The 63,135-nt window shown below is 45.2% G+C and overlaps 1 protein-coding gene across 2 annotated transcripts; it reads right to left on the bottom strand.

Annotated features, from left to right (window-relative positions):
- Positions 1-1,491: 1,491 nt before the first annotated feature.
- SLC25A17 (solute carrier family 25 member 17) lies at positions 1,492-55,317 on the bottom strand. 2 transcript variants are annotated; one of them, XM_048834889.2, is made up of 9 exons: positions 55,134-55,317; positions 28,656-28,716; positions 25,890-25,956; positions 19,109-19,179; positions 17,928-18,044; positions 16,408-16,553; positions 6,706-6,801; positions 4,237-4,319; positions 1,492-3,508 (listed from the first exon to the last, which is right to left on the bottom strand). In XM_048834889.2, exons 1-9 carry the CDS (start codon positions 55,287-55,289, stop codon positions 3,361-3,363), a joined length of 945 nt encoding a protein of 314 aa, XP_048690846.1. In that variant the 5' UTR covers positions 55,290-55,317; the 3' UTR covers positions 1,492-3,360. The 2 variants fall into 2 exon arrangements, with proteins under 2 accessions (XP_048690846.1, XP_048690845.1); XM_048834888.2 differs by having other exon boundaries at positions 19,109-19,260.
- Positions 55,318-63,135: the final 7,818 nt, after the last annotated feature.

The following is a 63,135-nucleotide window of genomic DNA, read 5'->3' on the forward strand; positions in this document are numbered from 1 at the left end:
GTTACATCTTACCTCATGAGAAAGAACTCTGAAGTATTTTTGCACTAGCCATTGGGTGCATTAAATAACATATGATTAACTCATAAACCTTGATAGTTCCTTTTCTCATAACCATATTGCTCCACATGGAACCTTTAGCAGAAAAGGGAAAGTGATGTAGTAGATTGTAACAATTCTGGGAGTGAGGTTCAAAATAGAACTCTCCTTGCTGTGTTGACCACTTGTTCAGAGTATACCCTATTTCAATAAAAATGCTTGTGAATGATAGTACAGTAACTCCTCACTTAACGTCCTAGTTATGTTCTTGAAAAATGCAACTTTAAACGAAATGATGTTAAGTGAATCCAATTTCCCCATAAGAATTAATGTAAATTGGGGTTGGGGGGGGTTAGGTTCCAGGGAAATTTTTTTTGCCAGACAAAAGACATTAGATACATATATAGTATAAGTTTTAAATAATTTTAAAACAAACAATTTAATACTGTACTCACCAATGATGATTGTGAAGCTTGGTTGAGGCAGGGGCATAGTGGAGTAGGAGTGCAGGGGCTCGCCCTGTTCCGCCCACCCAAGGCTCCTGCTGGGGAGTGGGACCAAGGTACAGGGGCTTGCCCTGTTCTGCCTGCCTGGGGCTCCTGTCCCTCTCTGCCCGCCTGGCATTCCACCCAGGAAGCAGGGCCCGGGTGCCAGGTGGGGGGAACAAGGTAGGAGCACCGTGTGGCAGGAGCCAAACAACGTTATACGGGAACATTTTAGGACTTTAAAGGAGTATGTTCTCTAATAGGTCAGCGACCTAATAGCGAAACAATGTTAACTGGGAGGATATTAAGTGAGGAGTTACTGTAAAATAAAAATTAAGAAGAGAGGAACTCACAAGATGTGTAAGTAACATAAGCATCTCTCAGGGAATGTCTGCACTGCAGAACGAGTCCCATGACAGTGAGTCTCAGAGCCAGGGTTAACTGACCCGGGCTCATATGGCTCACACTACAGGGGCTAAAAATAGCAGTGTAGATGTTTGGGCTTGGGCTGGAGCCCAAGCTCAGAAACCCAGGAAGAGGGATGGATCTCAGAGTCTAGGCTCCAGCCTGAGCCTGAAGATCTGCACTGCTATTTTTAGCATTTATCTGCAGAAGCATGTGTTGAGGTGAATATACAATGAAAAAGGTTCATCTGGTTTACTATAAATAGATCAGAGATACTAGCCTTTACTGCAGGAATCAGCAAGGAAGTAGAGTGGGATCAGCAACTGACTCTAGTTTCCTTCAAAAGGGAGAAATGAGACATGCTCCTGTGCTGGCAGCCGTCAAATGGAGCAAGCCATATTGCTATTGGGCAGGCTGAAGTACACCTTGCTCCTTTTCCCTTGCAGTATGTGCACCAGATTGAAGAGCTTGGTTTGTTTATTTGACTTACCTGTTAGGAAAATGAAAGCAGTGTCCTGCTCTTGTTAAGTATGTGTAAGAAGGAGTTATTGACTGGAGAGCACTATCTGGTTTTAATTTTATTACCTAGGCCACACTGCAACTTTCAGATAAGTGAATTCCAAAGCACTATACAAACTCCCTGCTATACAAATACTGAATATATGAATGTCTCTGTATACCACTAAAGTACAGCCAGTTCTGGGATGTGCCACAACAACAGTTTAGCAATGCACAGCAATACTACTCCATCATTTAATACAGGAAGTGAAGATAGCAGTTCTCAAACTCTAACCTGTGGATCACTAGTGGTCCATTAAACACTAACAGGTGGTCTACAGCGAGTAACAGATCACACGGTGCTGGTTCTTCTCCTTGATTCCAGCAACTAAATTGCATTGAAAGAAGCTTAAAATATTAAATACCTCACTAATATCACCTGCCTATGTAAGCAATTGCAGTAATTATCAGAGGGATGTACTATAAATGCAAATTGGAGTGGAAGTGGTCCCTGCAATCACGAATGGAAGGAGAGGTAGTTCATGAGACAATCTTTATTAAGATGTTGTCCCACTGAAAAATTATCCACTTATAATTGAAGGGAGAATTTAACTAGGCAGATAGAATTATCCATGTCAGAATTTGGGCTGGATTTACTCTACTACTCTCACAAAGAGTGCTAGGCGTCAAGGCCTCAATTTTCACTCTCATCCATAAGATGGTAGACCAGCATTCCCCAACACTACAGGGATGGGATCAGTAATGCCTCAAAAAAGTGCCATTTACTAAATGCTACTTCCTGCAGTACCTGACTTTTCCCCAGAAGTCTTTGCTATTCAGCTACTGACCCAGCATGATTTTACCTGGATTATGAGATCACATGTTAAAATGATACTGCTGCAAGCATGGCAAAGGCTATAATGGGACTTAACAGAATTTCATGAACTAAGACTATACAACAATAAAAATAAGTAAGAAGAGCACGTGCAGTTACACTAGCTGGGACAACAATTATCTCATTTCATGCTTCATGGCACAAACTGACCACCTCCAGAGGCCAGGAAGAAAAACAACACTTACAATTAGTTGTGCTATAGAAGGGACTTACTCTCCTCTCTGAGGTACGTGGCGTTGGTCCCTGTTTGAGGCACAGTACTGGATTAAATGAACCAACAATTAGTTTCAGGAGGGAAGGAGCTAGAGTACCAGACTAGACAGAATAAATGCCTGCTGCAGTATGGAAATCCCTATATTCAGTTACTGGCCAATCTAGTTCCAAGTTCACTGGCGGGGGGAGGGTGGTTCCGAGGGACAGCACACTCAGCCCTGGGAAATGAGCATTCTAGTTTCTCACAAGTCTCATCTTCTGATAGATATTTGGAATAACATCCAGTCATGCTCCACCAGAAAAAAAATATCAGAAATTAAATGGAAACTATGCCAGAAACCCGGTTCTGCATGAACTATTTTAATGAACCAAATACCAGGTGAGATGAACACCTGACAGGGAGCTACCGATAGCTAGTACAGGGAGGAGAATGGCTGAGGGCAAGTTGAAAAAAAAGGCAAATTAAGTGCAGTAAAAGTACTCCCTCCCCCTAAAAGAGCCAACCAAACCACTCCAGTAATTAACAAATCTTAATTTCAGGTGCTAAAATAATCTTTTCCATTTAATTTCTTAACACAATTGGGTCGCAAAATGTCAATACAGTGAACAAGCCACCACAAAGACAGCTGGCAGCAAATCCTACTGGACTTCACTCTAAACTTCTCCTCACGCAGCTTCCGAGACAGACAATAAGAATGGAAACTAATGGAGAAAAAGGTGACCTTAGACAGAGAATTCTTTGCTACCCAGCCTTTCCTCAGATATTGGACCTCCCTCTCCAGACCCCCAGTTTATTTCCATGCTCATTGTGCTGCACAGATCACTTTCTCAGTGCTTCTGTGAATGCTTTAATCCCATGACTGTGAAGGTAGCAGCAGTCAGTTTTTCATAGACTAGGAACATGAGTGCGGCAGTGAGGACGGTCTGCAGGAGCTTTGCTTCAAGGCCTTTGTAGAGTCCCACCAATCCAAAACGCCTAAGAAGAAACAGGTTTGACAAATGTGAAGTTTTCTCTAAGCAAATTACAGCACTAATGAGAAATGCTGCCTGCACTGACAGTTCTGCATGCTGAAGCTCTTCCTCTATCCCTAGAAGAGTGACAAAACATGGGAAACCGAACAAGTTTCTCACACGCTTTACCCCACCAGAATACTTCATATTTTGTTGAGGAGAGTAAGTCAGTTTCCGTGGCATAGTCAACTTTTGGCCTCTATGCAGAGATTGTCAGCAAAGAAGCCAGTTACGATGTAAACACTTGCCTGTCAGACTTATTGGCCAACTAACTAACAGCCTTAGAGCAGCACTGACCTATTATTAATTAGAGTTAGAAGTTAAATTACAGACACAGAATTAGGATTCCTTATCCTATTCCCAGTCTCCTCAGCTACTTAGATTTTAAACATATGGGCTCAATAGAGAAGGGTAAGCATTCTATGCAGGAAACTTAACTCTTTTCCAGAGGAGAGGCTAAATTGCTATCTATATAATCACCTCACTCTGAACAACATGCAGATATTTAATTTGAAAGTGTTACTTGCTCTCCCATCCCTGTTTTGCAATAGTCGACAAGTGGAACTGGGTTACTAGTTCAAGTGGGTGAAAATAAATAATGGTCAGGCCCAGCAATATTAACTGCCAATATGTTAAAAGCCCATTCTTTTGTGGGAGTATATGCGTCATTAAGACAGGAACTAGAAAGCTCACCTTACTCTCTGTCGAAGAAGATAGAGAACATTCTTAAGACTGCCTAGTGTCCGGTTTTCAGGGTTCAATCTGTGACGTCCAAACTGAAAGGGAAAGGAAAGAAACAGTGTTAACAATTTATTGGGATTATTTCCTCCTAACCATAAACCTCACTGACAGACCAAGAACCCTAATGAACAGGTAAAATGCGGAGAGGCTACTAAATTCTAAGATAACTTCTAGGATTGATTATCCTACATCTATTTTCATGTCTTCCAGCTTGTGCTGTCAAAAGGTTGCAATCAGTGCAGAAGAGTGTGGCCAAAGCTTTTACTGACCTAGTTTATTTGATATCATACCTCTAGCATTAAAACATTGTTTGCTACAGGTGAAATCTTATTGATTTTAAACTCCAGTTCCACTCCAGTCATAAACACAGAAATATACAATGCTATTATGTTTCACTGACTCCCTGTAAAACAATTCTCATTTTCAAGATTATTTTTCTAATCACCAGTCCTGCAAAAATCAATCTGGGATCCGAAATTCAAGCCGAGTTCTTTCTGGCTTGTGCATCACTGAGTTAAAGATTCACTTTATGCAAAGCCATTAACTTCAGTGCAATTACACAGGTGTAAGCAAGGGCAGAATTTAGTGCTAGAACTGGAACCTCATTTACAACTGTACTGATGATTAAGGCTAAGATTTAATCAAGGGTATTATTAGTAAAAGTCATGGACAGGTCACAGCCCATTACCTGTCCATGATTTATACCATAAATACCTCTGATTGAATCTTTCTTTTGGGGGGAGGGGGCGCTGTGGGGGGACGGGAGCCTGGAACACCAGCTGCAGGGGGAGAGCCCCAGGGGACCCCATGACACCAGGTGCCAGGGGGATGGAGCCCGGGGGGGGGGGGGGCGGGGCTTACTGCTGCTCTGGCCACGGCTGGGGGGTAGGGAGGGAGGGAAGAGAGGAGCCCCACTGCTCCGGCCGCCCCGGAATCACAACGTCTACTCCTGCTGCCCCGGGACTGCTGCTCAGGCGGTCCTCAGGGCCAGCTGCATCGGCCGCTGCTCGGGTGGTCTCTGGGGCCAGCTGCCCAGGCCATCGGTTGGTACGGCTGGCTGTGAGGCTGCCCGAGGGGCTGGCTGCAAAAACCACTCCAGCAGTGGCTCGTGTAGCTGTCCCAAGGGCCGCCCGAGTGGCTCCAGGTCCAGCTGCTTGGGCGGTCCTAGAGTCAGCCACACTGGCTGCTGCAGAAGTCACAGAGGTCACAGGAAGTCACGGAATCTGTGACTTCCATTACCTCCGTGACAAACACAGAGTGTTATTGATGATCCATGCTCCATGCAAACATCCAACTAATTCTACCACACTTGGCTCTACAGTGCTAAGTACTTAGTATTAAAGTAAGCAGATATGACTTTGAATAGTTACTAAAAATTTTATCTCTATTGTAATACTACACCAATGTCAACATGTATAGCTACCCAAGCTAAAATAAAGGTATTCATATTACATGCTGCAGGATGTATTGACTGCTTCCAAGGATCAGGACTGAGCGATTCCCTCACCACTCTAATTAGAGTACAGCACTGGGCAATTGGCTAGGTCAGGGGTGGCCGACCTGTGACTCAACTATTGGCCCTGCCCCCACTCCACCCCTCCCCACTCCCTCCCCTAAGCCTGCTAGGCCCTTGCTCCTCCCTCTCTTGAGCCTCTTGCACGACACGAAAGAGCTTATCAGGAGGTGCGGGGAAGGAGGGGGAAGCATTGATCAGCGGGGCTGCTGGTGGGTGGGAGGCGCTGGGGGCGGGGGGAAGGCTGCTGATGTATTACTGTGGCTCTTTGGCAATGTACATTGGTAAATTCTGGCTCCTTCTCAGGCTCAGGTTGGCCACCCTTGAGCTAGGTGCATTATATGTGAGTTCACTTTCCTCTGATGCGTCAAATATTGGCCACCACTGAAAGCAAGTAGTGGTTTGACTAAATAAAGCAAACCTTATGTATATTATTTACTTTTTTAGTTTACCTTCCATCACTTGGTCTTTAGTATTTAGTCTTTAAATTTTATTTTCTGTGTTTATGGAACCTATTTTCTATTTATATTCAGAATCCACATTTTATGCAGCCTTTAAATCCACATTTTATGCAGCCTTTAAATTGTAAGGTGCCTCAAGAGTTTTTGTGGAAGACACTACATAAATGTGCTATATTGTAATTACTATTACCTGCTTATGAGACTTCCCTATCCCTACTGAAGTTCCGGCAGGCTCCTTTGGCAAGGCAACAAAAAAGCCCAAGTCTAGGCCCTTACAAATGGTAAGACCTGCCAATGACCTTCAACACAATCAGCAAGATAAGAGAAGTCTGTCCAGCAAGGACTCTTGAATAGAGAGGTCTTGGGTTGCACAGTAGTGGCCTCCAGAGGCAGAGCTGCCTTCGCTTGGAATTAGATGGACCTATTTTCAGTATAACTAATACTCACCCGCAAAATTGATTGTACTGTCTGCATGGGGTAGGTGATGGTGGTGGCAACTGCCTTAGCTACTGCACCAATGACGAATGCATCCAAAGAGGTAAGCTGTTCAACAGTGTAAGGAAAATATTACTTGCATGAAGAAACAGATCAGATGTTACAGTTTTATACCTATCACCATAACGTCTGAGAGCTTTCCACATAAAATCAATAGCAAAATCCCTAGTGGACTTCATGGAATTTCTGACACTTCTCCTGTTTCAGGGTCAAAACTATAAATAAATCTGCACAGTTAGAGAGAGGATTTACAACAACCTCTTGCATATCTCATTTCTCCTTTCGTATAATTGCTATTACTGAAACCCAGTGGGAGGAGCCACATGACTGGAATGTTTTAAAGACACTGGATACACCCTATTTAGCAAAAAGAGTGGGTAGAAGGGGAGGGGGATGGCACTCTACATGAAAGATACCATTACGAGCTTTAAAGTTATGGACAATTGAGAGGAACAGGATCTGAACTGCTTATGGTTCAATGGTCTGATGAATCACAAGATGAGGTACTGGTGGAGGTCTGTTACAGGCCATTAAAGCAGATAAGGGTATAGGATGAGCAGATCCATAAACATCTATCTGTAATCCTCGAGTATTAGGGTTGGAAGAGACCTCAGGAGGTCATCTAGTCCAACCCCCTGCTCAAAGCAGGACCAACACCAACTAAATCATCCCAGCCAGAGCTTTGTCAAGCCAAGCGTTAATGTCTAGAAACACTGAGTTATCAAGGGTTATTTCCATCATGGAAACATATGTTAGAGGTCTCATGCTGCCATTCGTAAAGCATCCTTGAGTTCTAAAAATTATAGATGGTAACTTTCTAGCACTAAAAAAACAGTGTGTCGAACATATAGAATTACCCCAAGTTGGTTGCACTGTTGGACTTCAGTCTAACCAATAAAAATGAACTGATCATTGAACTAAAAACTGATGGTTGCTCAGATGGAAGTGATCAAACACTAATTTTATTTGTTGTGTGCAAACAGAATGTAGTCCTGACCAGTAATATATATGTACTTGGTGCTCTAAAAATGAACAAATTCCCAGTGCCAAAAAAAAAACAAACATGAGAAAAACTGAGTGGGAGGAAACATTTAAACATAAAAATAAAAGTGATAATGGAGAGTTATTTAAGAATGCTTTTTTAAATGCCTAGGAAACCCACAAATCTCCAATCACATTGTGACAGTCTATACTTTGCTGGAGCGTTCTGTAATCCCCATATATCTCGTTTATATATAATTGTGATCTTGCATGTAAAGCATGCCATGTATGGTATCAGGGGAAAGGTTATGATCTGCTGGAAGCCATTGTTCTATCTAAATATGTATATCATCAATGCATACGAAATTATAAGAATTGTGTTATATGGTTTTCACTAAAATATGCTGTGGGTTTGGGAAGCACCTAGATACTAGCTCAAAGGAGACAATGATAAGAAAAGAGGTAACCAACAGATGCTGAACAGATATCACCAGCCATTTTCCAGCAGAGGAGTTACAATTCAATGACAGGAGACACATCGGGGTATTGCTTCACCTTGTGACTCAGCAATGCTCACCAGACATGCCTGGACTTGTATTCTCCAAGTACATGGACTAAGGGTATAAAACAGAACACATTGGCCACATGCTTTGCCTTTCTCCTGCCCCCATCTATGCTGCAAGCAACAAAGAGACTCAGAAGACTGGACACTCCAACAGAGGAGACTGGCCCAGGTTTAAAGGACAAACCTGTATACTAAGGACTGCAGTATCCAGGGGTCAGAAAAACTACAATCTAGATGTTGCCCAGTCTAATAGGGTTGAGAGTTTAGACTACGTGCTTATATTTTCTTTTCTTTGGGTAACTAACTCTGACTTTTTGCCTATCACTTAAAATCTATCTTTTGTAGTCAATAAATTGGTTTAACTGTTTATCTTTACCTGTGAGTTTGCCTGAAGCGTGTGGTAAATCTGCTCAGGTTTGCAAAGGCTAGTGTATATCCACTTTCCATTGATGAAGTGGGGAACCAATTAATAAATTTGCACTGCTCATCGTAAACAGTGCAAGACGGTATATTCCTGAGGTACAAAGCTGGGAGCTGGGGGGCTCTGGCTGGTGCCTTTCTTTGTGTGATTCATGAGTGGCTCTGGGAGCACTCATGCAATCTAGCTGGGTGTGGGGCTGCATATGCGGTTGTGCTGAGTGATAATGGTGCCTGGAGGCAACAGCAAAGCATTGTGAGAGACAGATCAGGCTGGAGAGTTAAGGGGGCACAGCGGTCCCACAGTCCCAGGCTGCACCCTGGGGATCCCATCACACACATAAGAAGGCTTCTTGTGTGAAAAGAAATCCTAGTAAAAAGAGTAAATGAAAGTATCAAAATAAAAAAGAATATCTATAACAAATGGAAAAATGGGGAAGTGGATAGCAATGAGTATAAATCAGCAGTTAGGAAATGCAGATAGTTGACAAGGGAAAATAAAGGTAAAAAAAAAAAATTATGGTCAGTAGGATTAAGGACAATAAGGAATTCTTTAAATTTTTCAGGAACAAATAAAATCCTAACAATGGTATAGATCCAATAGTGCAGGGGTTCTCAAACTGGGGGTCGGGACCCCTCGGGGGTCACGAGGTTATTACATGGGGGGTTGTGAGCTGTCATACTCTACCCCAAGCCCCGCTTTGCTCCCGCATTTATAATGGTGTTATATACATTAAAAAGTGTTTTTAATTTATAAGGAGGGGTCGCATGAAGGGTTAATGTTTAGCTAGTCCACCTGGAAGCAGGCGGGGCACCCCCTGACTGTTTCGTAGAAGCAATGCACACATTGCTCTATCCAAGGACAAGGGCTAGATATGAACCATGAGAACTTGATTGTTTGGACAGCAATTGTGGGAGGCTTTCTTAGCCTGGGCTCAAGGCCTGAGAACCAGGATTGTAGTAGATAGGGGATGGTAACTAAGTATATGAATTAACGTCACACATTCCTTTGTGTAGCAGTGTGTAATGCTTAGGGGGAGAAATATAATAAAAGGAGAAGGTGGAAGGCGGGGGGACAGAGAACGCCCATCTCAGCTGACCAGCCTGCTTTCTTGCATAAAGCTGTGTTCTGTCTCATCATTGAACTGCCACAGTCGCACTCAGAGGCTTGCTGTGTGAAAGAGGTCAGCAGTACAAAAGATTGAGAACCACTGCAATAATAGATAAGGATGGTAAAATTGTCAATAGCAATGCAGAAAAGGCAGAAGTAATCAATAAATATTTCTGTTCTGTATTTGGAATGAAGCAGGCTGATGTATTCATATCTTACAGAGATAAGGAAATACTTTCTATTCCATCAATATCTATGGAAAATTTTAAAGCACAACTATTAAAGTTAAGCATTTTAAAACTGGAAGGACCAGATAATTTGTATCTAAGGGTATTAAAAGAATTGGACCAAAGACCACTGATGTTGGATCTGAACCACTGATGTTGATTTTTAACAAATCTTGGAATACTGGGGAAGCTCCAGAGAACTGGGAAAAAGGAAATGTTCTGCCAATATTTAAAAAAAGAGTAAATGTGATGACCCAGGTATAGGCTGGATAGTCTGACATCACTCCCAGGCAAAAGGTGGGAAGGTTGATATGGGATACGATCTGTAGATAATTTAAAAAAGGAAGCACAGTGAATGCCAATCAACAGGGTTTTATGGAAAATAGGTCTTGTCAAACAAACTTGGTACTGTTTTTTGATGAGCTTACAAGTTTGGTTGATAAAAGATAATTGTATTGACATAATATACTTGGACTTCCATAAGGCACTGATTTAGTCCTGGATGACATTCTGATAAAAAATTAGCTCTATACAAAAATCAATGTAGCCTATATTAAATGAATTAAATAGGTCATAAAAAGTAATTGCAAATGGGGAATCATCCTCCTCGGGGGATTTCTAGTGGGGCCTTGGGGGAATCTGTTCTTGGTTCAATGCTATTCAGTATCTCTGTCAATGATCTGGAAGGAAATATAAAATCAATGCTGGTAAAATTTGCAGATGACACAAAATCGGTGTAGTAGTAAATAATGATGGAAATAGGTGAGTCATGCAGTTGAGTCTGGATTGCTTAGTAAGATAGGCTCATGTGAACAACATGCATTTGGCTATATTAAAATGCAAGGTTGCAGTGTTGTAGCCATGTTGGTCCCAAAATATGAAATAGACAAGGTTGGTGAGATATTATCTTTTATTGGACCAACCTCTCTGTTGGTGAAACAGATAAGTTTTTGGGCTTCACATTTGATGTACCAGCAACAACTACGTTGGTGAAACCATATAATCACTATGCTGTTGAATGAACTCACATAAAAAAATGATAACAGCCAAAAAAAACCTATCACCTACGGGCGAACATTTTTCACAGAGTGATCACTCTGTATCTAACCTATCAGTCCTTGTCCTCAAAGGAAACCTGCACAACACCTTCAAAAGACAAGCACAGGAATTTAAATTCATAACTCTGCTAGACAGTAAAACGCATGGTTTCAGCAGAGTCTAATTTTATGGTTCATTACAACAATTTGTAGTCTACAACCATTTGTAATCTACTAACTCTCCTCTGTTCTGTGACTGCAGAGGTGTTAATTGCCCACTTCATTTTAAGTGGTTTCTTGCAACATGTGTTAACCTCTTACACTTCATCTGTCCCATCTTGTATTTATCTATGACACGGTTATCTTTTCCAGACCTGAAGAAGATCTCTGGAAAGCTTAAACATTTGTCTCTTTCACCAACAGAACTTAATCCAATAAAAAATATTATCCCACCCACCTTGTCGGTCCTAAAATGCAAGGACAGATATCTAAGAATGACAAATGTAGGTTGCACTTACAAGATGCGAGACAGTATCCTAGAATGTAGTGACAGTGAAAAGGGCTTAGATGTAATTGTAGATAACCAAATGAACATGAGCTCCCAGGGCAATGTTGTCACTAAGAGGGCAAATACGATCCTGGGATGCATAAGTAGGGGAATAGCAAGTAGGAGTAGAAAGGTGGCATCATATACAGCATTGGTGAGACCATTCCTGGAATACTCTGTCCACTTCTGGTGTCCACACTTCAAAAAGGATGTTAAAAAATTGAAAAGGGTTCAGAAAAAAGCTACAAGAATGATTTGAAGTCTAGAATATATGCCTCATAGAAAGATTTAAGAAGCTCGATATATTTAATTTATCCAAGAGAAGGGTATGACAGATATGGCAATTTCCAGTGATATCCTGGACAAACCATACTGAAAAAAGCTAAACCTTATTAAATTAAGTTTAAATATCTTATGAGTTCATTCTATTAAAAATACAAATGTTTATGTAATGTTGTGGAATTTGTATTAACATCTCTAAAGGGAGAGACATGACTAATGTAAACGTTAGAAATTGTTATGAGCTTCAAAAGTCTCTTTTACACAAGTGTCAGATAAGTGAACTTTTAAAATTAAGTGGGTTTCCCAGGACATTTCTGGGAAAGGTGAACACATAAGAACATAAGAATGACCATGGTAAGTCAGACTAATGATCCATCTACCCCAGTATCCTCTCTTAGTGGACAGTGCCAGATGCTTCTGGCAAGTTGGAGGTTTAGGGACACCTGGAGCATGGGGTATATTTATATTTATATATATTATATTTTTGGTGTTCAAAACATCCCATGGCAAGCAATTCCACAGACTGACTGTGCTTTGTGTGAAAAAGTACAGTACTTCCTTTCGTTTGTTTTAAACCTGCTGCCTATTAATTTAATTGGGTGACCCCCTATGTTCTTGTGTCATGTGAAGAGGTGGATAACACTTCCCTACTTATTTTCTCTACACCCTTCATGATTTTATAGACCTCTATCATGTCCTCTCCTAGTCCTCTCTTTTCCAAGCTGAAAAGTCACACTCTTTAATCTCTCCTCATATGGAAGCTGTTCCATACCCTTAATCATTTTTGTTGCCTGTTTCTATACTTTTTCCAATTCTAATATACCTTTTTGAGATGGGATGAAAACTACACACAGTATTCGAAGTGTGGGTGTACCATGGATTTATACAGTGGCATTATGATATTTTCTGTTTTATTATCTATCCCTTTCCTAACAGTTCCTAACATTGTTAGCTTTTTTTGACCACTGCTGCGTACTGAGCGGATGTTTCCAAAGAACTATCCACAATGACACTGAGATCTCTTTCAGGAGTGAGAACAGCTAATATAGACCCCATCATTTTGTAGGTACAGTTGGGAGTATGTTTTCCAATGTGCATTACTTTGCACTTAACACTGAATTTCATCTGCCATTTTGTCATTTAGTCAAGTGAGATCCCGTTGTAAGTCATCACAGTCAGTTTTGGACTTAAGTACCTTGAGTAATTTCATAAATTTTGTTTGTTTTAAAGTGGCAAATTTTGCCACTTCACTGTTTACCCCTTTTTCCAGATCATTTATGGATGTTTAACAGCAAAGGTCTCAGTACAGATCCTTTGGGGACTGTAGTCCGTTGGGGGGAATGGCCCCTCACCATTCGGGTCTGTGGGTGGCCAATCCACCTCACTATGTCTCTGGGAGGTCGCCTGGAGTGGGGATCAGCGGGGCAATGGGAGACCTCAGTGCAGGTCCGTGATCAGGGCCAAATGACAAACACAATTACAGAGCCCAGTTCCTGGTCAGGGCGGGGCAACAAAGAGTCTGAGAGCTTAGGCCTGCACTCAGGCTGAGCCACAAAACAATCAGGCCTCCTAACTCTAGCGGAGTGCAAACAAGCGCAGGCTTCTTGCCTAAGAGAGGGGGAGACTGCCACCCACGGATTGGGGTGGCAGGGGGGACACAGGCCCACCCACTCCACTGCGTTCTGGCCCAGGGCCCTAGCAGTGGCAGACCGCAATACGCTGACTCACTCACTGGCAGTGTTGCAGCCAGACAGGAGTCGGCTACCCCTGGGCCACTTCCTAACTCCCCCTCAGGGCGCACCTGGCTCTGTAGAGGGTTGTCCAGGAAGAGGGCCTCTGTCAGGGCTTGGAGCTCCTCTCTGTACAGGTCTAAAAATGGTCCTGGCTAGTCCTCAGCTTCCTCGGGGTCTGTGGCAGCCTCCAGCTCGGGAGCTCACAGGAGGCATCTGGCTCCTCCAGCAGCTGGGCCGCAACTGAGTTCTCCGGCCTGCCTTTTGTACTTCCAGTCCTGCCCTCTGAACTTCCAGCGGGAGGGTTGAGCATAGCATGGCTCCGCCCACCAGGATGCAAAGTGAGGGCCCCCTCCCCCTCCGGGCCTGAGGGCAGCCAATCCCCCTCACTACAGGGACCCTGGTAGTTACTCCTCTCTGCTGTAAAAACTGATCATTTCTTCCTACCCCTTGTTTCCTGTCTTTTAACCAGTACTGAACCATGAGAGGACCTTCCCTCTTGGCCCATGACTGCTTACTTTGCTTAAGAGCCTTTGGTGTGGGACCCTGTCAAAGACTTTCTGAAAGTCCAAGTACACTATATCAACTGGCTCACCTTTGTCCACATGCTTGCTGACTCCCTCAAAGAATTCTCACAGATTGGTGAGACATGATTTTTCCCTTTACAAAAGCCATGTTGACTATTCCGCAACATATCATGTTCATATATGTGTCTTGACAATTCTGTTTTTTACTGTAGTTTCAACCAATTTGCTAGATACTGAAGTTAGTCTTACTGGCCTGTAATTGCCAGAATAATCTCGAGCCTTTTTTAAAAAATAGGCATTACATTACCTACCCTCCAGTGATCTGGTACACAGGCTGATTTAAGCAATAGGTTACATACCAGAGTTCGTAGTTCTGCAATTTCACATTTGAGTTCTTTCAGAACTTTTAGATGAATATCATCTGGTCTTGGTGGCTTATTACTATTCATTAATTTGTTCCGAAACCACCTCTACTGACACCTCAATATGGGACAGTTTCCTCAAATCTGTCACCTAAAAAGAATGGCTCAGGTGTGTGGATCTCCCCCACATCCTCTGCAGTGAAGACCTATGCAAAGATTTATTTAGTTTCTCCACAATGGCCTTCTCTTCCTTGAGTGCTCCTTTAGCACGTCATCTGAAAGTCCCCAACTATGGGACGGTTTCCCTCCGCTCTAGCCTGAAGCTCTCCTTATCTGAGACTTTCATCCTCCATCATCCAGCACAGAGGCTGTCAAACTGGGGTGAGACCACTCTACTGTGTCCCTGAAAGTCTCCTCTATGTACCTCTCTGTCTCCCTTAGCTCCTCCAGTTCAGTCACTTCGGCCTTAAGAGTCTGATATATATATATAGTGTGTGTGTGCGTGTGTATATGTATATATACACACAAACAATTTGTTTGCCTATATACACACACAAGGGTTAAGCAAGAACTCATCCTTTTGAAGTTTCACCACGAGGAAGGACCATTATCTGCTGATTATCTGTTACTTGAGGACAATATCGGAGGTCCAAACTGTATAAAGGAATGATTCACAGATTCATGGGGATTGTTGTTCTGAACTAATAGCTGTTATGAACACGTCACCACAGAAAACCCCTTGGTGAGATATGAAGGCCTGATCACTTGCCAGACCTCTTGTTGGAATTGAGGTTCCCTCTGGTAAGCTTATTAGCATATGTATATTCTTCTATTGTTTTTAATTTGTTTTCTCTATAATGCTTTCACCTTAAGAATAAAGGTGCTTGCTTAAGCTGTGTGGTACACTATGACTTTGGGCAATTCTGCTGCTTATAGCCTCTGGCGAGAAAGCAAAGCAGGCCTGCTTAGGCAGTCTGACTTGCTGGGAAACTCAAACTATAGGCAGGGAACCGTGCGGCCTGGAAAATCCCTGGTCAGGAGGGAGAGAGACATGGGTCTCCACCCAAAAGAGGTGATGGCTGGGGAACCGGGATCCTAATAGAGGGTGCCCTTCATGGCCCACAGAGGGGGAATACAGGTGCAGTTGCCCTGAACTGTGACACAAAGTAAGACGTGACTTGATTACGGTCTACAAGTACCCACATAGGGAAAAGATTTCTGATAACAGACAGAATTTAAATCTAGCAGAAGAAGGCATACTAAGATCAATAGTTGGAAGCTAAAGCAAGACAAATTCAGACTAGAAATAAGAATTAATTTTTTTTTTTTTTAAACTGAGGGGAATGAATCACTGGAACAACTTCCTTAGGGATGCAGTTGATTCTCCATCATTTGAAATCAGGAATGAAGCTCTCTCTAAAAGATAAACTATAATTCAAACAGAAGTTATGGGCTTCATCAAGAAGCTAGCAGTTGAGGTTGTATGGTCTGTGCTATGCAGGAGGTCACACTAGATCAGGGTTTCTCAAACTTCATTGCACCCTGACCCCCTTCTGACAACAAAAATTACTACACGACCCCGGGAAGGGGGACTGAAGCCCAAGCCCCATCACCCCAGGCTGGGGAGCCAAAGTGAAAGCCCAAGCCCTGCCATCCTGGGGGGCGCCGAAGCTTGAGGGCTTCAGCCCTTGGGGATGGGGCTCAGATTTTGGCTTTAGACCCGAGCCCCAGCAAATCTAACGCCAGCACTGGCAACCCCATTAAAACAGGGTCACGACCCACTCTGGGGTCCCTACCCACAGTTGGAGAATCGCTGCACTAGATAATCATAACAGTTTCTTCTGATCTCAAAAATCTATTACTCTCACCTGCAGTCGTGTCTTCAAAAGCTTTCGTTTAAACCCTTCATAGAACATGAACTGTATGGCAGGATTGAAGACCAGCAGCAAGGAGGGGAAAGTACCATTCCACAAAGCCAAGATTCCTTCATCCCGTATTATCTGATGAAAGGCATCTGATGTGGAAAGTGGAGAGAAGCAACAGGAATTCTTAACATATAGAATGACATTTTGATTGCAAAGGGTATGATTAATTCTACATTTTTAATATCATCGTCCATTGAGTATGGGTCATCTCAGCAGCCTGGTCCCACTGCTCCCTGTGATACACTTCTACTTTTGCCTTTTAAACTAATGAACAAATTCAGGAACAATGATGGACAGAGTGGGGGGCAGAGGTGTTTCTTGGTCAAACTGGCACTAGTCATACAGCTTATATTTACCTCCTTGTGTAGATGTTCCCCTTTTACAGAGGCCCAATGTCACCATGAGATTCTTCTATCTAAAATGGCTCTCTTCAGAGCTTTATTTGGTTATGTTTCATTTTAACAACAGGCAGCATAGCTGATCATAAAGTTAACCTCCCTCTGCCTCTGTTCCATTTAACTGGAAGCTACCTTAGAATGTCATCTCCCAGTCACCACCTGCTAACACTAAAATCAAGAGGCTAAATTGGAACTTGAACGTCTTTGGTTTTCATTTTAAACATGAGACATTTTTCACTTACAAAAACAAGGTACACAGCATCCAAATTAATTCCCTATGTTTCAAACGGTTCAAGTTTGAAATTTCTGTAATAAAGAATTGTGTTTAGAGAAGCTGGCTACCACAAAGTTTAAATATTTGACTTCTTCCCCCACTCAAAAGCATGGATCAGGGCAATAAAATAAATATACAAGATCTTCATGGAGAGGCTATTGCTAGTCAGTCAGCAGCACTGGGTCACGGTCATAAGGTCACTCTCTGGAGTTCTCAGGCAGCAAGAAAAAAAAAACAAAGGAATCATGGGATGTATATTCTACCTCCACCAACAAAATATTTACTATACAGGAGCTATACAGGAATAGAGCACTGAGGCATATTAAAAAAAATGGAGACAGTTTGGAGGACTGGATAGTTCAGGAGATTAAAGATGGTAAATAAAGTCTTATATTTCTAGACTGACAGTTCAAACTTTAGTCCAGTTCAGTGATGACTGGAAGCCACAGTTACCTCATTGGCTATTCAATAACCTACATGAAATCAGTTTGTGGGCCTAGCAGAATAAGTGTCCATACCCCTAACAGCTACAACCAGAACTGGCAAAAGTTGGCTCCCTTGTCAGTTTCTACAAAAAAGTTCAAGAACTGAATGGGTCAGGAAGACTGCACAACCCTCCTCCCTTAAGTGGACCCCTTTTCAGGATCAAAGATGGGCACTGTGCACACATACAGGAAGGGTGGGAGACCTGTGCTACCGTGGATAAGGGACTTTGGTCTTCAGAGCCATCAATCCAATATCTTTCACAAACATGAAATTCACTGAGAAAAATGACTGCAGCAGGTGCTTACCTACAATGCCTTTGTAGTTGGTTGGTACAATATCTTCATTTCTAAACTTTGCTCCCTGCAGTTTCAGTCGTGTGTTCACTACCCAGAGTGGAGTGGTCAAGAGTACGTTCACGACACCTAATACAAAAGCACCCCACAAGGAGAAGAAAATAAATCTTAACAAAAGTAAAACACAAAAAATGGGTGTTTTTCTACACTTTTTCCTTCTTTAATTTCAATGTACAAAATAACTCAGTAGTAATTCACATAGTATAGAAAACTACATAGCAGGAATTTAAAAAAAGCCCAACACACAGCAAAGATAACTACACAACTTCTAACTAAAATTATTTCTGTAGTTTCTCCAATGAGGCCACAGAAGCCAAAACAACGGGTTTTTCAACAACTAATTAAAGGTTTCTTTGTCTTAGAATTTGCTTGACCAGTCTTCAGTGGGGTTACTTCAGGGATTAATTTGGCCCAACATGTTAAAAAGTATATCTATTAGTTACCATCCAGCTAGACTCAGTTATAAGAGAAGCCATGTTGTTTACAGCTTTGGGAATTTTTAGAAACCAGACAAGTTTTGTTAAAACTCTTCCAGTCTAGTTTTGTTGCCTGCAAAGGAAGGCGGGATGGGTGGGAAACAGACCTCTCCCCCATTAGATATCTGCTGGAAGTTCTACTCCACATGATTCAATGATGGTGGTAAAAGCTACTGATTCAACACCTAGTTAAAGAAGATTTAGTCATTCAAAATATTGCAAAGTTGCAAAAATCTTTAACAAAGAAGCCTAATATCAGTAGGAAATCTACTCCCACTTTGATCTGTCCTGGAAGATAATGGCATTTAGGTACCATGGTAAGGGGTACATTACATAGAGAAAATGGCTCAATATCAGATACTTTTTTTGTCTGAGCATTCAACAGAAATCATTTTATAAGTGTGTGTAGATATACACCCACACCCCCAGAGAATGTGGGGTGGTAGAAGATCTAGAGTAAATATGCATGACAAATAAAGAGAGCCATAATATGAAGCAGTTCTCTATAAGATACAAAATACAAAACACCCAGCCAGCATGACCTCCAAAGGGCTTCATAAAGCAAGGAGGTCATTATGTAATTCGGTTAAAAATCGGCGTTTCACAGCATCTCATGTTATGACATACTATGTCATCATGCCTTATAGGTTCCATTACCTGCAACAAACCCCAGGACCAAATCTTTTCCTGTGGTAGAATGTTGGCCTTTGACCCAGAGAGCTCTGAGACTGTTAAACGTATAAAAATAGACAAAATTGGAGCAGCAGAGGCTGGAGATAACAGGGAACCACCCTCGATACGGTGCCAGGCTGAGGAGAAAAAACAGCAGGCAAAGTAAGGGTCAGAAAACTACCATTATAAATTGAAAGCATCTGGGATCTGACCCAAAGCCCTCTGAAGTCAATGTGAATTTTTCCATTGGTTTCAACAGACTTCAGATCAGGCCTCCAAAGAGAAAAAAAGCACTGGAAGCCATTGGTTAAACAGATACACAGAGAACAGAGTTGTGGACCCAAGAAGGAGTTATATACTGTCTTTCATCCACAAGGATCCCAAAGTGTTTTGCAGATCCATCAATATAGGAGTTTTTTATATGCTACTGAAATACTATACCTTTGGGATAGAAAACAACATCTACTCTTTGCCAGGGACAGCGAACACAATTTTTAAAAATTGCATTTATTTATTTTTCCTTTGTTTGTTTGTGTGTGTGTGTGTGTGTGTGTAGGGGAAGATTCACACAGCTGGCACTATATATATTACCATTATATTGAGACAATTTCCAACCAGTAACAATAACACTGACTCAATATAATTCGTAACTCTATTACTGGTTAAAATAAAGCACTCAATTCTTTCCTTATACTGATAACACTCATGAGTAACTCCACTGAAATAAGTGGAGTTACAAACGCTGGTATAAGTTAAAAGAGAAACAGACTCAGAAAATCTATAGTCAGTGTATCTTCAAATTGTACGTATCAACATTCCCCCATTTCATTGGGAAAGTACGAAGAGTTAAGTTTCTAAAGTTACAGGCTTCCATGATTAACTGTCAGTAGTACAGTTACTGGTGGGAAGAAAGAGAAGATGGAGAAGGAAAAACCAACTCTTGCATGTTTCTGGTCCCTTCTATCTCAGGAAAAATATATATACACCTTATATGAACCATATACTCTATTTAAAAAAAAAACAAACCCGCAAAGGGTTCATAAAAATCAGAGATACTTCCGATGACCTGATTACAAATATTTTTCCAGCAGAAACCTCCCAAAGTGCAAAACAGCAAACATCAAAGTAAGAAAAATCAGTTTATTTTAGTGGCTCAAGTTACCAGTACCCTCAATCCAAACCTGTCCTGGTGATAAGAGTAAATCCAAGTTACTGTCCTGAATTTTATCCAGGTGTTGAACTTGTCTCATCGAATTCACAACAGCAAGATGAACTAGACCACACCAGCAGAAAACTGCTTTCAACATCACTTGAGAAAAGTGGGAATGAGAGGAAACAGACAAAGCAGTTTTTGACAAGTTAAGAACAGTGTTTTCCTGGTGCAGACAAGGGCCTAAGAAGAAAACTTGTGTTAGCGAAACCAGTTTTAAAAAAACAAATTCCACTACCACAAATATTTGTATAGCGTGAAAGGAGCCTTTGCCAACTGAAACCCACACTATGCTTGGGATCTTGCACCTTTTATTGTTTTTCCAGTTGTCCCACCCATTTCTCCAAAACTAGGTTAGCTTTATCTAGAGCTCTTAAGTGTCTTGATGGAAATCAATAAGTTTCCCATTGCCAGGAAAAAAACGGTTATGTACCTGTTTGGCAACTGTTGTTCTTCAATATGTGGGAGATTTTTCCCATTAGGGCAGTGCATGTGCCCTCCACGTGCTTGTGGTGCCAGCTAAAGGTATAATGGGTGGACCCACCCCAAGTTCCTTCACACCAGCAGCCCATATTTTTGACTCTGATGAAGGGGGAAAGGAGGGTGGGTCATGGAATGGACACATGCAACCTAACTCGAAGAAAAAGTTACCGAACAGGTATATCATTTTTTTTCTTCAAGTGTTTGAACATGTCCATTCCAGGTGACTGACAAACAGTATGAGATCAAGGAGGGTATCGGAGTCTAGCTGAACAAGGACTGCAACACAACTCTCACAAATCTAGCATCATCTTTTGAGGCTTGGGAGACAGCATAATGACTGGTGAAGATATGAATATATGACTTAGTTGCAGCCTTGCAAAGGTCATTGATGGCTAAGAAAGCAGCTGATGCTGCTTGCAGTGTGCTGAAACACTCTCAGGTGTTGAAACCTTAGTGATATCATAGCACAGTAGAATGCAGGAAGAAATCCGGGAGGAAATTCTCAGAGGAGAAATGAGTTGATCCTTCGTCTGTCAGCAAAGGAAATGAATAATCTAAACTGCTTAGGCCTGTCCAGATAACAAGCTAATGCCCTGTGGATGTCCAAAGTATGGAGTTTTTCCTCATCTTTATGAGAGTGAGGCTTTGGAAAAAAAGTTGATAAGTATATAGACTGATTTAGGTGAAAATCTAACACCACTTTAGTTAGAAATGTAGATATAAGCAGACCTTATCTTCATAGAACACCATATGGGAGATGGAGGATCAGCAACTAAAGCCTGAAATTCTGTTATGCTACTAGCCAAGTAATAGCCACCAGGAACACTACCTTCATTGAGAGATGAGAAAAAGAGCAACTAGTCATAGGCTTAAAGGGGGGGTGGGTCCCATTAAAGCTGACAAAACCAATTTTAGATCCTATGATGGTGTGGGATCTCTTACAGATGGGAAGAGCCTGTGCAACCCTTTCAAGAATCTAACAGTAGTAAGGTTAGAAAAAACAGATCTTCCTTCTACAGGAGAACGGAGTATAGAAACAGCCACCAACTGAACTCTCAGGGAACTGACAGAGTTCTTTTCTGTTAGGTGAAGCAGATAATCCAGAAGAAAATATATGGAAGCCTGCAAGGGAGGGGTACCCTTCCACTGGGACCACACAGAGAATCTTTTCCATTTCATGACCAGGGGCCTGTGAAAATTCCAATTTCATGAACTGTGCAGAAAATGCTAAATTAGTCCAATATCACTATTTTTCCAACAGCAGAGAGGTAGAAGTAGGCATTCATGCAAGCCAGTCTTGTAATTGGTATGGCTTGTAGTGTGTTCTGGGTAGCAGCGGCACTGGCTACTGCATGTCACATAAACCAGCTCCTGAGTCCCTCCTACAAATGCTGCCGCATGGTAGGAGCCACACAGAGCACAAGACTGGTGCACATGGATGCTCATTTCCAACTCGCTGCTGTTGGAAAAATCACAGCAGTTTGACAGTCATGCATATTCCACAAAATTCTATATGTTACCATTACACTGCCATGATTTTTTTTTAAAAAGCCATGATTTTCTCAGGGACTTATTCATGAAGTAAGTGCATTTGGTGGATGGCTTTCTGCTATTTAAAAGTATGTTTTTAACTTCAAAGGAACAGTCCATTTCCCGGGGAGTTAACCAAGGAGCATCCTCATACATCTAATAATTGTCAGGAACCAGGGAGGACATTTCAAAGACAGTGGCTTCATCAGGAGAAGGTGAGGAAGTGTTCAGTGACGACATCACAGTATCAACCTGTTCTGATGCCTGCTGAACCTTCTTACCACATGGGCCAGACTCTGGAGATTTAAGTTCCACCACTTACTGCGTACTGGGATTGGCACTAGATAGAGTGACTGGACAGAGACTTAGTAGTAGCAGGTGCGGAGATGACGACCTAGTGTCTGGAGGGACACCCTGAGGATTCCAAAAAAGCCATTACTGGATCTGATATGGTATCAGAGATCAACCCCAAAGCATCCGATCCCTGGACCTGGTCCAGTGAGAATGCCAGTGCCAAGACCTCAACCAGCAGAAAGGGAAATCTGAGATCTCCTGTAATGAGTGTGTATGACCCCACCTCCAAATCCAGGGAGGAGTAAGTATAATCAGAAAGCCAAGGTGGTGCAGTACCAGGCGGTGCAGCAGGACGTTGGGAACCGGAAGGACAAGAAGTAGATAGTAACAGGGGAAGCATTAGCAGCTTTCTTGCTAATGGTACTGTTTGTCTTCCCTGCTAAACAGCACAGCTTTTGCCTACCATCAGTGTCATCAATTGGAAGGCAGAAGCTCGCTGTGAATTGGGGAGCAGAGGGGGATAAGAAGGGAAGCAAGGGGAGTTACTAAGACTGAGAGGGAGGGAGTAGCCAGCTCCAGGATGGGAAGGGGCATCCCAGCAATTCCTACTTCCATTCCTATGCCAGTTCCTCAGTGGCTGGCACACACACACCTGCCCTCACTGGACTGGGTATCTCTATCAGCAATGGCTGGTCGGACTGGGCTGGACTAGGGACTCACATGAGTGACCATCTCTTCCAGCCAGCCCTGTGTGGTCTCTGAACACTAACCCCAGCCAATGTAAAAGAAGAAGAGGAGAGAAGAGTTGTTGCTACCTGCTCCCTGGAGGCAAACCTGTTCCCATGCACCAACACATCCACTCCATACCCTCCTCCAGGTCCTACTCCGGCCTCTACAAGATAATATGGGAACAGAAAACATTGGGGGGCCAGAAACATACAGCAACCCTTGTACTAGTTCCATTATGTAGGTGCTAGCCCTCACCACCTCCCAGTTCCACCACAATGGTACCAAAAACTGCGTAGCCCCTCATGGTACCAAGGATGAAACAGGTACCAAAGCTTGCATTGCATGAATGGGCAATGCCGGTACCTCAATGTCTTGCAGCAAAGGTGAGTCTGGAACCAAGAAGCAAAGGAAGTCCCTCAGGTGTCATCTGTACCGAGAGGGAGAGATGCCCCAGAGCATTCACTGAAAATTAACTCAATGCTGAAGAAGATCTTAACAATGCAGCCAGTCTTCATGGTACCAAAGGTGGTGCCGGACACAACAACTCTACATTGCTAGTCGGTATGTGATACCAGGGAGTTGCCTAGCTGGGCCTGGAGCTCTAACCTCAGTGCCCACCTTTTTTCTGTGTGATGTGGTTGCGGTCCTAGCCCTCATGAACAAAGAGGGCTTTTCTGGCTAGAAGAACGTGAACTGTCTGCTTTCTTCAGCCATTTGTGCAGCACCAGAGAAGGAGAGCGGCATCTTTTCTCTGACGCCCTCTGGCAAGGGGATACCGCCAAGTCTAGTAGTGCAGTCCTGCGTGGATTAAGTCTGAACCCCTGTGTACCGAGTGGCTGGGTTCCAAGTGGAGGCATAAAGCAATTTCCATGAAGAGATGTCGAAGTCTTACTTTCCTAGACTTAAACTCCTGCAGACAGGGCTCCTATATCTAATATGTCCTCCACATAAACCCTAAACAATGGGAGTGAGGATTGCTGACTAGCATAGACTTGTTACAGCCAGAAAAGCACTTAAACCCTGGGGATTTAGGCATGCCCCAGGACAGAGCTTAAAAAGCTCCAACAAAAAGCTCCAAGCAAAAATTTGCCAAAAGCAAGTACACTAACTAAAACTATATATGATAATAATTTTTAGAAAACATTATTTCATAAGAGAAAGGGAAAGGTGTGATGAGCACACACATTCCAACTATCATGGTGAAAAGGAACGGAGGAGGATTGAGGCAGCTCTGCCCTTTGTACCTTAGGCTAACAGCGAAGCTCTGCTGAGAGCACATGCACCACCCTGACAGATATCAATATGGGGAAAAAATTTACTGCCTTGGGTGCACTGGCATGCGCACACACACACACACACACACACACTTGAAGTGAAATGGACATGTGCAACCATTTGAAGAACTTGGATTTTCAATTTTGCTGTAAGTGTACAAAGTCTCATTTTTACAGTCTTTCAAATCCAACTATTACATCCTCAAATCTCTCTCTTATTATGGACGCCTTGATTTCTGTAGCTGTTTACACCTTCTATAAATTCCTCAGAGTAGATAATGGAAATACAAAACTGTGAGCCAAAGATGGTATCAACTGGTTTACAAGTGTTTTTTTCTCCCCATGCTCACTCTTACTTTTTGGCATTTGCTTTCCCAGAGCCTTACACACAGTTTATTGTTGATCCTGCATGATTCTCAGGTCACAAAAATCATGACATCCATATCTGTGGATTCCTCTTTCACTCCTTTTCTATTTTTAGGGGCTAGGGAAAGTGTTTAACCTAGGCCTGGTCTACACTGGAAAAATAAGTATGTCAGGGATGTGAAAAATCCACACCCATTAGCGGTGTAGACAGCGCTAGGTCGACAGAATTCTTCAGTCAACCTAACTACTGCCTCTTGGGGAGGTAGATTATCTATGCCAATGGGAGTTTTAACTGTAGACAAACTCCTAGTTTCACCAATTGTAACTGCATGGGTAAAGTCTGAAAAAGGCAAAATGTTATTAGGCAAACTGGAACCTGGCTAGGATGCTAGGACTGACAACTCTACTCTAGTGTAAAATACCAGGAATTCTTGGAGTAAGAGCTCCAAGGGAGGGTTACACACACACCTACTTGTCAGTCAGTACTTTTCAACAAGGTTCTGTAGGCAGGCATGCAACTCCTACAGCACAGCTCTATGCAAGGACATGAAGGTTAACTTCTGCTACACAGGATCCTAATTCTCCATCCTGGGTCCAAAAAGCCATTTGTGGGATTCTCCAGGTGGTGGGGGAGAAGAAAGAATGAACCTTTGACTGGAAAGCATATCCCAAAACAGCCTATTATTTATGGTGGCTAGGTTATCTAAAAGGAGACTGCACCTGTATGATTAGAAACTCACACCTCAGAGAATCCAGACAAATGAAGAGACTGATATATGGAGACTAGTATATCCAGATATATGGAGGCTCACTGGATGCACATACACAGCACTTCTGAAGGTTAACTTTTATCAAGATAATTATGAACATCTGTACTTACAGGCCTTCTTCTTTGATTATCTCCAGTAGCACTGTGTGTGTTGTCTTGGACTTGCGTTTCTCATCAACTGGAAGACAAAAGACAGATCTAATTTTTAGCACTTTAAAAGTTGAAAGTACTCATCATCAACTCCTTATTCCTCTACTCCTCTAAATCTGCCAATTTCGCCTTCTCCATAAATGACTCAGTTTTCTCCCAGCTCCCTAGCCACCATTGAAAGCATCTCTCTCTTTCCACTTGATATTTAAGGTTTCCTGCCTCCTTATTTGTTTCCTCCCCAACAACACTAAGGGCAGGTCTACACTATGGGGCTCAGTCCATCTAAGTTATGCAACTCCAATTACATGAATAATGTAGCTTAGGTCGACCTTTCGCGGTGTCTACACCGCACTGGGTCGATGGGAGAAACTCTCCTGTCAACTTAGCTTATGCTTCTTGTTCCAGTGGAATACCGGAGTCGACAGGAAAGCAATCGGCAGTCGATTTAGCGGGTCTTCACTAGACTCGCTAAATCAACTCCCGTGGATCGATTGCCGCACATCGATCCCCTGGTAAGTGGAGAGAAGCCCTGAGATGTGCCCGTGGGCAGCTGCCCCTTAACTTTTGTTAATTCCTGATCTGATAATTGGACCATGAATCAGAGGTGGGACTCCCTTCCCTGTTTCACTGTCAAAAACATTCCCTGACCCCCAGATCTGAATAAACCTGCCTCTTACAGCCAGTTTACAGGTGACCATGCATTGGGAAAAAGCCTCGTTTTCTAAGAGCTGAGGACTGCTGTACAGTATTATGGGGCTAATTCAAGCATACATCTCTGAATATTTGTCAAATGATCTCATCCCAGTTCTTAATAAAGCTTTAGCCTAATATCAGATGCCTTCTGGTTCTGTAGCTTATAAGTAGGAAATACTCAGGCTTGACTACCATGGGCTGTTCAGGAGTTAAAGTTTAATTTTGGGAAACATGGGATATTTGTACTCCCAATTTCGCTCTCACTCTGTGCTTTTAAATTCCCCTATGGCACAATGCCTTAGGCAAGAACGTGCTTGTTTTTCTCCTGCACATAGTGTTGTTCCCATGGGCTGGCAAGACCAGTCTGCACTTAAAACGCTGAATCAGCACAGCTACTATAGCACTTTAACGAAGATGCTCTAAGCTGACAGGAGAGACTGTTCTCCCATTGGTGTAGTTAATCCACTTCCCTGAGAAGCGATAGTCAGTGGGAGAAGCAGTGCTGGCTACACGGGGGGTTAGGTCAATATAACTACTTCAGGTTTCAGAGTAGCAGCCGTTTTAGTCTGTATCCGCAAAAAGAAAAGGAGGACTTGTGGCACCTTAGAGACTAACAAATTTATTTGAGCTCAAATAAATGCTCAAATAAATGTGTTAGTCTCTAAGGTGCCATAACTACTTCACCCATTTTTCACACTCCTGAGCAACGAAGTTATTCCAAGATAGGTCTGTAGTGTAGACCAGACTTTAGACATTCAAATGTGAGCCATAAGTCACACAGCAATGACTTTTCAGCTAATTAAAGAGTCAGTCAGTGCTGTTCCTAAAGGTTTAATCAGCCTCAACTAGAAGAATGTTGCTGGTGATGAGGAAGGAACAAAAGGAAAGATCCTTGTTTACACAGAGGAGATCCCTATGATGGGGGTGTGCCAGGTCTCGCAGTCCTAACATACTCTGCCTCAGGAAAGGAGCAGTGAAAGTGGGTCCCCCAGGGCTGCCTAGAAAGGCTGCAGGGAAGCAGCCAATCAGAGTGCAGCAGGCTCAGCTAAAAAGAGCTGCAGGGCCTGAGCAGGTCGGTTGCTAGCTGGGACCAGAAGGGTGAGGAAGGACAAAGAGACTCTCTCTAGGAAGGAGGCCTGGGAAAGACACTGCTCAAGCAGGGATAAGACAGAGAGAACCCAAAAACTGTAACCCAAAAGTAATGGGCGAAGGTGATGGGACTCAGTGGGAAGCAACCCAGGGAATACAGCAGCAGCAACTATTAATGAAAGCAGTACAAGGCTGCTGTTTATAGGGTCCCTGACTTGGGACCTGGAGTAGTGGGCGGGCCTGGTTCCCTGGGGAAGTGGCCTAAGCCCTGAGAAGGGTTCAGAGAAGCTGCGAATGGGTGACAGGCAATGGATCACTTGATAATTACCTGTTTTGTTCATTCCCTATGGGGCACATGACATTGGCCACCACTGGAAGACAGGATACTGGGCTAGATGGACCTTTGGTCCGACCCAGTATGGCCGTTCTTATGAGATGGGGCTGAAGACCCTGGAGAGAGCCAACCATTAGTGGGACTTTGTTACTCCAGAAGGGGACTGAATTTAAGAGATGATGTGGCTGGACAGCTGGGGCAGCAAGAACAAAAAGTCAAAGTCTTGAGGGTGAAAGCCCTGGGGGCAGTGCTCTACAACAGGGCAGAAATGAACTTAAAGCCAGCCCAGAAAGGGGATGAGATCTCTGCAAAGAGGCAGGGTTAAAGACACTAATAAGAGCACTGTGATATGCCCTGCTGGATGGTGGTCATCCATTTTAGACTGTGACGTGAACAGAGGGCTGAGCCACTGAAGACCTGCTCAGCAACAGCTGACAGGGCAACAGGAGCAGAAAAAGAGTGCAGGATGATACCCAGGTGACAGGAGGCACTCACAAGAGGTGAGTGCACCCCATCACAATCCCCATGCAACTACTCCCAGAAGTGCCGAGGCTAAAAGGAAATGGAAACAAAGACAGGAGCCACAAAGACACAGGTGTTTAGACACTTACCCTGAAGTCTAAGTCTAGCTGTATCCAAAGGAAAAAATACTGTCATTGCAGTCACACTGCCCTGAAAAATGATAAAACAGTTAATTAGCAATTTTTTGTATATCTGTCTGTAATGAGTTACATACACAATCATTACAAGTTTCTCAGCAAAATTACTCCACATAAACAAGAACTAAACTATATTCTTTGTTAAAAACTGCTTAACAATGACCTTTTGTTTACCCCGTAAATTCTGTTCCCACCCAAAATCAAAATTTGCTGAATAAAGGTGAAGAGTAATATGCATAACAAAATTTAACAGAAAAAGAAAATGAACTCTATAGATACCAATGACAACTGGAAACTTTTGGTCACAGGGTTAGAGAAAAGGCTTTCAAATGTGATTAAATAAGTTGTAAATAAACTGAAATGATTGCAAAGCTCTCCTTTAGCATAAAAGTTTTTAGAAGTCTGATGTCAGTAAGCAGATAAAAGAGCACTAGTTTGTTTCTCCATTCCCACTTCTGCCCCACCTATACAAGTCTGATAAAAGGTTATGCTGGAAGGAGGAATGTTAAAATTACATGGCATTTATCCCTCTAAATTAGGATCAAAACAGTGCCCTAGAGCACAATACAAGGGACCATTGTTATGAGAGGTGCTGCCTTCTAAATGAGACAAAATAGCGGTTCTCATGCTCATTAAAAATTCAGATGCAGTTTTTGCAAGTCAATCCCAGTGCTTAGCCAAATTCCAATTTAGGAAATTACAGTCTGCTTTCATAAAATTCACCCCGTAGTTTTAATTAGATATAGAGGGTGAAATCTTGGCCAATATTCTCTACTTCTTGTGCAGCACAGCCGTTGGATTCTGTAAACACAGGCACTGGCTTCTAATTTTCCCCGGGGGTGCTAAACCCCGGCTCAGCCCAGGCCCCACCCCCACTCCACCTCTGCCCCCACCCCCGCCCTGGGAGGGAGGGAGAGGAGTTGATCAGCACGGGGGCAGGCAGTGGGCAGGAGGGGGGGGCTTGACTGCCGCTGCAGGCTAAGCACCTACTAATTTTTCTCTGTGGGTGCTCCACCCCTGGAGCACCCACAGAGTCGGCATCCATGCTTGTAAATATGGCAGTATGGCTCCTCCCTCCACAACTTCCACTATTTGCCTCACCACCCTGTTTAATGGTTTCAGAGTGGTAGCCGTGTTAGTCTGTATCAGCAAAAACAACAAGGAGTCCTTGTGGCACTTTGTTGGTCTCTAAAGTGCCACAAGGACTCTTTGTTGTTTTTGCCCTGTTGACTCTTATTTTTAAGACTGTAAGCTCTTTAGAATGGAGCAGGCTTTTACTGTACAGCACCTGGCACAATGGGGCCCCAACCTGGTTGAGCCTCCAGGCACTACTGTAATACTAAGACTCATAAAGTGGCCTGTAAGTATCTTCTTCTGAAGCTTCAGCCTCATCGCTCATAGATGATTTGTAAACAATGAGGCAACAAGGAAGAAAGCAGAAATTCCCACCTGAATCCAAGTGATGGCAACAGTGATTTTTTTATTATTATTTTATTTCTATAATGTGGCTCTGAGGTAAGCCAAGACTTTTTTTTTTTGCCTTGTGTGAAAGAGTTGGCATGTCTGGATTATTCTGTGCACTCAATTTTGTATTATATGCTGAACTTCCTTGATTATCCACATCATCAGCATGATCGGTGGATCTGCAGCTTTCCAGGGGATGTCTACACTACAGGTGCTACAGCAGCACACCTGCAGCGCTACTACTATCCTGTGGTAATGTAGACAATACAGCAATAGAAGGAGTTTTTCTGTTGCAGTAGTAAATCCACCCCCTCAAGAGGCGGTGGCTATGTCAATGGAAGAATTCTTCTGTCAACCAAGCTGCGTCTACAGTGGGAGATACGTAAACCTAACTATGTTGCACAGGGCATGAAATATTTCACAGCCCTGAGCAACAAAGCTAAGTTGGCTTACATTTTAGGTGTAGGCTAGGCCTTACTCTGGACACAATGGCGAAACTAGAGAGGGACTGTATTTTAAGGGTGTTCCTTCTCTGAGCAGGGGGGCGTCACATGTAAGCTGGAGGTGTAGAGGAGGGAGAGAGAGAGAAGGAGGGACTCTGACCAGCCTGAACACTAGCAGACCTCACTTCTCGAAAGGGTGAGATCAGACTAGGATGGGGGTGAATCTCAGAACTTTTCTTATACTGTAAATTTCTGTAACTCTGCACTTTCTTAAGAGTAAAATGACTATAGTTAAGAGATTACTTTACTAAACGTCTATGTTCCTTGCTTTCATACCACATTGTCCAAACAGGGGTTAAACAAAAAGCTAGGGTTGCCCACAGCTGGGTGGAACTCTGTCTGTGTGTATATGCAATTAGGAGGTCTGGGACACTGATTTGGGGATTTAGAGTAGCTAGACTGCAGGTCCCAAGGAAGTACTCAGACAAGAGGCCTGATCCTGGGAGTGCACCCTAGAAACCCAAAGCTAGACTCCGTGACTAGACTCTACCCAGACTCAGTTGGCTTAAAAGCACATGGGTCCCAGCAGCTGGGTCCACTTACAATAGACTGGTGACTGTACAGAGGAGGCACTGGGCCAGCTGCAACACCTTCCTTCACAGCAATTGCAAAATCTTGACTAGCAAGTCTGTTTCTGTAAATGGACAGCTTGGTCAATCTGAATTGCTTCCAGTCAGTTCCTGAGTAGAGAGCCTCCTGGTATGAGGAAGTTTTTTTTCTGATTTGTGCAAACAAAACTGAGCAAATTCAGTTGGAATTGTCTAATTCCATGGAACAGAGCAGGTTATTAAAGGGGAGACATGCCCTATCTTCTCCGCTCAAATTCCAGCTAATGTAGCTCATTGAAAGCATAAGAGCACTGGGCTCGAGTCTTTTGTTGGTAGAGATTGTGTAACACCCTTTTGGGGAAGGGCAACTGACCAGGACATGTGCGGTCAGAACTAGTGGTCAGAGCAGGAGTCAGTCCGAGTCCGGTACCGGGAAATCAGAGTCTGTGAGAGGCCAGAAGGCAGAGTCAAGTATCAGGAGGCAGGCAGGGTCAGAAGCCAGAGTACAGTGTCTCTTGCGAGCAGGGTCTGGAGCAGAGGCAGGCAGTCTATGTTGTTGATCACACAGCTCCCCTTCAGGGCTTCCTGTTTTATATTTTGCTATTGGCCAATCAAGGAGTTGTCTGAGGCCGCCACTCTGGTCCTGCTGGGTGGTACTTCCTGCCAAGCTGAGCCCCATAGGGTCCTCAAGTTGGAGCACAGCCTAAGCCTCTTGTGGTGATTGTAGAGGCATCAGTAGCCCTGAACCCCGCAGATACCAGCCTTGCAGGTTGTAACATCATCCCCGTTTACAGGCCCCCCTTCAAGGTGGTGTCAGTCCACGCTTGTCAGGGCTAGTTTTGTGGAATTTCTCCACCAGGTCAGGAGCATGGACATGGGAGGCAGGCTCCCAAGCACATTTTTCAGGGTCGTAGCCTTCCCAATCCAATGGAGAGCACAGACAGCCACGTATCTGTCGGGAACTGAGGATGCCGTGCACTTCGTATTCATCGTGACCCTGGATTTCAAGTGGTTGAGATAGCAGTGTGGTTTGGCTGGGGGGGTAGTTCTCATTATAGGGCTTCAGAAAGGAGACATGGAAAACTGGGTGTATTTTGAGAGACTGGGGAAGCTGGAATTTGAAGATAAATTGGTTAATCTGTTGGCATATCAGGAAAGGTCCCAGGAACTGGTGGTCCAATTTGCAGGAGGATCGCCTGGTCTGGAGGTGTTTGATGGCAAGCCACATCTTTTGGTCTACCATAAATACTGGAGCTTCTTGTCATCAACAATCTGCATGCCGCTTGTAGACCTCCTTCGCCTCTTCAAGGTGGTTCTTGAGCTTTTCCTGAATGAGATGGATCTGTTGGAACCCATCAGTGGCAGTGGGATTCGGAGAGATTGCTGGTAACACCAGGTGGAAATGGGGATGAAATCTGTATTTAGCGAAGAAGGAGCTCCGACCCTTAGAGGCACAGTCAGCGTTGTTTTAAGAAAACTACATATGGCAGGAGTGTGGACTTGGTTCACCCATTTAGTCTGCATTTTTCTTTTCAAACACACCCAGAAAGTTTGAATGGAGGTTGTTCGCAATTCTGAAATGTTTGTAACTCGGAACAAAAAGTTATGGTTGTTCTTTCAAAAGTTTACAACTGAATATTGACTTAATACAGCTTTGAAACTTTACTACGCAGAAGAAAAATGCTGCTTTCCTTTTTTTTAGTAGTTTAAATTTAATACAGTACTGTACTTGTTTTTTCTTTTTTTTTGGTCTCTGCTGCTGCCTGAGTACTTCCAGTTCCAAATGAGATGCGTGGTTGACTGGTCAGTTCGTAACTCTGGTGTTCGTAACTCTGAGGTTCTACTGTACTTGTCAAGGAGGCTGAGGTTCTTGCCTGGGGCCATTCCTGTCTGGCTAGCCCCCACTGTCAAGAGTTCTGCTTCCAAGGGTCTCCTTCCATCCTGGGGCCCCAGGTGCAGGTCAGCTGGGGGTTGGTTGCTTTGTTGGAGGCACACTTTTTGAAAGTATTCAGGGAAGCTAATTTTCCTCTGCCACCTGTAGATACATGGGTCATGCCACTCCAACCAAGGAATGCCAAAGAATGGGGACCTGATCACATTGAGGCATACTGTTTCTCAGTGCTTCTCTACTATGGCCTCTAGTGGGACAGCCTCTTGGATTACTGGTCCCGATGATAGGGGCAACCCAACAATCATCTCCAAAAGGTCCAGCGTGGGTTTCAGCCGCAAGGAGATCTGGAGGGTTTGGACTTCTTCAGCATCTATAAAGTTGGCAGCGGCCCTAGTCTATCATTGCTAACTGTGGGGGAGATCTGCTGTGCCTGCTCCAAAACCTGCAACTGCAGTAGCAACTGGAAGTGCAGGGAGGCACCATAGTTCCCAGGTCGGGTTCTCCTTGAGAACAGGGAAAGGGGGTGGTGGTGGTTATGGAGCATGGAGCTCTGGTGGTACCCACGCTGTGCTCCCCTACTGGGCCTGGGCTGGTCCGTTTCCCAAGTTCTTCTATGCTGGGCAGGAGGCAAGGGCATGTACTGATCCCCTGCACTAAAAACAGAGGTTCAATTGTCATTGACGCTCTCTCTCTCTCTCTTCAGGGTCAGACACTGGCAACCCAGATTGATCTGCATGGGTTCAGGACTCTATTCAACAAGCCTTGGCATGGAGGGCAGGTAGCGGGGACTGTTGGGCCACCTCTCCTTTCCTCGTTCCATTCATGCAGCCAAGAGTCAATGTGCAGGGCAAGGTCTAGAAAGGTGCCTAAGTAGATGGGGTTTTCAATGCAGGTTAGTTCACCTTTTACCTCATCATTGAGCCCCCAGCGGAATTGGTAAAGTTGGGCTGCCTCATTCCATTCAACATCAGCCACAAGTCATCAGAAATGGGTAGGCTAGGAGGTGGCTGGCCATTGCCCTGGCCACGTTTCCAGAGGATAGCCCCTGCTGCACAGATGTGAAGCAGGTCTTTGAAGATGGTCACAAAGGCTTGCAGGAAGGCATCCCAGTCAGAGAGCACAGGGCTGTTCTGCTCCAACACTGGGGAGGCCCAGTTAAGTGCTTTACTGTTGACTAGGCTGACTACTGTTCCCACCTTAGTCCAGTCTATGAGGTACACTTGGGGGCAGAGCAGGATGAGCAGCCGGCATTGGTTCAGGAAACCCCAGAATTTCTAATGATCCTCACTGAACCATTCAGGCAGTGGCACTGCGGGAGCTGGTTCAGGGAATGCATGGTCTGTTTGGGCACATAAGGTCATTCCTTCTTTCTGTGAGCATGCGTGAAGGGTTCATGTAGCGTTCATGCACCTGGAAACATTCAGGGCACACCCTGACTGTTGTGTAGGACCGATGCACACACTGCTCCATCCAAGGACATGGACCATGGGAAGTCAACTAAAGGACATGAACCGTGGGAAGCTTCCTTGGACTGGGCTCAAGGCCTGAGAACAAGGATTGTAGTAGACAGAGGCTGGTAAATAAGAATATTAATCAAAGTCATATTATTTCCTTTGTTGATGCCTTTTGCGGTTGGAGTATGTAATGCGCAGGGGGGAGAGAAATAAAAGAGAGGTGGAAAAGCTGACAGGGGCAATCCTGCCAGCCTGCTTGCTTGCCTAAAGCCGTGTCCTGTCTTGTATTGAACCGCACACATGCGAGCTGCTTGGTTAGGCGTTGTACTTTGGCAGTGAGCTGCGCCACCTGAGCCTGTGACTGGACTGGTTGCTCATGCAGGACCTATGCTTTGGCTATGTCTACACTACGAAATTAGGTCGAATTTATAGAAGTCGGTTTTTTAGAAATCGGTTTTATATATTCGAGTGTGTATGTCCCCACAGAAAATGCTCTAAGTGCATTAAGTGAATTAACTCAGGGGAGTTCTTCCACAGTACCGAGGCTAGAGTCGACTTCCGGAGTATTGCACTGTGGGTAGCTGTCCCACAGTTCCCGCAGTCTCCGTTGCCCATTGGAATTCTGGGTTGAGATCCCAATGCCTGATGGGATCATTGTCGCGGGTGGTTCTGGGTACATATCGTCAGGCCCCCCTTCCCTCCCTCCCTCCGTGAAAGCAAGGGCAGACAATCGTTTCACGCCTTTTTTCCTGAGTTACCTGTGCAGACGCCATACCACGGCAAGCATGGAGCCCGCTCAGGTAACCGTCACCATATGTCTCCTGGGTGCTAGCAGACGCAGTACTGCATTACTACACAGTAGCAGCAAACCACGGTGCAATAGGACTGGTAGCCATCATCGTCATGTCCGAGGTGCTCCTGGCCAAATCGGCCAGGAGCGCCTGGGCACACATGGGCGCAGGGATTAAATTTGGAGTGACTTGATCAAGTCATTCTCTTTAGTCCTGCAGTCAGTCCTATTGAACCATCTTATGGTGAGCAGGCAGGCGATATGGATTGCTAGCAGTTGTATTGTACCATCTTCTGCCAGGCAGGCAAGAGATGAGGATGGCTAGCAGTCGTATTGTACCATCTTCTGCCGAGCAGCCATGAGATGTGGATGGCATGCAGTCCTTCTGCACCGTCTGCTGCCAGCCAAAGATGTAAAAGATAGATGGAGTGTATCAAAACAAGAAATAGACCAGATTTGTTTTGTACTCATTTCCTTCCCCCTCTCCCCCGTCTAGGGGACTCATTCCTCTAGGTCACACTGCAGTCACTCAGGGAAGGCGCAGCGAGGTAAATCTAGCCATGTATCAATCAGAGGTCAGACTAACCTCCTTATTCCAATAAGAACAATAACTTAGGTGCACCATTTCTTATTGGAACCCTCCGTGAAGTCCTGCCTGAAATACTCCTTGACGTAAAGCCACCCCCTTTGTTGATTTTAGCTCCCTGAAGCCAACCCTGTAAGCCATGTCGTCAGTCGCCCCTCCCTCCGTCAGAGCAACGGCAGACAATCGTTCCGTGCCTTTTTTCTGAGCGGACGCCATACCAAGGGAAGCATGGAGGCCGCTCAGCTCACTTTGGCAATTAGGAGCACACTAAACACCACACGCATTATCCAGCAGTATATGCAGCACCAGAACCTGGCAGAGCGATACCGGGCGAGGAGGCGACGTCAGCGCGGTCACGTGAGTGATCAGGACATGGACACAGATTTCTCTGAAAGCATGGGCCCTGCCAATGCATGCATCATGGTGCTAATGGGGCAGGTTCATGCTGTGGAACACCGATTCTGGGCTCGGGAAACAAGCACAGACTGGTGGGACCGCATAGTGTTGCAGGTCTGGGACGATTCCCAGTGGCTGCGAAACTTTTGCATGCGAAAGGGCACTTTCATGGAACTTTGTGACTTGCTTTCCCCTGCCCTGAAGCACATGAATACCAAGATGAGAGCAGCCCTCACAATTGAGAAGCGAGTGGCGATAGCCCTGTGGAAGCTTGCAACGCCAGACAGCTACCAGTCAGTTAGGAATCAATTTGGAGTGGGCAAATCTACTGTGGGGGCTGCTGTGATGCAAGTAGCCCACGCAACCAAAGATCTGCTGATATCAAGGGTAGTGACCCTGAGAAATGTGCAGGTCATAGTGGATGGCTTTGCTGCAATGGGATTCCCTAACTGTGGTGGGGCCATAGACGGAACCCATATCCCTATCTTGGCACAGGAGCACCAAGCCGCCGAGTACATAAACCGCAAGGGGTACTTTTCAATAGTCCTGCAAGCTCTGGTGGATCACAAGGGACGTTTCACCAACATCAACATGGGATGGCTGGGAAAGGTACATGACGCTCGAGTCTTCAGGAACTCTGGTCTGTTTCAAAAGCTGCAGGAAGGGACTTTATTCCCAGACCAGAAAATAACTGTTGGGGATGCTGAAATGCCTATAGTTATCCTTGGGGACCCAGCCTACCCCTTAATGCCATGAAGCCATACACAGGCAGCCTGGACAGTAGTCAGAAGCTGTTCAACTACAAGCTGAGCAAGTGCAGAATGGTTGGAGAATATGCATTTGGACGTTTAAAGGCGCGCTGGCGCAGTTTACTGACTCGCTTAGACCTCAGCGAAACCAATATTCCCACTGTTATTACTGCTTGTTGTGTGCTCCACAATATCTATGAGAGTAAGGGGGAGACATTTATGGTGGGGTGGGAGGTTGAGGCAAATCGCCTGGCTGCTGATTACGTGCAGCCAGACACCAGGGCAGTTAGAAGAGCACAGGAGGGCGCGGTACGCATCAGAGAAGTTTTGAAAACCAGTTTCATGACTGGCCAGGCTACGGTGTGAAAGTTCTCTTTGTTTCTCCTTGATGAAACCCCCCGCCCCTCGGTTCACTCTACTTTCCTGTAAGCTAACCACCCTCCCCTCCTCCCTTCGATCACCGCTTGCAGAGGCAATAAAGTCATTGTTGCTTCACATTCATGCATTCTTTATTCATTCATCACACAAATAGGGGGATGACTACCAAGGTAGCACAGGAGGGGTGGTGGAGGAGGGGGAAAATGCCACACAGCACTTTAAGCACAGCACTTCAAAAGTTTACAACTTTAAAATTTATTGAATGCCAGCCTTCTTTTTTTGGGGCAATCCTCTGTGGCTGAGTGGCTGGTTGGCCAGTGGCCCCCCCACCGCGTTCTTGGGCGTCTGGGTGTGGAGGCTATGGAACTTGGGGAGGAGGGCGGTTGGTTACACAGGGGCTGTAGTGGCAGTCTGTGCTCCAGCTGCCTTTGCTGCAGCTCAACCATACACTGGAGCATACTGGTTTGATCCTCCAGCAGCCTCAGCATTGAATCCTGCCTCCTCTCATCACGATGCCGCCACCTTTCAGCTTCAGCCCTGTCTTCAGCCCGCCACTTACTCTCTTCAGCCCACCACCTCTCCTCCTGGTCATTTTGTGCTTTCCTGCACTCTGACATAATTTGCCTCCACGCATTCGTCTGTGCTCTGTCAGTGTGGGAGGACAGCATGAGCTCAGAGAACATTTCATCACAAGTGCGTTTTTTTTTCTTTCTAATCTTCACTAGCCTCTGGGAAGGAGAAGATCCTGTGATCATTGAAACACATGCAGCTGGTGGAGAAAAAAAAAAGGGACAGTGGTATTTAAAAAGACACATTTTATAAAACAGTGGCTACACTCTTTCAGGGTAAACATTGCTGTTAACATTACATACATAGCACATGTGCTTTCGTTACAAGGTCACATTTTGCCTCCCCCCACCACGTGGCTACCCCCTCAACCCTCCCTCCTCCCTGTGGCTAACAGCGGGGAACATTTCTGTTCAGGCGCAGGCAAAGAGCCCAGCAGGAACGGGCTCCTATGAGTGTCCCCTGAAGAAAAGCACCCTATTTCAACCAGGTGACATGAATGATATCTCACTCTCCTGAGGATAACACAGAGAGATAAAGAACGGATGTTGTTTGAATGCCAGCAAACATACACTGCAATGCTTTGTTGTACAATGATTCCCGAGTACGTGTTACTGGCCTGGAGTGGTAACGTGTCCTACCGTGGTGGATGGAATAAGGCTGTCCTCCCCAGAAACCTTTTGCAAAGGTTTTGGGAGTACATCCAGGAGAGCCACGAATGCCAGGGCAAATTAATCCTTTCACATGCTTGCTTTTAAGCCATGTATGGTAATTTTAAAAGGTACACTCACCGGAGGTCCCTTCTGCGCCTGCTGGGTCCAGGAGGCAGCCTTGGGTGGGTTCGGGGGGTACTGGCTCCAGGTCCAGGGTGAGAAACGGTTCCTGGCTGTCGGGAAAACCGGTTTCTCCGCTTGCTTGCTGTGAGCGATCTACAACCTCATCATCATCCTCATCTTCTTCGCCCCCAAAACCTGCTTCCGTGTTGCCTCCATCTCCATTGAAGGAGTCAAACAACACGGCTGGGGTAGTGGTGGCTGAACCCCCTAAAATGGCATGCAGCTCATCATAGAAGCGGCATGTTTGGGGCTCTGACCCGGAGCGGCCGTTCGCTCCTCTGGTTTTCTGGTAGGCTTGCCTCAGCTCCTTAAATTTCACGCAGCACTTCTTCAGGTCCCTGTTATGGCCTCTGTCCTTCATGCCCTGGGAGATTTTGACAAAGGTTTTGGCATTTCGAAAACTGGAATGGAGTTCTGATAGCATGGATTCCTCTCCCCATACAGCGATCAGATCCCGTACCTCCCGTTCAGTCCATGCTGGAGCTCTTTTGCGATTCTGGGACTCCATCATGGTCACCTCTGCGGATGAGCTCTGCATGGTCACCTGCAGTTTGCCACGCTGGCCAAACAGGAAATGAGATTCAAAAGTTCGCGGTTCTTTTCCTGTCTACCTGGCCAGTGCATCTGAGTTGAGAGTGCTGTCTAGAGCGGTCACAATGAAGCACTCTGGGATAGCTCCCGGAGGCCAATACCGTCAAATTGTGTCCACAGTACCCCAAATTTGACCCGGCAAGGCCGATTTAAGCGCTAATCCACTTGTCAGGGGTGGAATAAGGAAACTGATTTTAAGAGCCCTTTAAGTCGAAATAAAGGGCTTCATCGTGTGGACGGGTGCAGGTTTACATCGATTTAACGCTACTAAATTCGACCTAAAGTCCTAGTGTAGACCAGGGCTTTGAGTGCACACTGCGTAGCATGGGTCTGTAGTGCAAGGTTCTCTGCCTCCAGATAGGCAACTGGGCCCTGGGCCCTCAGGGACCCATGGTTGGACGGCTTGCCCCTTCTATCATCTCTGGAGGAGATAGATGCATTTGCGGGGGGAGGAGGGGGAGGGCAAGAGGGTCTGAGTAAACTGTCATGATCAGGATGTGGGTGGTCAGAGCAGGAGTCAGGCATCAGGAGGTCACAGTCCAGGATAGACAAGAGTGGAAACCAAGAGGCAGGTGTCAAAAGGCAGGCAGGGTCAGGTTACCGGGAAGTCAAAATCCATGACAGGCCAGAGGGCAAACCAAGATTCAGGCATCAGGAGGCAGGCAGGGTCACGGGTATGGTCTGGAGCAGAGACAGGCAGGCAATCTGTGGCTCACACAGCTCCCCTTCATGGCTTCCTGGTTTACATACTGGTTTTGGCCAATCAGGGAACTGTCTGAGGCCACTACTCCAGTCGTGCTGGGAGGTTCTTCCGGCCAAGCCCAGCGACACAGGGTCCTTCTGTGGGAGCCCATCTCTTCCTGTGATGCAGGGGCATCAGTGGCCCCAAAATCCCACAGTCCCAAGTTCCAGTCCTGCAGGTACTAACAGCCTGATTCAAAAAAAGCTTTTGTATGACTTGTGCTCAAGAAACTATTTAATGCAAAAAAAAGTCAATGCAAAGTTAAAATCACCCTGTGGTCACTTGTGGTCTTCCAGAACATCAAGTTTGGCAAAACTCAAACTTCTGAAAACCAGGAAATAGAGTTAAGGAAACACCCATGCAACCCATACTCTGCCACCCTGGAGTTGGCAAGAAAGACTGGGAATTATCTGCATGTATTCCAGTTGCTTTCAGTGGTTTTGTTATAACTAACTGTACTGAATAATGGAAGCAGTAAGTGGGAAAGGTTAGCAGAAGCATGTTTGTGATATGAGATCTGGGGATTAATTTTGAGGAACTGTTACAGAGCTGTTATGATATGAGGTGATCCGAGTCTGAGTCCTCACATGCGTGTAATCAAAGGAGAGAGATGCATATGTATCTTGAGAATTGTGTAGGTTGTGTCAGTAGCAGGCCACTGGGGTCTTCTTGCCATGTGCACTGTCAGTAGTGAGGTGGTACATGAGAACAGTCTGTAGATTTAACGATAGGCTTAAAGGGTATTCTGTGAGTGTGAATGGGTTGTAAAAGAGTATGAAGTGGTTGTTAAATTTTAGAAGTGTGATACTCTGTAGAGGAAATAGGCTCAATGTTTGAGCATAGGGCTAGTGCAAGTAGCACCTGTCAATTACAGCGAAGAGTGGGAATGTGTGTACTTGGGCATTGCTCAAAGAAGGCAGAGTTAAGGTTGTGTGGGCATTTACCTTAACTCTGTAATTGTTGGTGTTACACCCTGACACCCCAATATTCACCACTGTCATGTAATTAGGATATGTCTTTTACAAAGTATGCCTTGTGAGGTGTCATTCTAAAAGTCTTGATCTGCTGGACAGGAATATCTTGTTGGCTTGTATGTGCTATCATCATGTGTGAAGTTATGAAGTTTGGGTATGTTTGTGTTGCTGAAACATGTCCTGAGGTTGAAAACACACACAAGCAGCCTTTCAGGTAAGATAGTAAAAAAGCCAAACAATGTTAATGGCTTATTGAGGAAACGCACACAAGCACAAGGATTATCCCGGGAACTGTGTACAACAGAAACCTCTCAGAGACAGCACTACACAATGGGAACCAGGTCACAACAAAAGACCTTTCCAGCAAGTGGGGAGAGGATATAAAAGGGGGGAAATGACATGATGGGGGGTAACCTCACTCTCCCTATAACAACACACCTGGAAACACCTGAGGAACTGTGGGAAGTGATGGTCCCAGGCTAGAAGGATTTTTAGCCTATGCATGAAAACCTGGGAAAGCCAAGGCAACTTGTGCCTTAAGAATCTGCCAGCCTGTTTATCACACAGGGTGAGAATTTGCTAATTTATATCTTACCCATCTAGTGTGTTAAGCTTTTAGTTTGCAGTTTTTGTTTATTTACTAAGGTAATCTACTTTAATCTGTTTGCTATCACTTATAATTACTTACAATTTATCTTTTGTAGTTAATAAACTTATTTCTTGTTTATAACAACCCAGTCTGTGCAATTCATATCTGGGGGGGCAAAAGCTGCGCACATCTCTCTCCACATTGAGGGAGAGAGCAAATTTTTATGACCTTGCGCTGGGCAGATCTTCCTATACAGTGCAAACAGTATTTTGGATTTATCTCCCAAAAGGTGTGTGCATGTGAGTCCTCTCCCACAGAGCTGACTTCAATCTGTGTCTGCAGCTGGATGTGGCCCTACCTGTATATATACATATGTGTGTGTGTATGTGTGTGTGCTGCAAGAGGCTGAACAGCCTAATTCAGCAAAACAGGGAGAGGAAATCCAGGATGGTGGAGCAGGCAAGGCTCAGTGAAACCTCAGTGTATCAGGTGGCGTCCTGGACGGGGGTGGGGGGGTTTCAACCTGTTACACTTGGTTTTCAGAATTTTGAGTTTTGCTGAACTGGATGTTCTGAAAGAGCACAAGTTACCACTTTTTAACTTTGCATGAATGAAGTTTTTTTTGCCAGTTAATTTCCTAGTTTTTTAAAGAGAAAAATGTTTGTTCGTAGGCGTTAGGGGTCATTCAGGTAGTTGTAGTTCTCATCGAAGTTTGCACTTGATATGCTGCAGTGGCTAAGTAGTAATGAAAAGACAGTTTTTTTTATATAGTGTTTTTCATCAGTAGGTCTCAAAGTACTTTACATAATTATTCCCATTTTACAGATGGGAAAGTGAGGCACAGAGAGGTGAAGTGACTTGCCCAAGGTTACTGTGTTACCCTGGATTAGAGGGGTATGTGTACCCCAGATTTTGATCAAGCTAACTGCAACCATGTTATGTGCCTTCAGCCACCATGAATTAATAAAACAGACCACCACCTAGTTAAGGATTAATTTGAACAAGCAGAACTTCTGGAGGCAAGGTCAAACAGTTGCAGGCTTGCAGTTTCTGCTAATCAGAATTGGAGGAGGGGAGAAAGTCAATTTGAGACTGAAAGAAAACAAGTGGATGGGAACCTTGAGTTTTGGGCACCTTTGACATAGAAGCTTAATCATAATAACAATGTTAGGAATATTTGTCAATAAGTTTATTGAAGTTAGGAGAGGTAATGACCCAGTAGGGGTGACTATGAGCAGTGTGTTTTGTAAAAGTTAGTTATAAAAGACTGGATAATAGAGTGTATTTTGGAACAGCCCTCTGATGCTCTCCTGAGAGAGGTTTTTTCCCCCCCGATAGCTTATTCCCCAGTGAGGAAGTGACTAGCCATCGCAGAACTGCTGAAAATTACTCAATACACTCCCAGATTCAAGGTAATGATTTGGGATGTTCTAAACCAGGGGTCAGCGGCCTATCAGAAGCGATGTGCCAAGTCTTCATTTATTCACTTTAATTTAAGGTTTCGCATGCCAGTAATACATTTTAACGTTTTTTTCAAAGGTCTCTCTGTCTATATATTATATAACTAAACTATTGTGGTATGTAAAGTAAACAAGGTTTTCAAAATGTTTAAGAAGCTTCATTTAAAATTAAATTAAAATGCTGATCTTATGCTGCCAGCCCGCTCAGCCCGCTACCAGCCCGGGGTTCTGTTCACCTAGGCTGAGCGGGGCCGGCGGCCAGGACCCCAGGCCGGCAGCGGGCTGAGCGGGGCTGGCGGCCAGGACCCCAGGCCGGCAGCGGGCTGAGCAGCTCAGCCTGCTGCCGGTCTGGGGTTCCATCTGCTGGCTCCTGCCAGCCAGGGTCCTGGCTGCCGGCCCCACTCAGCCCGCTGCCAGTCTGGGATCCTGGCCCTGCCCACATAGAGTGGATACCTACCTTCTCCCTGGTTCTAGCCATTCTCTTCCTCTCTCTCTCTCTCTCTGCACTGAGCTGAGGGTGGGAGTGCACTGAGCACAGGGCTAGGGGTAAAGGATCAGGCTGGGGTTTGGAGTGTAGGGTCTGGCCAGGAGTTAGAATGAGGGAGGAGGCTCAGGGTTGGGGCAGGAGGTTTGGGTGTGGAGTGCTTACCAGGACAGCTCCCATTTGGTGCAATGGGTGCAGGTGGGAATGTGTGTGTGTGGGGGGGGGGGGGGAATGTGTGCAGGAGCTCCTGTTTTGTGCTCAGGGTGGGGGTGCAGGAGTCAGAGCAGGGGGCTGTGGGTGTGTGAGGATGCAGGAGTCAGGGCATGGGGTTGGGGGGGGCACTGGAGTCAGGGCTGGGGTTGTGGGGGGGTACAGGGGTCAGGGCAGGAGGCTGGGGTGTGTGAGGGGTGCAGGGTGTGTGGGGAGGTGCAGGAGTCAGGGCAGGGGGCCAAAGGTGTGTGTGTGGGGGGGGGTGTAGGGGTCAGGGCAGAGGGCTAGGGGTGTGGTTTAGGGTCATGAGGGTGCTCCCAGACCTTTGCCCAGAACAGCTTATGGCATGGGGCTGGAGGGGATATGCCCTGATTCCACTCCTCTTCCCCAAGGCCCCGTCCCCACGTCTTCTCCGTCTCCTCCCTGGAGCAGCACGTGCTGCGGCTATACTTCTACTCCTCCTTGCAAGGGCCATCAGATGATTGGCAGCAGGGAGGGAGAGGAGGAGAGGCAGGGGGGACCTTGCCTGCCCTGCTGCAGCAGCCCACAGCACCAAGCTTCTTCACCCTGTTCCCGAGGGGGGCAGAGAAGAGCAGGCCGGGGTGGGCAGGATTTTTAATGGCACGCTGCTGCCGGCTGGGGTCCCGGTCGCAGGCCCGCTGCCAGCCTGGGTTCGGCAGCAGGCTGAGCGGAGCAGCGTGCCATTAAAAATCGGCTCATGTATCATCTTTGGCACGCATGCCATAGGCATGCCATCCCCCACCATTTCCAGCTCCCCCTCCCATCCCATTAAGCCATTAGTTGGCACTGCAGAAGTCATTAACATGTAAGAAGTTGCTCTTTGCTGTCTTCTGCCTTATGCAGCTGCACACACATCATCACAGCCAGCAGCTTACCAAAGGGCGGCATGCTACCCTGGTTTATATTGCTCTCACTCCCACTACCTACCTCCAGGTGGGACACCTATCCCTGCCTCAGCCAGGCTTCTATAGCCAAACTCCAGGTCCACCCAGACACCTCTCCTCCAAACCAGGCTGTTCCTCCACACACTCTGGCCAGCCCCTCCCCAAGGGTGATGTGCATCTAAACTATTCATTTTCTGGATTACAGAAGTTTCAATTTATCACCTTCTGACATAGAAACCCCTTGGCAAAGTCACCTGTTCTTTGTAAACAGCTCTCACATCAGACCTGTCAACCTCATTACATCAAACACACACAGCAGGTACTCAGAGGGGTTCAGACCCCTGCAGAAAGGTAGGGCTCCCTTATATACCAGCACACAGATGAAAAGAGAAAATTCAGGACTGATATGCCCCCCCCAGCCCTAAACCCCCTCTGCTACCCCTCATTCTCTAACCTCCCTCATGTTATCCCCTTCTGGTCCCCCTAATCCCCTTCCCTGAGCCCCCACAAACCCTCTTCCCTACAACCCATTCCCAATTATCCCCTGGACCCCTCCCCATAAGATCCCCCACCCCTCACTGGAGACCCACATCCTTCTGCTCCTTTTACCACCTCATCTTGCACCCCTAATCACAGCTGGGCAGGAATGAGGTAGGGGATGGCAGAAAGAGAAAGGAATGTCTCATGACCAAAGCAATTGAATGCTACCCTGGAGACACGGACAATATCCGTGCCTCTGGGATGCTGGACAAATCACAAACTATACGTTTCACACATGGCCACTAATGGTGTGTTGTTCATTTTCTGGATACCCGACTTGAGATTCCAGGCTTGGCTTTGCAGAAGTGCTGAGCAGTCACAGCTGCAGCTGAAGTCAACAGAAGCCCTACTTTGAACATGCAACATGCTATATAAAGCAAAGTACTGTGAAAAATCAGGTCCTAGACATCTCATACTGGGCACCAGGGTCAATTTGATTTAAATCACTAGTCAGGAAGACTCAGTTTAATCATGGATTCAACAGGTTAATCATTAATATTTGGAGGATTTTCTTGTGATGCTGTATTAGGAGGAGAACATCACCAGGCAGACATTTAAATTATTTTATTGAACTAAAACAACGTTACATATGTATTTCTTCAACAGCAAACATATATTTTAACAAAACAAGCATATGATTTTTTGAATTTAGGTAAACATTCAAGTTTTTTAAAACCAGGTTTGTTTTTGTTTAAATTGTTAACTAAAATAGTTAAGTGAAATATTTTAAAAAACCAACCAAAAATTAAATAGACTGTCATCCAGGTCAACATGAGAAACTTAAAATATTGGCTTCTGCAGCTAACTCAATCGTCTTCACCTTCATTTTTCTATTTGTTCATAATCTGGAAAAGACAAACAAGCTTTCCTGCTTTTTCAGGACCCAAACAATTTCTCAATTTGGAATGAATTAGTCCAAAGGAAGAAAATATTCTTTCTACACTGGCAGAAGAAGCTACTGCTGTTAAGTCTCTGAATCCAAGTGCATAAGTGACTTACACCAGTTCACTGGTGTGACTTTCTTTAAAACATTATTAGCTCTGAAGTTTATTATAGTTGGCATTATAGAGGGATGATTGTTGGATGTCCATGTCATAGACAACTCCTCTTCTTCAGCAGTTAAGGTTTGACCCTGGTATTGAAAATATCTGCAAGAAAATGAGCTGGAGATAAGAGTTAAATTACAAGCATTAAAAAAAGAATGGGACAAGCACTGTCATTGCATATTTCTCTTTTTAATATCTCACTCAGTTCCTTCCAAATTTCAACAGCGTCAGCAATAAAACAGCTATTTCTCTGCATTTTGTTCAAGGCTACAGAAGTAGGCTTCAGGGTATTCAGCATGTGTTCAACATTTCTCTTCAGCCCAATGTTGAGAACTTTGGCTGTGACAGTGCCATCTATTTTTTCACTATTTTGTTCACAAACTCATCAGATTAGGCCAGTTCTTGATATAGTGCTCAGAACAGTCCACTACTGAGTTCCATCGCACGTCTTATGGGAGAGTTAGCTTGCTTCCCCCCACTTTTTTCAAAGCAGCTGCTGCAAAGTGGTTGTTACGGAAGTATTTTGCAATTTCAACATTAGCCTTTATTTGTGGAACACTCAAGTCTTTGGCTAGAAGGTGCATCAAATGAGCACTGCAACCGTATGTTATTAGCTTGGGACTCTCTTCACTCTCTTCTAAATAATTTCTTCTCATCTTGGATACATTTGCAGCATTGTCTGTGACCGAGCTGCATACTAGACATTTGAATTTTTTTTTCCACAGTTTGTTATAGCTTTTACTGCTACTTCTAGTAAGTATTCTGCTGTGTGCATAGTTCCTGATGTATCAATTGTTTCTGTAAGGAACACATTCCCTTCTTCTGTTGTCACATAAGCACATACAACAGGATCATTGTGGACATTGCTCCACACATCAAGACTCAGGTTAACAATTTTATCAGAGAATATCAGGGTTGGAAGGGACCTCAGGAGGTCATCTAGTCCAACTCCCTGCTCAAAGCAGGACCAATCCCCAATTAAATCTTTGTCAAGATTTAAAAACCTCAAAGGAAGGAGATTCCACCACCTCCCTAGGTAACGCATTCCAGTGCTTCACCACCCTCCCTAGTGAAATTTTTTTTTCTAATATCCAACCTAAACCTTCCCCACTGCAACTTGAGACCATTACTCCTCGTTCTGTCATCTGCTACCACTGAGAACAGTCTAGGTTCATCCTTTTTGGAACCCCCTTTCAGGTAGTTGAAAGCAGCTATTAAATCCCCCCTCATTCTTCTCTTCTGTAGAATGAATAATCTCAGTTCCCTCAGCCGCTCCTCATAAATTATGTGTTCCAGCCCCTTAATCATTTTTGTTGTCCTCCGCTGGACTCTCTCCAATTTTTCCACATCCTTCTTGTAGTGTGGGGCCCAAAACTGGACACAGTACTCCAGATGAGGCCTCACCAATGTCGAATAGAGGGGAACGATCATATCTCTCGGTCTGCTGGCAATGCCCCTACTTATACAGCCCCAAATGCTGTTAGCCTTCTTGGTACCAAGGGTACACTGTTGACTTCTATCCAGCTTCTCGTCCACTGTAACCCTTAGGTCCTTTTCTGCAGAACTGCTGCCTAGCTATTCGGTCCCTAGTCTGTAACAGCGCATGGGATTCTTCCATCCTAAGTGCAGGACTCTGCACTAGTTCTGGTTGAACCTCAGATTTCTTTTGGCCCAATCCTCTAATTTGTCTAGGTCCCACTGTATCCTATCCCTACCCTCCAGCGTATCTACCACTCCTGCACCCTCAACAAGTTTGCAGATGACACTAAACTGGGAGTCCACGCCATCCTCCAGATCATTAAAAGAAGATACTGAACAAAACCGGCCCCAGGAACAACCCTTGGGGCACTCTGCTTGATACAGGCTGCAAACTAGACATGGAGCCATTGATCACTAAGACATCCTCTAGACCTTTTGCACACTGCTCAGTTCTCTTTCATACACTTTATCCAGCAATTTGCCAGCAACATCTGCTCTGTTGGGTGGACTGTATCCTGGTCTTAATGCCTGAACCATGTTGATGAAGTGTGGGTTCTCAATCATACGGAAAGGAGAGTTTGTTGCATAAACAAATCGGACAATTTTTTCATCAATTACCCCTTTTTGTATTCTGCTGGTTCTGATCACAAACTTATCTATGGTTGTTTCTGGATGATGGAGATTTTTTTCCTCTTTTGGCTATGTGACATACATGATGTGACGGAAACACTATCATTGGCAGATAACTCTGAAACTATAGAAAATGATGATCTTGAAGGTGGATAGTCTTCAGAATCCTGTATGTTGAGGATGGAGTCTAGTCTCCTAAACAAAATAAGTCAATGCAGTTATTTAATATTACCATACTGCTCATTTAGCATTACTCATTGCATTCACTGACACTCAGTACTACTTTAAAGGTGAAATTGTAAAAGGAAGATCTGCCTATTTCAGCTATTTATTTTTTATCACAACTGCATCTAAAATGATAGTGTCATGGAATAACAACACTATTTTTCCTGAAACATGAGAATTCAAGAATAGTCCAGGAGGATGACAGGCAATCCTTAAGAAAGAAGTATGAAATAAAAAAGTTTACCAACCTGAAAATCCTGCACATTCAGACATATTCCTTTCATCATCTTCAACGCAGCTTCCTCCTGAGAAGGAACACTTCTCATGATGTTGTTTCATTCGGGCAACCAGGCCTTGCATTTCTTTGTTGCACTGTTTGCATTTTGCATGCATGCCTGTCTCACCCACAGGTAGAGGAACTTCATTAAAATATTCCCAAATTGAGTCTCTTTTACGGCCTGCTGCCATTATAGGTTTTCCCTTCTAGTGAGAGAAGGGTATGGTAGATCTCAAACCAATGAAGGCTACACTCAGAAAGACCTCAAGACTTCTGGAATATGCTGCTCAGTTTCACTTTTATTTCTACTGCTTGTCCCTCCCTTCTCACATTTATCTCCAGACTTCTTCTCCTTGTCCAGATCTATTCCACCCCCCACAATCTTCTATTCATTGAACTCTTTGAATTTTGTACTTTTAGAAAGAGGTAAGGGATTGTCTGTGTACAAAAATGTGCAGAGGGACAACAGGGTTGAGGTCTTATTTCTCACCTCTATATATTTATTTATTTAAAACATTTTTGCTGTTAACAAGCATGTTATCTCTGGAGACACATTTCCACAGTTTGAGAATTGCAAAACTAAGCATCTCTGGTGGTATCTTCTAGACTGAGCACTGAGTCCCATTAGGTAGATAGAAAGATTAACCTAAATAATCTATACAGAAGCCCATAAGATTGGGTTCCTAATCCATGAACCACTGGAACTCATTTACAAAACTTTTCTTAAACATTACATGAATATATTGTCTCATACGATAGAATTAGAATTTATAATCCCTATTCCATGATAAGATATCTTTGAGTTATAATGTATCTTAAATTAAAACTATCTTTTGGATAGGTTTTTTCCTCAAAGCATTTTATCAAAAAAATCCTTTTTTTTTTTTTAAATCACTAATTTTTATCCACCCTGTTGGGCACCCAAAATTAGTAGACACTTTTGACCTTCTCTCTCTATAACTCAGTTTCCCATCTCTAAAATGGTTATACCACCACCTCACCAGTGTGTTCTGAAAATAAATCCATTAATGTCTGTGAAGAACTCATACTATAGTGATGAGTACCACAGAAAAACAAACTAACTAGTTGATAATTCTGTACTGAAAGCAGGGTTTAAACAGCATGCAGTAAAGACCTAAAACCACACAGTGATCAGTGAGGAGGAAAAAAAATATGAACAGCTGCTTATTCGAGCCATCTTGTGCACCAAATGAAGTAGGGGCCTGTGGATTAAAGATCATAATGCATATGCACAATGTAGCGGAGGGTTGCATACATCACCCTTATGCCTTAATAGTCTTTTAACATAGGGTTTTGTGTATAATTTTATATTTATGTTGCTACCAGAGTAGTGCTCTTCCATGGTCAATTGTTGAGTCTATCACATATAAAATTTATTTGTAAGCAACTAGTCAAGGATGCTAAGAGCCAAGAAAGTATGTTCTCTCTTCCCCCATCTCCAGCATTAGTATAGATATCAACTAAATAATGAGAGACAGAGTCACACTATTTCAGCTAGCAGTATTTCAGCTGGTTTCATATACAAAGATCCTATGTTTGCTGAGGAAGCAACAGAATATGCTGAGAGAAATGAATCCATATCCCTCATGACTAGTGAAAGCCAGGAGCAATGTCTCAGGTCATTATTAATGGAGACCTTTAATGAACAGGCCCTTCCTTAAGAGGAAAACACACTTGATGATGATCTTATCAATTGATACCCTTAAAGCCTCAAGTTCAAGATCAGGTACGTCTTCCCTGCAGAATTAACTTACATGACTGGTACTTGTGTGCAACCACTAGAGTTGGCCTGGCTCATTCAAGAGCTGCCGCATTGCAAACCCTAATTCCAGGTCTGTGTCCATGCTGGAGCCCTCACCCAGGTGTAGCAGTGCAACTTCTCCGAGTGCATCCCATAGAATATCAGGGTTGGAAGGGACCTCAGGAGGTCATCTATTCCAACCCTCTGCTCAAAGCAGGACCAATCCCCAACTAAATCATCCCAGCCAGGGCTCTGTCAAGCCTGACCTTAAAAATATCTAAGGAAGGAGATTCCACCACCTCCCTAGGTAATGCATTCCAGTGTTTCACCACCCTCGTAGTGAAAAAGTTTTTCCTAATATCCAACCTAAACCTTCCCCACTGCAACTTGAGACCATTACTCCTTGTTCTGTCATCAGCTACCACTGAGAACAGTCTAGATCTAGGTATTATGCAGCACTGAAGCTAAGCCTCTCTGAGTTCTATGACAGTGTTCTGTGAGACAACTTGTCAGTCCTTCTGGCATACCTACACAGAAGCGGCCTTAACTCACAAACTTAGTATGTAAAGCACTTGCAGTCTGGCGCAACTAGCTTTTGGTCTATGACCTTCATTCAAACAAGCAGCAAGGCATGGATTCAACTGAGAATGATGATTTATTCCAACTGTTGGCATTAATACAACTCTCATTTCAGGAACAGGAAGCAGATGCAGGGCAGGAGATGCAGTGGTGGGTGATTAATCATCAGCTTTTTGCCAGAAGGCAAGGGCAGGTTGTTGCTGGGAGAATGCAACAGAAGACTATATGCAAATATAGCAGAGCAAAGACAGGTGATGCAGGCTTTGGTCATGTAACTTGATCTTGTAACTTATGTGAAGACAGCAAATTACCTTGTCTTCACTACAATTTTACTTTAACTCAAGTTAACATTTTTTCCCCCCTAGCAGACAAGGCCTTATTCATCTATTCCGTTGTTGAACTATTGCAATGCACTCTATTGAAGGGGAAGGCTAACTTTGAAGGCACTTCAAAATGGAGGTGTGTTGGGGTAACCACATTAAACTTGTATTACGTGAACTGCAAAGGGCTTTTGTCAGTTGCTTCTGCATTAATTTAAGATATTTGTTCTAATCTATAAAACCCTCTCATTTCTTCCCAAGTACTAAAACCTCTGTGCAAAAGATAAAACACTTTCTTAAAATGACTGGATAGTACTTTAATCCTGTACAAATGAGGTTACTCCCACATGATAAATCATATTCATGCCAACAACTCCTAGTGCCTATAGCACATGTCCTCATTTTCCAGTGACAGTACCCTAGCAAACAAACTGAACAGCCTGAGACATAATCCGATACAAACAGGTATACATCAAAGTTTATGATTTTTCAATTTACAAAAATTTCAGGTAAGGAAGTTAAGAAAACTACCAATTATGGGTACAATGAGACATTCAGATATATATTCACAAAAAGAAAAGGAGTACTTGTGGCACCATAGAGAGACTAACCAATTTATTTGAGCATAAGCTTTCGTGAGCTACAGCTCACTTCATCGGATGCCCTCTGCCCCTCCCCCCCAGGGCCACAGAGATGTGGTGCCGGCTGCTTCCAGGAGTGGTGCAGGAAGCCTGCCTTAGCGGTGCAGCACCGCTGTCACCCCAGAGCCGCTCCAGGTATGCGGCATGCACCCCAAACCCCTCCTGCATCCCATACCCCAATCCCCTGCTGTGAGCCCCCTGCTGCACCCCACACCCCTCCTGCACCCCTGCCCCCTGCCCTGAGCCCCCTTGTACACCCCACACCCCTCCTCCACCCCAACCCCTTGCCCTGAGCCCCTTCCTCCACACCTTGCACTCCCTCCTGCACCCTAACCCTCTGCCCCAGCCCTACATTCATGGCCCTGCATGCAATTTCCCCACACAGATGTGGCCCTTGGGCCAAAAAGTTTGCCCACCCCTGGGTTAGCACCTAGTATATTCCAAATACACATCAGAAAATACACAGAAATACCATTACCAAAATAAGTTCCTGTCTACACTAAATGTGAGAACTACTACTATAAAAAATTTTATAAAGTCATGATGAGTGCATTCGAGGAGTCCTTGTGGCACTTTAGAGACTAATAAATGTATGTGGGCATAAGCTTTTGTGGGCTAAAACCCATCTTGCTTATGCCCAAATAAATTTGTTAGTCTCTAAAGTGCCACAAGGACTCCTCATTGCTTTTGCTGATACAGACTACATGGCTACCATTCCGAAACCTGATGAATGCATTAGTCATCTAAGGACACATTAATTAGACCAGAAAGTTTTGCCAGAATGTAAGAGCAGTATAGGTTACTAACACAGCTACTGCACACGTTTGAGGCTGTTTTTGTTCTTGGGGACTGGCAGGCAACTCCCACACCTTGAGCAACCTCACAGGGAAACCTAAGGGGAACATCAGTTTGCTTGAAACTCAGGAAGGCCCTCTTCCCAACAAGGGAGGGTTAATTGATAAGATGTTGCGACAAGATGCTGTTCCTTAAGCTACAAAGAGTCCTGTGGCACCTTATGGACTAACAGACGTATTGGAGCATAAGCTTTCGTTGGTGAGTACCCACTTCATCGGACACATCCGACTAAGTGGCTATTCACCCACGAAAGCTTATGCTCCAATACATCTATTAGTCCATAAGGTGCCACAGGACTCTTTACCGCTTTTACAGATCCAGACTAACACAACTACCCTTCTGATACTTTATAAAAGCTAGTTCTCTTCCACCCAGGGCAGGCTCCAATAGTCCAAGGAACTTACACAAATTTGGCATTACCTCCAACAAGTTTATATCAATTTTCTTCCAAACTTCATTTAGCTGCAGTGCACTTGTTTGATATATTTTCTGATCATTCAAATATATAGTGGCTTTCCTCTTTACAAATATGACAAGGCTACTTCTCAACACGTAACTTGGAGGTAAGTATTCTGATCCTCATTTACAGAATCTAAGATGCATCTCAGCTTAAGGCCCAAATTTTCAGAAATTTCTTCGAATTTTGGGTGCTCAAATCACAACATGTAGGGTACACTGCAAAAGAAACCCAAGCTCATGCCCAAATCTGTAGAGGCTAACTTTTACAGGTGTCGAGTTAGCCCTCATTGGTTCTGGTGGGAGCTTCAGGTGCTCAGCCTGGAAGTCATCCCCTGGGTGTCTCACGTTGATCACTCTAAGAGAGGCAAGCAAAATTAGCGGGCATTTTGAAAATTCGGCCCAGAGTAATTTTCCCAAAGGAATGAGTGACAGAATTAAGTGAGCTGTAGCTCACGAAAGCTTATGCTCAAATAAATTGGTTAGTCTCTAAGGTGCCACAAGTCCTCCTTTTCTTTTTGAGAATTGAGACTGGAGTTCCTGGCTTCAAGACCTGTGCTCAGACCACAAACATGCTTATGTCCATATTCCAGATGCTATCTTTATAACCAGCCAGCTCTCACCAAATTCAGAGTAGGTAAAGCTCAATCTGACATCACAACGTGCAGCCATAGTGGCGTTACTGTCCTCACATACAGGTGAAGAAGGAGGGCAGCAGAGAGGAGACACCTTGTGTTTACCCTCCTCCACGTTTTGCTGTTCCAATCGGGCAGGAAGGGAAAGAAAACGCAAGGCACATCCCAAGCACAGGCGGGGCATCAGCCGGGGGAAAACACAGCCCTGGCTGCTCCTGATATGAGATACCAAAGCAGTGGCGGCCCGCAGGGCAGCGAGGGCAGCTCAGTGGTTTGAGCATTGGCCTGCTAAACCCAGGGTTGTGAGTTCAATCCTTGAGGGGGCCATTTAGGGATCTGGGGCAAAAATTGGGGATTGGTCCTGCTTTGAGCAGGGGGTTGGGCTAGATGACCTCCTGAGGTCCCTTCCAACCCTGATATTCTATGATACACAGGACATAAGTACTGTGCCTAAATTGAAGCTTAGGCTCAAATAAATGTGTTAGTCATCCCATGAAGTGAGCTGTAGCTCACGAAAGCTCATGCTCAAATAAATTGGTTAGTCTCTAAGTACTCTATGATGACATTTGCGCCGCCCCGCAGCGAGGCGAGCAGGAGCCAGAGACGTGGGGCCCAATCCTGGGCGTTCAGGCCCTCCAGAGCGGGCCCACAGAGCAACTTCTACTAGCCCTGGGACGCAGGAGCCGCTCTCCACAGCCCCGTCCCGCCCGTTCCCCAGCCTCCGCCACGTCCTCTCCCGCCCCCGGCGAGCCACCGCGCAGCCAGGGGCAGCGGCGCGAGACATGGGGAGCTTGGCGGGCCCCTGCCCAGGACCCCGGACTCAGACCCCGCTTCCCTGCCCGCTCCGGGCGCCTCGCCCCGCACTCACCACAGCCCCGGCCACGGCATGGACCAAGCTCTCGTAGGAGGACACCGCCGCCATGCCTGCGGCTCCAGCGGGGTCAAGCGCAAACTTCGCCGGCGACCGAGAGGCGGCGGGCGGGAAGGGGAGCCCCACGATCGCCGCCCCGTCCTCCCGCTCCATGGCTTCCCCCCGGCCACGTGATCTTGGACCCGCCCCCTCCAGGGGACGGGCCCGCTGCCCCCAAACCCCGCCCACTCCGTTCGCCGCGCCCAGCCAGTCCCCATGCGCGCCGCACGCTTTGCTCTCTGGCCCGGCCTCGGCCTGGGATCACGCGCTCGTGAGCGCGAGGTGCCGGATAAGGCGGCCTCCTTTTCCCCTCGTGCTCTTGGGCTCTGCGGTGGGCACGCGGGCTTTCAAACAGGGTTGCAACCGTTGAGCCCAACGGCCAGAGGATGCGCAGGGAAAGCCGGTTGGAGCGGGAGGGAGGGAAGCGGAGGGGTGAATCTTCCCCACGGGCCTGGCTACACAGAACCGTCACGGACCTGCTTCCAGCGAGGGGCTCCGAAGCTACACTACCCCACGGTGCAAGGGGAGGGACACATCGCCCCCCCCCCTCACTGCGATACCCCCCAGCAGGGAAGAGCAGCAGCCATTTTGGGGACCAGCTCGCCTACAGTTGCTATAAATCGCCTGTGCTCAGCTCCTGACTGCCCACTTAGCTCACTGTGACAGGGCTGCTCTCAAGCAGCCAGATACACAAACTATGCTCAAAACAAATGTTCGTACCTTCTGAGCCATGCTGCCCCACGTAGGGGTGCAACCTGCCCCAGAATTGCACCCTGAAAATGTTACCAACTCTCAATTTTATGATCTGCCACAATATTAAGTGATTCTTAAAAGCCTTGTACTTGGAAGCTCATAGTTAGGTGGTATCTCAAGCTTTCATTTTCATTCTCATGGTGGCAGAGAAGAGCTTGAAAATGTGATCCAGGTGTGCCTTACTAGCTCAAAAAACAGAAGGCAAATAACCCAACATTTTTTATTTAATAATCATAAGGGGGGAGAGGGTAAAGCCTATTCATTTGGGAGAAGGGGTAGACTCATGATTTTTAAGCAGTTGGATTTAGCAATGCTGAAAAACCTGCTTCCCTGCAAGATCTAGAATTAGCTTGACCAGATTTACGTCAAAGAACAGGCCACTTGTTGGAGAGAGAGGAAGGAGCTAGATTATAGGTCCCTGTATAGGAGAGAGTGTTGTGATATCAGTAAATGGGGAAGAAAGGGGAGGAAAGAATGCCAACTGCAGGTGTTCAAGAATGATGAGTCAGGCCCAAAACATAAGATTAAAAAACAGTAGATATAGGATGTCTTATTTTGCTTTCTGTTTTTTGAAAATTTAGGATGGATGTAGTTCAGCTTTTCTCTGCAACCAGGAGGACTAGATTTTTTTTTTAAGATGAAAGCTCAGCTTTCATTTAATCACAAGCCTCCAGGAGCTGGAGTTTTAAGAGAAGCAACAAATGATTTGGCATCACCAACTGGGTGCCTATTCCTCCTTACTTTCAAGCCAGCCAATATTCCTTTTTGCCCATGATCACCTTCCCCCTTTAGAACAAGTTAAGTACAGGGTGTGGTGAGAGAAAATGGCATTTATGCCTCTCTATTTGCTTTTGTGCTTTATCCCAGTCCCAACACCTTTTCCATATTTTCTAGGCTGTATTTGCAAGCCTTTTTTTTTATTAAACAAGTATTTCCTGGTTCAAGTCCTGAATTATTTCTTACTCTTCTAGTTTTGGCTCTCTCCTCTTGTTGCCTTCCTCCTTTATCTGCACTGTCTAGTCTTAAGTTCCTCTTTACATCTTTCACACTTCCTTTTGTCTATTCCTCCCCCTTTCTCTCATACTCCCTTTCCCATTCTCTCCTTATCTTGCTCACTCTTGCTGTTTTTCCATCCTAGAGCAATCTCCTTTTTGTCCTCCTTACCTTGCCATTATCCAACACTCACCTTGGCAAGAAAAAAAAAGAGAAGCTTAGTCACCGGCCCAGGCTGCAACAGACACAAATTACAAACAGAGCATCTGTAGACTTACCATTTGCAACAGCAGCTAGAGACAGAACAAATAAGATTTCAAAAACATGACTATATTTATTTGGTGAGAATCAGCTTGCTTGAGGACTTGTGCAGTGCAGGGTTCAAAGGGAGGGCTTGGAGGAGACATGGCAGCAGGACTGCACTATTGAACAGGCAATTTAGGAGGTAGTTCTTGAGGCTTTCATGCCTTTATCTGTTCCACTAGCTAGCAACTTCCTCAGATAAACAGATCCTGTAAGATCGGAGGAGAGGGAATAAAAAAACTAGGACAAAATATTTTTTGAAGATTCAGCTAAGTTGCTTGTACATTTCTATTATCTCATGACCACCAACACTCCTCCAGGTTACATGGTCGCTCACTATTCTGCAATTGACTTGAAGTTTCTCCCTGACAATCAGTCTTTCCCCTCTTCTGCCAAGGAAAGGTCATTAAGGAACTTTAATAAAAGTTAATTACCTTACTTTTGTATGACATTGCTTCTATTTTTATTTCCCCATTTCTTTTTAGTCCGTATTCACTCTTCCCATCTTCCACTTTCATTCTCTCATGTGAATAACTCTCTTCCGCACCCACTCAATTTTCTTTCCATTTTTGTAGTTCTTAGCACTTTAACCAAACCTCCAAAATTCCCCTGGCTTGAGGGCTCATCAGAACACTGCTGCTATTCCACTTAGAACTGGGTCCTGGGTCATCCTTTAAACAAGGATAGAAAAGAAAACCAAAACACATTCACAAAACAACAACTTCCTGCACCACCCAACTCTCCAGGCTGTATATCCAAAAATAATCTTTAAATTGTCTTCTGACAAGGTGGTTTAATCAAACAGTCAACCAAGATTTCCTCTGTTGGCAGGGTGATACCATAATCCCAACCCTCCTTTGTCTGGAGGAATAAAGAGAGAGATCCAATCTGTCCACAGCCTATGATTGTTCCTGACTGGAAAGAAGCTCTACTCTTTCTGAGTCCACTGCACTCCTAAACATTTTATAACCTCCCTGCTCATGAGGTACAGCTGCTGGATGCAGCATCTAGCCATCTAATAGACCACAGGTGTTAGCTCCAATCCCTAAGTCTGACTCCTCAGGCAGTCCCAATAAGAAGGGCTTTTCTTAGCCCAGTAAAGAGGTTTAAATCCTCTTAGGGTTAAGTTATAGAAAGAATGGGCTTCGCAAAACGACTTAGACACCATGATGCTCAGCATTACAACACCTAACTTTTAGGAACCTAGAAAAATCACAGGAACAACACTTTGTGTGTATGTAAAAAGATCTTCTACACTTTCCACAGTATGCATCTGATGAAGTGAGCTGTAGCTCACGAAAGCTTATGCTTAAATAAATTGGTTAGTCTCTAAGGTGCCACAAGTACTCCTTTTCTTTTTAGGAACAACACTGTGATCCACAAAACTGAGTTAGGAGCCTAAGCTTCCTATGTGAAAGGGGAGAGATAGGTGCCTAAGAATATGATCCACAAAAGCAAGCACTTTTGGCAGGGAGATGCCTAAACTAGCCAGTGGGAGATGCCAAAGAAAGGGGTATGTGCTAAGCCCCACCACTCTCTTAGAGATAGGAACCTGAGTCCAGGCTGCAGAGAGGAAACATGGCTCTGCTTAGCATTCCACCCACAGTGCCCACCTTAAATGTTTTTATCCTCGTGGTTAGAGTACTTGCCTGGGATGTGGGAGACTGAGGTTCAATTCCCCTTTCTCTGCCAGACCTGTCAAAAGGGTATAAACAGGGCCCACCTACCTCTCAGCACGGTGCTTTAACCACTGAGGCTTTGTCTACACGATAAAGTTTTGTCAGCAAAAGCTGCCTTTTGCCGACAAAACAGGGAAGGGGTACAAACTACAAAGCTACTTTTGGTGACAAAACTCTGCTGTTTTGCTGACAAAATAAAACCACTTCAACGAGAGGCATAAAACTTTTTGTGGCAAAGTTAGTGACAAAGCATCAGTGTAGACACTGCTGTTTGTTTTGTCGACCTCCAATGGATCCAAAAAGGATCCATTGCCAATCCAACCTAGATCTGGTATTTAACTTAATGATTTGAATAAGGAGGTAAACAGTGAAGTAGTAACAGTCACAGGGGGAGGGATAGCTCAGTGGTTTGACCATTGGCCTGCTAAACCCAGGGTTGTGAGTTCAATCCTTGAGGGGGCTATTTAGGGATCTGGGGCAAAAATAATTGGGGATGAGTCCTGCTTTGAGCAGGGGGTTGGACTAGATGATCTCCTGAGGTGCCTTCCAACTCTGATATTTCATGATTCTAACTGGCTTCTACCAGTATCCCACAATGCCTGTCATGACCACTATGCTCACAGTTTTGATCTCCACTGCCCTGTAGGCTTTCGCCCCTCCCCTTTCAAAGTTCTGAGAAGTACAAGACAGCTGAGAGTGCTGCTCTGCTCCAGGAACAAAGAGCAAATCATTAATCTGGAATGCTCCTTTTCTACTCTGTTCTAGGAACACAGTGGCCTGCTGGGGCAGGACGACAAGACTGCTGTGCTGCTTTGACATTCCTCAGCACGGAGAGCTCACAGAGCTGCTCAGGATGCTGCTCCCCGAACTTGGAAGGAATTGCAGTACCGCAGGCAGAGCAGGCTGATTGGGAAAGACTGCTGTGCTGAGCAGAGCTGGGGGCTGACATGGGGAGGGGGTGTCCCCCTCCCTCTCTTTCAAGATAGGTCGGTCAGCCTACTGTCTCCCCCGCGCCAGACACACCACTCGCCTCTTCCTCCCCCCACATACCTCGGTTGAAAAAGCAGCTGACAATCTACTAGGATGCCCCTGGAATGATGGATTGAGAAACCTGCAACATCAGATGCTGTACCTGCCCCTTGAGAAATTGCAAATCCTTCCCAAAGCACCCTGCGGCCAGTTGCACAGTGAGGCAGCTACCCACAGTGCACTGCTCTGTGTCGATGCAAGAGTTGCTAGTGTGGATGCACTCTGCTGACATAAGGAGCTAGTGTGGACATGCGACAGCGATTTTAATTAAAGTGCTTTGATTAAAGTGGCATAACTTTTGCTGACAAAACTTTGTAGTGTAGTGATTTAAGGGATATTCTGAAGTAGGACTCCCTCAATCTCTCCTGTTAAAGCTTATCCACAATTAGGGTTGCCAGGTATCCAGTTTTCGACCAGAACACCCAGTTGAAAGGCGACCCTGGCGACTCCGGTCAGCACTGCTGACTGGACCGTTAAAAGTTCAGATGGCGGCACAGCAGGGCTAAGGCGGGTTGGCTAAGACTGTGAATCACAGACAATGGGAGCTGTGGGGGTGGTGCCAGTGCATGGAGGCCCTGGCCGCTCCTCTGCCTAGGAGCCAGAGAGACATGTCACCACTTCCTGGGAGCTGTCTGAGGTCAGCGCCGCCCAGAGCCCGCACCCCTCACCTCCTCCTGCACCCCAACCCTCTGCCCCAGCCCTGAGCTCCCTCCCGCACCCAAACTCCCTCCCAGAGCCTACACCCCAACCCCCTGCCTCGGGTGACGATATTTCCCAAAGGGAAAATGGGTCACCATGTGGGACTAGCCCTCACCCCCCTCATCTTCCCCCCATGCGGGGATGGTCAGAGACGCTTGTCTGAGCTCTCCCTCCCCTCACCCTGCAAGGCTGGGGTCGCTGCTTGCCCAAGCCCAGCATACCCCCCCACGTGCAAGACTGGGGCTGGCATCACTGCTCACTCGAGTTCTGCCTGCCCCCCACCCGAGCTCTGTCTTTGCTCCCTGCATGGGGCTGCCATCGCGGCTCACCCCTTGCACTCGATTTTTTTGACAGAAGTAGGTATTTGTCCCGTTTGTTCTTGCTAACTGATCAAGTTGGCAAGAGCAACCAGGACAAATGCCCACTCTTGCCAAAAAATTCCAGAGGGCCAGAACACTGCTTAAAAAAGGGACTGTCCTCGCCAAAACAGGACATATGGTCACCCTACCCCTGCCCCAGCCTAGAGCCCTCTCCACACCCCAAACTCTTCATTTCTGGCCCCACCCTGGAGCCTGCACCCCCAGGTCAGAGCCCATAGCCCTTCCCACGCCCCAACTCTCTGCCCCAGGTTGGAACCTCCTCCCACACCCCAAGCCCCTTGGCCCCAGCCTGGAGCCTCTTCCTGCACCCCAAGCCCCTCATCCCTGGCCTCACCCCAGAGCCTACACCCCCAGCTGGAGCACTCACCCTCCTGCACTCCAACCCCCTGGCCCAGCCCAGTGAAAGTAAGCAAGTGAGGGTGGGTGAGGGACAGCAAGGGACAAAGGGAGGGGGGATGGAGTGAGTGGGGGCAAGGTTTTGGAGAAAGGGCAGGGTGGGGCCTCAGGAAAGGGGTGGGGCAGGGGGCAGGGCAAGGGTGTTCAGTTTTCTGTAATTAGAAAGTTGGCAACCCTACATGAGAAGTTTCCTCTGCTGACACACCTGACAGACTGTTTGGAGCTCCTATACCATGAGAAGTTTTCTTGCATCATAACCCAGAAGTGGAATAAAATTCAGGCTGGTATAAACAAGATGCTGAACTAGAATGCAGCAGTGTAGCACCTCCCCAGATGTGTCTTTGTAACCCAAATCCCTTCCCCACATGGCAGCTGGACCTGTATTTCCAGGAGACTTTATAGATATGCTCAGGACTTAATATCACCACAGGCCATGCAGTGGACTTGTTTCCTAAACCAGTCTAAATGTTGACTGCCTCTAAAAATGCTATCTTGCTTGAGAAAAAGCATGGTTATATGTGACTCCACAACTATGCTTGTCCCATTCCTGCAAGCTCTTGCTTTGAAGTACTGTAATAATCCCTGTTTTGTTCACATGCAGCACTATACACCACTATAAGTCACCGCTTGCATGTTTAAAACATTTTCTCCCCTGCTTGGAATCTGTCTTGGACAGCATGTGCATGAGGGGAAGAGCGGAACAGGGCAATTCTTTTGTCCTCAAGTGAAGCAACAATATGCATTGCATAAAAAGCCTAGTCTCCAGCACGCAACATGTCTCACTCCAGAAAGAGATTGGTCCCACAAAGGTAAGGACAGCCCCCTTTTCTCATATTTCCTCACCCATAACACTGATGAGTCACTTCTTTACTCAACAGAGTTGATGCTGATTCCTCTGCTGTATCCTCCCCCATATGTTCTTCTACCTCCTCCCTGAAGAGGGCCTGGGAGGGCTGGATAAGGTTAGACAGGCTATACCTAGAAGTTGTGAGCATCTGCTCCACCCTCAGCTGAGATTAGCTCCAGTTCCTCTGGCTTAGCCCTTGACCACCCATGTACATTGCCCAGGACCCTTGAGATATGAAGGGGTATTCAGGAGCTCTATGTTTGAGGTACTGTTAATCTCCTGGTCCAGCTCCTCATAGAACACTGATGTTCTAGGGGAGTTACCAGAGCAAGAGTTGTAGTCCTTTGCCCAGTAGTACAGGCTCTTCAGAGGTTTTATCTTTCCCTGGCAGAGGTCTAATGTAGTGGATCCCCTTGTCAGCTAGCTTCCTAGACATATCACTTATTGCTGGCCCCAGACCCAAAATCTTAGGTCTTGGTGGCCTCACGCCACAGGCTCACGAAAACATTGATAGGTTTCAGAGTAACAGCCGTGTTAGTCTATTCGCAAAAAGAAAAGGAGTACTTGTGGCACCTTAGAGACTAACCAATTTATTTGAGCATAAGCTTTCGTAAGCTACAGCTCACTTCATCGGATGCATACTGTGGAAAGTGTAGAAGATCTTTTTATACACACAAAGCATGAAAAAATACCTCCCCCCACCCCACTCTCCTGCTGGTAATAGCTTATCTAAAGTGATCACTCTCCTTACAATGTGTATGATAATCAAGGTGGGCCATTTCCAGCACAAATCCAGGGTTTAACATGAACATCTGAGGAAGGAGGGGAGGGAATTGGAAAACAAAGGGAAATAGGTTACCTTGCATAATGACTTAGCCACT

Source organism: Caretta caretta, chromosome 1 (assembly GCF_965140235.1).
Source record: "Caretta caretta isolate rCarCar2 chromosome 1, rCarCar1.hap1, whole genome shotgun sequence".
Classification (NCBI taxonomy): Eukaryota; Metazoa; Chordata; order Testudines; family Cheloniidae; genus Caretta; species Caretta caretta.

Excerpts from the sequence above, each read along its gene's own strand:
- SLC25A17 (XM_048834888.2), bottom strand. The coding sequence starts at position 55,289 with ATGGAGCGGGAGGACGGGGCGGCGATCGTGGGGCTCCCCTTCCCGCCC. Across the intron at positions 19,261-25,889 it reads ATAATCAAAGAAGAAGGCCT|CCTGGCACCGTATCGAGGGT; the intron begins GTAAGTACAGAT and ends TTTTCTCCTCAG. Across the intron at positions 4,320-6,705 it reads CAGTACAATCAATTTTGCGG|TTTGGACGTCACAGATTGAA; the intron begins GTGAGTATTAGT and ends TTTCCCTTTCAG.